General features: G+C 49.6%; 6 protein-coding genes across 8 annotated transcripts in view; all 6 read left to right on the top strand.

Moving 5' to 3' along the window:
* Window positions 1-7,957, top strand: part of LOC123375451 (ovomucoid-like) — a 14,649-nt gene extending 6,692 nt beyond the window's left edge. The window contains exons 1-5 of one of the 3 annotated variants that reach the window (XR_006581455.1): window positions 3,617-3,712; window positions 4,180-4,257; window positions 5,772-5,797; window positions 6,688-6,816; window positions 6,907-7,026. Coding sequence is in view for 1 of the 3 variants with exons in the window: in XM_045026332.1 (XP_044882267.1) it covers window positions 6,907-7,022; window positions 7,716-7,761 (162 nt within the window). In the remaining 2 variants the exon portion in view is untranslated. Of the gene's footprint in view, window positions 1-3,616; window positions 3,713-4,179; window positions 4,258-5,771; window positions 5,798-6,687; window positions 6,817-6,906; window positions 7,027-7,715 lie in introns of those variants that run through there. The other 2 variants (XR_006581454.1, XM_045026332.1) reach the window with 2 other exon arrangements.
* Window positions 7,958-17,599: 9,642 nt separating this feature from the next.
* Window positions 17,600-21,799, top strand: LOC123375449 (ovomucoid-like). Its single transcript, XM_045026329.1, has 4 exons — window positions 17,600-18,082; window positions 20,646-20,668; window positions 21,266-21,381; window positions 21,624-21,799. Exons 1-4 carry the CDS (start codon window positions 18,025-18,027, stop codon window positions 21,667-21,669), a joined length of 243 nt encoding a protein of 80 aa, XP_044882264.1. The 5' UTR covers window positions 17,600-18,024; the 3' UTR covers window positions 21,670-21,799.
* Window positions 21,800-26,990: 5,191 nt separating this feature from the next.
* On the top strand, window positions 26,991-31,081 carry LOC123375450 (ovomucoid-like). Its single transcript, XM_045026331.1, has 4 exons — window positions 26,991-27,084; window positions 29,664-29,686; window positions 30,545-30,660; window positions 30,904-31,081. The coding sequence occupies exons 1-4, from the start codon at window positions 27,027-27,029 to the stop codon at window positions 30,947-30,949; spliced, it is 243 nt and encodes an 80-aa protein (XP_044882266.1). The 5' UTR covers window positions 26,991-27,026; the 3' UTR covers window positions 30,950-31,081.
* Window positions 31,082-42,461: 11,380 nt separating this feature from the next.
* On the top strand, window positions 42,462-46,177 carry LOC123376484 (ovomucoid-like). The gene is made up of 4 exons (XM_045028496.1): window positions 42,462-42,519; window positions 45,082-45,104; window positions 45,702-45,817; window positions 46,061-46,177. Exons 1-4 carry the CDS (start codon window positions 42,462-42,464, stop codon window positions 46,104-46,106), a joined length of 243 nt encoding a protein of 80 aa, XP_044884431.1. The 3' UTR covers window positions 46,107-46,177.
* A 4,927-nt stretch (window positions 46,178-51,104) lies between these two features.
* On the top strand, window positions 51,105-56,082 carry LOC123376364 (serine protease inhibitor Kazal-type 6-like). The gene is made up of 4 exons (XM_045028299.1): window positions 51,105-51,505; window positions 53,600-53,622; window positions 55,620-55,735; window positions 55,976-56,082. The coding sequence occupies exons 1-4, from the start codon at window positions 51,340-51,342 to the stop codon at window positions 56,055-56,057; spliced, it is 387 nt and encodes a 128-aa protein (XP_044884234.1). The 5' UTR covers window positions 51,105-51,339; the 3' UTR covers window positions 56,058-56,082.
* Window positions 56,083-64,233: 8,151 nt separating this feature from the next.
* The window catches only part of LOC123376335 (ovomucoid-like), a 5,612-nt gene continuing 934 nt past the window's right edge, over window positions 64,234-68,911 (top strand). Inside the window, exons 1-2 of the mRNA XM_045028255.1 lie at window positions 64,234-64,328; window positions 67,414-67,436. Of these exons, the coding sequence (XP_044884190.1) occupies window positions 64,271-64,328; window positions 67,414-67,436 (81 nt within the window). The 5' untranslated portion in view covers window positions 64,234-64,270. The remainder of the gene's footprint in view (window positions 64,329-67,413; window positions 67,437-68,911) is intronic.

Below are 68,911 nucleotides of genomic sequence, written 5' to 3'. Positions count from 1 at the left end.
CCAGAATTAAAACGACACAATTTTCAGTAGAAGACCTAGTAACTCAGCATTCTCCATATTTCCAGTTTATCAATAATTCAATGCAATATAAAATCTGGTTTTGGGAGCATTCGTACCCTTCCTTCACCCCGGGCAATGGGAACAGGTAGAGCTGTCATGTCAGAATGGACAGAAGGAGCCATTGCCAGTGGGGGAAATGAGGAATCGGTGTCTGCTCTGGGCTCTGCTGCCAGCATTCCGCAGGCTGCTTGGGAAAGCACTATACCATGCTCTGCCTCGTGTGCTTGGCAGCACTATCACCAAGTCTACAGGGGAGAGGTGGGCTGTGGGTTACCGTGGCTCCTGATCGGCTAACAGGGATGTAGCTTCCTTGGGGAAGAGTGGAGACATGAGCATGGCAGGGAACTCTCTCCAACTGTGAATCATGTTGAATCTGTGAATCTGAATCACAAACCTGAGGCGGGAGTCGCCAGGGCTGCCCTCCCCGTCTGCCACTCTGAGGGTGCCCCCACTGACTCTGCTGTGTCACAGGTTCTGAGGGAGGCAGGCGCCCATGGCCCCATGCGGCCTGCGAGAGGCTCAGGGAAGAGCAGTGTGTGAGTCAGCAGAGCGGTGGTGCATGGGCCCCCAGCTAGTCTGGACAGCTCACACGGCTGTGCCACCACAAGGCAGTTCAGAGACCTGTGCTACCATCGCCCACGTGACTGGCTGACTCTGTAGGGACTTGGCCACAGCGCGGTAAGAACTCAGGGTCAGACTTACTTCAGTGGGGCTACACCCATTTCCCCCGCTGAGAGTCTGGCCCTCAATCTTCAAACCTTCTCTCTCAGGTCAGACACTCCCAAACAAATTAGAGAGCTAGAAATTTCTACACTGGATCAGAGCAGCCAGTGGCCAGTTCCAGATGCTGCTGGGAAAGATGAAAAAAACCATCATTCAGCTGGCAAGACTTGATTGGTTCTCTAGTCTAGTCCTGCACTCAGCCCATGGAGGATTGCTTCCTAGGGCACAGTTCTTAATGTTCTGCTCAATCCAGGCATGCTCAATCACAGGATAAACTCTGATCCGGGTGGGTTGTAAGGAACTGAGGTGCTCAGATGCCATGGTGATGGGTGACCTAGAAGGACAGAACACATGGCTACTGTAGTTTTCCTCAAGTATGTGAGTGTCTTAATGCAAATATTCCCTTTGTTTACCTCCTACTGTCCTCATGTAATGTCTTGTTTCATAGACATTATCACAACACACTCAACAAACATCACGTGTGATTGACACCAGGGTAATTTACCAGTGCTAGCCAGCTCCACTTTGATGACATTTTTATAGGCTTTGGCAAAGTTTCCTCTGCCACCATCCAGCGTCTCTGCAAATGTCTAAGAGGCATCTGCACTGGCAGAGGAGTAATAATTACATTTCAAAAGACTTAAACAAACGCAAGTTTTTTTTAGCTGCACCGAAACCAGATGCATTTCAAACCTGTCTTGGATTTTTTCAGGGAATGTTTGTGTTATGGGGCACTCTTCACTTCAGCCTCTACCCCCAAATCCCATTGGGCAGCATCATGGACTGACCTATCTTTGAGCAGCTCTTTGCTTTATTGTATGAAGACCTGGCTGGTGCTAAGGAAACCAAAAAAAAACCCTTCTGTCCTCACGCAGATCGTCATACTAACGACTTAGTGCCGATATTATCTGTCAGTGCACAACACCATTGCCTGGTAGTTCAAAGGTGGCTTAGCAGTTCACACATGGCATATTTAACTGTGACTTACTCTATGGTAAATACTCTGCCCTTGTTTTAGGAGCGTTGGGATCTGAGGTTTGGATCCAGCCCACTTCTGATTTCAGTGGCAGGTTTATACATTGTGAAATCCTTTCCCCGTCATTGTAATTCTTGGAGGGCTTTCAGAGCCGTTAGCAATGGCATCACTGCATGAACCACTTTCCATTCCTGGTTGAACTGACCTGACAACAGCTCTTCCTTGCTAATGTGATTCCTCTAACCGCTTGCATCCAAAGGCACCATGTGACAATACAGGTGCCAGGAACCAAAAGAGACTAGATCTCACTCTGCTATGTCCTTATGCAAGAAGCCCCATTGTCTTCAGTGAAACTGTCTGTCTGACATGGGCAAATGAAACCGATACATAACGTTTCTTGTCTCAAAGGACGTGTTATCCCCTTTGTACAGATGGGCAAACTGAATGTCTGTGCTGGGTCCCAGGCTGCACAGAGAGTAAGTGGAAAGAGCTGGGCAAAGAGCCCAGCTCATCTGATTCTCCAGCATGTCCCTTCTTGCTGACACCTAAGGTAGGACTGGGGCCAGGATGTGCTCTCATGTTTTAGGAGAACTGAAAAACAATATATAGCCCTAGTTTAAATAGCTGAAGGAGGAACATCATGTCACTTTACGCTGCCTCTCTCCACCCTAGCTGAACAAATGTAGTCTTGACTTCCAAAATAGAAAGGATGCACCAAATAACTGGTTTCACACCCACTCCATTCTCCTGGTGTGAGTCACTTTCTACATGTCCCTGAAGAGCCAGCCAGCTGCGCTGCAAAACCCCACTGCAGGGACTCAGGAAGGGCCCCTGTAGCGGGACAATTACTAGCCTCCCTCCTGAGTCACTGCTTTGAAAGTTCTCCCTTGTGAGAATCCTGTGATTATTGGAGAAAGGGAGATTACCATTGGCGGAGCCATTTACAAGCCATAGCGTGTGACTTGCATACTTAACCCTGTTCTCTGGGTTTGATGTGGATAGGGCAACATTCCTAACGCCTGGGACGGAGCCTCATAAATGGCAGCTGGTTCCTAGAGCCAATGATTACTTGAGAAACCTTGAGGAACGAGAGGGAGAAAGTTTTCATAATGCAGGTGAGGAATGTGAACATGCCCGGTTGTATATAAAGAGATGGAGAGGCAGATACATGAGCACTCTCTGTGGGTTTATTGCTGAGAAAGCATCTACTGAGCAGCCTGTTGGCCTTGCATTAAACAGCCATGAAGACAACAGGTTTCTTTGTGCTACTTGGCCTGTCTCTTTTCTTCTTCTTCTCTGGTGAGTAACTCTTCCTGCCGTTTGTACGTACCCTGGCTAACATTTCTAGCCCAAGGGAGCCTTGATTACTGGATGTCAGGGGTGAGATAAAATTGAAACTGAGCAAATAATGCAGCACGGATTTCTGCTAATATAGGCTGTGCATGGACAAAGAGAGGGGAAAGGCTCGGAATAAGGGACTGATCATGGCTTATTCACCCAGCTCAAAGTGAAACTTAATTAGGGCAGAGATCTACCAGAGGTGTGGAGCTGCCTGCTCCAGAGGAGGAGGACACCAGAAGGCCCTGTGGTCTTATACAAGCCAAACAGGCATCTGAGGGCACAGCTGATGAGTCTCATCACATTCCACCTGTGACATTTTATGCAAAGTATTTCTTGAGCTAATTTCCAAAAGATTTGCACAGAGACATAAACTGCAGCTTATGGTCAACACAGCCTGTGGTGTTCAATGATCAGCTGGGACTCACGCTGCTCTCCAGAGCTCTGCTTTATTCTGTGTCCAGCTGGCCCAGCATGACAACAAGGCTGTCACAATGCCCTGCCCAGTCTCTGTCTCTGGGAAGCTCAGCCCTTAAAGCACAGGCCCCAGTACCACATAGCCTGCCCGAAGCAGCAGTGATAAAACATAGAGCGGCATAAAAATTGCTAGCGCAGGTTGGATTGGGTGGATGGGTAACTGGGGTTTCTGAGGGGAGTGGGCTAGGATGTCTAGGGAGTGCTGGGTGGGCGGGTGGGGGAGAAGCAGGGATGGCTATTTAGGGGGCAGTTGGGTGGGGAGGGGAGGCAGAGTGGCTGCCTGGCTGGTACCTGCAGGGCAGGGGCACCAGTGGCTCCTGGCAGCCAGGAGTGACCGGCTGGATGTCTGAGGCTCCAGCCAAGCTGCCTGTGCCAGGCATGGGTGTCATGAGATGCTGAGTCCTTGGCGGCCCGGGGAGGAGGAGTGTTAGGGCAGTGCCCGTGTCATGCCAGCACAATAGTGTTCTGGTACTTCTGATTGCCAAGCCGCCGTCTCTCCTTCTGTAGTGGAGAGCTGGGTCTAGGGGTGGGGGGGTCTCCCTGGGGCCAGGAGGACCCCCCAGAGTCCAGACCTCGGCTCAGTGCCGTCTCTCCTTCCGGAGCAGAGAGCCGCCATATCTCCTGCTCACACCGGGCACCTTCCAGCCAGGCTGAGCCCCTTCCACCGGGACCTGCTCCTCCAGGTACAGAAAACCCCGAGAGGGGCGGGGTAAGGCCTACACTGCATCGTCCGCCCCAGAGAAGCATCCCGCAGCCGAGTTCTCCGGGGCCAGCAGCCGGGAGCAGCCCGGGGCTGCCTCCCCACCAGAGCCACTCAGCTCCTTGTGAGGGAATGGGGACCCTCCAGATGCCCCTCACGGAGCCCACCTGCCCTCTCTCCAGGCACCCTCCATTCCCCCTCCTCTGGCTGACCACGAGTCCCTCTGCCCACCAATCACAGACCCACCTGCTTCCCCGACAACCAAAATGCCCTCTGCCCTCTCCCTGCCCAACACCCCCTTGCTCTCTCCTGTGCCCTCCCCGCCTAACCCCAGCCCCCCCAGGCAACCCTCCCTGCCCCCCCAGCTCTCATCTCCTCAGCCCTGCCTTCCCCAGTGTTGCTGACGTAGTGATTCCGTCAAAGGATCTAGCCAAAGTCGCCCGATTTCATTACAAGCGGCAGTTTCGTGACGTGTCGCAGCAAAGCTGGAAGAAGCTCAAGCAGGCCCAAAAGTCACCAGAGCTAACGACAAAATCGCTAACCTGGCAACAGCGGGGAAGCAGCAGTGAGAGGCGATGGCAGCCCTGTCTCGTGGGAGGCAAAACTGGAGCCGCCCTGAGTCCGAGCCCTTCCTTTATGCGGGTTCAAGCACCAAGTGCATGACCTTGGCCCCCAGGATCCTACATTAACCTACCCCCCAGCTGGGAGATTCCTCCTTAAAGCCATTGCAATGTCCCCCAGCTGGAAATAAGGATTCAGGTCGAGAGCTTGACTGCAGGCTGTCTGGGGCTGAGGAAACAGAAAGGGGAGTGATTGTCTATTGAGGCTGATGGAAACAGACAGCTGCTATGGTTCCTCCTGGCTGGCTCAGGAAGAATCTAAGCACAGCTAGTCCTGCTCAGTATCCCTGCACAGGGTCTCCCTGTGTCCTGACCCAGAGGAAGCAGTCATGGGATGAACTGCTGGCTACAGGACTGACCAGGAGTCTAAAGCTGACCACCTGGACTGGCTAATTTTCCATCCCCCTACCAGGGACCTTGTCTCCGCTCCATGCACTCAGAAGCCACAGACAACACCAGCCATCTTCAGTTATTCAGACCTGCTGCAACCTAAAATACTCACAGAGCTTAAAATATATTTTTTAACTTCCCTTTTAACCCTTTGCCTGCTAAGCACTGCTGCAATTGCTGTCTTGCCGCAGGGGTTAGCTAGCACCCCAAGGAGACTGCTGAATGTACCCATGATGCAATGCAACAGCTGAGTGGTTGTAATAAGTCACTTAATATTTTTGGTCAATTAATAAAATCCTGTACAACAATTCCGATCATTGATTGACTAACCCTCCCGTCCCCACACACGCAGTCTGTATTGCAGGAGATCATATTAAGGAAAATACTGTAATTTCAAGATTTTTGTAAATTGACTCAACTTTCACTCAGCTTCTCTCAGACAGTTGGTGGCTTTGTAAAATCTTGTCTCTCTGTGTTTTTGTTTCAGATGTGGCCAGTCAAGACGGGAGCCAGGTTAGTGTAACTGTTTCTGCTTCTGACTTTGCACTTTCTCCCAGTTCCAGAGACATGGCTTTGTAAGGAAAAGCTCAGGCCTTGGAAAAGCCTAAAAGAAAGGGGGAACCGATGGGTGCTTCCAGGCTCCCCCAGCGCTCATGGCAATGTAGCCTTGTGTATGGGATGCAATTATATAGCTGGGCTGTGGGACACAGGCAGACTCACAAGATGGACTGTCTATGTGATGAGACCTGAGCAGGCTCAGCACACCACAGTGTCGGCAGCATGTACTCCAGAGCAGTCACGCTGCTCCTTTTCGCTCTAGCCCCACTGCCCAGTCTTCTCCCAGGGGAGCGACACTGCAGAGAGGTACTACGACTAGGGTGACCAGATGTCCCAATTTTATAGGGACTGTCCCGATTTTGGGGTCTTTTTCTTATATAGGCTCCTATTACCCCCCACCCCCTGTCCCGATTTTTCACACTTGCTGTCTGGTCACCCTAACTACGACGGCTATTTATGGCCCAAGAGCAGAGTCAATTACTGGAACGTGACCAAAGCCAGACCAGCTGTACGATGTGATTAGAATCCAATTGACTCACTGTCATGTTGGAGACATTCACAAACTCTAATTCGCTTGTCCATCCGGTGGGAAGGTACCGAGAGTTATGTTATACCGATTCCGGTCTTAACCTTTCCTAATAAATGGAAGCTGCACGACTTGAGCTTGTTCACCCAGTTTCTGAATGCCTCGGAAAGGTCGGTGCACTCAGCTGGGCCAGTCTGGCTCCGATCCGCAGGGAGCTAGCCACACTGGAGGCTGATTGGTTTTAAGAGTGTTGATATCTATTTGCTTCCGACATGACAGGGCCAACCTGTTTGGGAAACCAGAATTTCTTCTTCATAAGTAGGTGCTTACAGCCCTGCGGAGATGCTCCTTCTGATGCCACATCTGTTGGTCGTGGAAGGATCTCTCTCTCCAGGGAGCGGGCAGCGCCCTTGCTGCTGTTTTAACTCCTCTCAGTAGAAAGACTAGAGTAAGTGAGTCAATTGATTATCAGAGCCATGGAAGAAAACGAAGGGGGCGGGGGAAAGAGTTTTAATGGGTTTTATCATTACTTTTGCAGGTTGACTGCAAGGAGTTCATGGATGACGGCATGTACTGCACAAGGGAGTCCGACCCCCACTGTGGCACTGATGGCATGACATACGGCAACAAATGTTCCTTCTGCAAGGCCGTCAAGTAAGTGGAAGCAACAGTCACTAAAATGAGTAGAGCTGCTCTGACTTCCCGATTTTCTTCCCATGCGGGAGGCCCTCTCTCCATTTTGCTTCTGCTTCTATGGACCAGTCTATAATTCTGGCCCAGTGAGAGGTTTTCTCAGTGAAGCGTTTCACCCAGAGCAGACCCGGAGGAATCAAAATTCACTGGAAGCTGTTTCTGCTCCCTGAATGAAATCCAGGCATGCAGGGAGTTGGCACACAGCCTGTGCCCCCAGTTCAGTCTCTTCTGAGCCTTCTTTTGTGAACTGCCTTGGTGCCCGGCCTCTTGTGCCTCACCTCCGCAAGGGGTGAACGGCACCTCTGAGAACATCAGGAGAGGGGTCTACAGGGTTTCCAGGCCTGTGGGAGCCACCTGCACCACAGCAAAAATGTTAATTCAAAGTTTGAATGGGCTCAGACTGACTGTCTTTGTGGAACAAGGTCTAAAACCCTAAAGGAAAAGCCAAAGCCCCCTCCTGTCCAGACCGCTCTGCCTCAGGCAAGAAGTTAAAAGGGGGCTTGAACCTTCCTCTGATGCATCAGGAATTGGCCAGTGTCTGAGACAGACAAGCTGGGCTGTTCCCAGGTGCCAGGTCCTAGCCTGTGTCTGTGGCACTGAGTTAAACGTCTCTTATCCCCAGCGGCACCTGAGTCTGTTTTGCTCCTTTTATAGGAAAAGTCAGGGAAGTATTCGATTGAAGCATCTTGGAAAATGCTGAAGCCTCCTCACTGCTGAGTGTTGAAAGCTGCCCTTCTGCTTTCACTCTCCACCAACCGCTGCAGATCGCTGCTCCCAGCCACGGTCTCCACGCGCCCCCTCCCCAGGAGCTGCCGGTGACGACAGTGTCTCCAATTTGCTTGTCCAATAAAGTAAACTCAGCAGAATTTTTTGACTGTTTCCTTTTCCCGTCACAAACACAGAAGAGCTGAAGTGAGACAGTGCGAGACTAGCGTGTGTAATACCAGCAATGTGCACCAGGGGGCCCAATTTATGGGCGAGTTCTGTACTACAGCGTCACATTTCCTTTTCCAGAGAAGAAAATGACAAGTCCATCAAAAACTGAGCAGGAACCACACCCAGGGCTGTGGCCCAATTGATTAAGTCCTAGATCAGTGTCTCTGAGAGAACAGCTCGCCTAGGAGCCGGCTGGACAGGGATTAATAATTCTCACCTTTGCCACATATTCCCTGTGTCACCTTGGCCAAGTCACTTTGTGGCTCAGTTCCCCATCTGTCCCATGGGTGTCTTGTCTTACCACTAGAGATTGTCAGCAGATACAATGGTAACGAGAGAGAGAGAGACCCTGGCTCAATTCCCTCCACTGCTTGATGAGCCAAAGGGATTTGAACCGGGGTTCCCCACTTCTCAGGCCAGGGCAGGTGCTAACTACAGAGTCAGTCTCTCTCACTCTGGTCCAATTCATAATTAACACAAAGTGGAGCAACTTAAACAGGGGAGACTGAGACACCCTCACATAAGACCAGCCCATAGTCCAGAGACTAAGGGCCTTTTCTCAAAGGTGGGAACCCCCTGTTCAAACCCCTCTACTCATCTGGCAGACGGGACAATTCAGCATGGTTCCCTCCCATCCCAGGGGAGACCCTCACACCTGGGCTAGCGGTTACGAGGGAGGTCCCCTTCACCCCTGCTGTTTTGTGTGGAGTGAGGCATGCTGAGCCATGCCCCACAAGGGAGACAGGCCTCCCCCAGCTCGGGGATCACACCAGGGGCTAGGCAGGAGATAGGGGCACAGGCACCTGTCTGAGGCTGCAGGATGTGCCCAGGCACAGAAATGTGGGTGCCTAGGGAAATTGAGGTGCCCAGTGAGTTTAGGCACCTGCAAAAGTAGGCGGCAGCTGAATGGGGGGTTGTGGATCACAGTGGGGCCAAAATCTGGGCATTAATTGCCCACGTGCTCAGGGTTTAGCTGATCACCATATCTGGGATTGGGAAGGAATTTTCCTCCAGAGCAGATTGGCAGAAGCCCTGGGGGTTTTTCACCTTCATCTGCAGCATGGGGCACGGGTCACTTGCTGGAAGGTTCTCTGCACCTTGAAGTCTTTAAACCATGATTTGAGGACTTCAATGGCTCAGACACAGATTTGTTACAGGAGTGGGTGGGTGAGATTCTGTGGCCTGCCTTGTGCAGGAGGTCAGACTAGATGATCATAATGGTCCCTTCTGACCTTAAAGTCTCTGGTTCTATGGGCAAGAGCCTCATGGGTGGGAGTTAGGGGCCTTTATGCCTTTGAGGATCTGGGACCAAAAGCCGTGTAGGGAGAGAGGGCAAAGCTCCCCTCCCCCAGGCAGTGCAGACAGGTGCTTGGGGCTGTTACACTCAGCTGGGTAGAATCAAGCACCTGAGGAGCTGACGGTGGGGGGAAGGTAACTCAGAAAGAGGTTCTAAGCTTATTAAAGGAGGAAGCTGCTAAGCCCCTTTCCTCTCCCAGGAAGAACAACTCAGCTAGGGCATAGCCCAGGATGGAGGGCTGTGAACCCCTGAATCTAACAGGGGATCTCTTGGGGGGTGAGGGAGCTAGTTAATCAGAATAAGCTAGTCCCTGAAAGAGGGGAACTATTGTTCTGAAAGACTCTGGGTGTAGGTGGATTATTTTTGGAACTGTGGGAAACTGAGGCAGGGTGCCTGCAGGCCTGTCCTATGCCATGAGGGGCTGCTCTGGGACAGCTCCCATTTACAGCTGCAAGAAGGGATTGGCGCAGCTTTGGGTTGTATATGCAACTCATTAGGCCAGGGACAGGGAGCGGCAAGATTAGGAACCTCTTTACTACAAAGAGGTAAACAAGCTGGTGGGAGGGAGGGAGGAATATGTGTGCTGCTGTTCCTTTAAATGTGTAGTGGGAAGGCAGGCAGGTGCTAGGGCTGGTTCTGGGCAGAAGCTCGCCAGGGAAGCAGAAGGAGAGAGTGGCTGTCTCTTTACTCACAGTGCCTTGTTCAGTGATAGAAGAAAGCGACTCTGGCAGCAATCGTTTTCCACTATCACACCACTGTTTGAGCCCCTAATTCAGATAAGCATCCAAACCTTTGGGACATTTAGCAGGATGCAATCTGACTGACTTGCTGTCCATAACTCGCTGGCTGCTTGTCCATAACACTCACTCTGACAATATTCCTTCTGTTTGGGCATCGCTGTTACAATTCAGAACAAAGATGATTTTTTTGGCAATACACTCAGCACATCGAATGGCAGCTTGTTTTATGGCAAGTCCCATCTGCTCTGAGATTTGTATAGACTTTGCCATTTCACGCAGTCTTAGGAAGCATCTAGCCAGCGACTGCAGTGATCCTGATATGTCAAGCAAAGCCAGCAATCCCAAATGTAAGCAGATAGGTGGTATTTTGTCCCAGACACTGTGTTTAAACTTGCCAGATTTTTCCAACACACTGTACTGGGTTCTTCCCACATTTGCCAACTCCTCTCAAATAAACCTCATCCTTTATATGCCTCCAGACAGACAGCCAAGGTGCACTTATGGGGATCCTAAGTTCACATGCTGTATGCTCTCTCATACCACTGATGTTAACATGTCTCCTAATGAGATCCCTTCCCAGAAATATCCCTGCATTCTCTCCTCCCCGCCCCTAGCATATCTTTCAGGCTGGAATATCCGATTTCTCTGTGTGGTGCACTTTGTTCTAGGACACTTTGGAATTTGATAATTATTCTGTATTTGGCTCTTGTTAGTGCAATTTTTAAAAGCCAAAATGAATCTCAGTGCAGCAACAAATGTAAATGAACATCATGCATGCCACGTTTGTTAGAGTAGAAGGAAGAAATTATGGGATGGACTTTCCCTAGAAGTATAGTTAGTATGGTAAAGCAGGAAAACACATTTTAGCCCAGGATTTTTGTTGACACTCATCATTAGGGTCTCCAAAATGGTTGCCCGCTATAACTAGGGCTTACTTAACACAGGATCATTCAGACAGCTTTCCCTTATGGGCTGCTGATGTGTTCAAACTTTTACTTTGCTGTAAGCAAGTTTGAGAACATGAGAAAAACAAATAAAAGCAAATAAGCACCAACTTTCCAGTCCCAGCTCAATGTTCAGCAACTTGACTGAACATTCTCCCTGTTTGGATGGACTCCCTGCCCCTGAAGCTTTTTGGCAGCTTTGCAGAGTGATTGCAATGCAGTTTGCACAGCTGGGGAAGCCTGCCTCTGGCCAGATCCATGTCAGGCATCCAGTGGGAGTTAATGGGCAATCTTGCTGGGTCTGTGATGGCACCAGAGTCCCACAGGTGACAGGAGGTGATTGTAAGCATGGGTTACCCTAAGTGGTTGATCTTATCACTTAACACCATCCCTCGTTTAATTAAGCAGGGTTTAGACTCATTATGGGCCAAACTGATTCCTGGTGTGAAGACACACCTGCTTACCCCAGGGCTCAATTAACATCAAGAGAGTGGGATGGATGGTGAAAATCTACAGCACTAAAAAGCTGAGGGAGCTGGGGTATGGTGGTTCGTGATTACGTGAAGCTCTGTTCTACACACACATCCACTCTCCACCCTGCTTGCAGGAATATGGCAGGTTCCCTATTGCGTGTTAACTCTGACACATTGCACAAAGAGGGGAACATGTCCCGTTGTGATATCTATCAGCTGGCTGGTACCAGTCCATCTCTTCTAACTGGTCACCAGCAGCTGGTGTTTTCCAATCCCCAACTGTAGAGATCAGAAGGTGAATTTTGTTGAGTGCCTCTCTGAGTTTTCTCACTGTAATCTGCCACCAGACAACCTACCAGAACAGATATTGCTCACTTCCCATTGCTCTGCAGGTATTAGATTTGGGCATGGGTTGCATTATACCTGGTATAAATGCAGCATATACATAGGATGAATTTGACCCCATGACACATGATATTGATTAGCATTTTTCTATGTTCCAAGCACTAGCTAACGCACTCTCAAAGCATCCGTGTTAGATTGGTGGGTTACTGGTGTCCCTGTTACACAAATGGGGAAACTGAGACAGAAAGAGGTGACTCATCCAAGGGCACACAGTGCATGCATGGAAGAGCCTGATTTGAACTCAGGAGCTCTGTGTTCTTGCCGCTAGACCATGCTGCCTTTCAAGACTCTGTCTCACTTTATACGGCTGGTGGTTTCAAAAGGCCACTACACGTAGACTTGCATGTTCTTTTCTTAGAGAGTGAGCAAGTTTTTAGTCTTTGAAGAACTACAGTTACATTGTCACTTTTTTTTAGGAAGTGACCCTTTGTGAGAAGCTCTGGCAGACAGCATAGAGTTTGCTCTCTCCTTTATTTGCTCTATATTTAGAACGTGTCTAACTGGTGTGTTTAAGCAATTTCAAAACCTGTTAGTTTTTCAACATTTTTTTCAAGTTAGGGAATTCATTTACACTGACCCTTTCCCCTGAAAAATTTTGTTTTTGACAAATTGGCATTTTCCAATTTAAAAAAATATTTAATTAAAAAATTCCCAACCAGTCCTAATCTCATCCCCACAAGCCTCTGGAGGTTTGCCTGACCTCACTCCTAATGGCAATATTCCATTTGCTCCTGCCATATCGTTATAAATGATTCCAAAGGCATCTTCCCACAGGCAATGGGGCTATATTCTGGGATAAATCTCTTCGGCTTTGAGTATGTTTTTATAAATATTAGACATGCTTCCCTGTCATCAGACAATGTCCCAGCAAAGATTTGAGGGGCAGCTCATCTCCTCTGAACAGGAATCATTATATTTCAAAGGAGACAGGCAACACCCAACTTTTGTCTGGCTTCCAGGGCTCAGTTAAATGCACCATGGTGAGTCATTGCTCCTTGTTCTCTGTTTACAAAACTTTCTCTCTCTCTCTCTTTCCCTTTCGAACATCCACACCCATTCGCCCTTCTGATGATATTGATCTAGAGCAGTGGTTTTCAACCTTTTTTCTTTTGCTGACCCCTAAAAATTTTCGAATTGGGGTGAGGACCCCTTTGCTAACCTTAGACATAGTCTGCCAACCCCCAGGGGTTCACAGACCACAGATTGAAAAGCACTGATCCAGATTCTTCTCACTCATTCACCTTTCAAGAGATGCTGGATTTCTCCTGTCTCGGAATGTACTGCTGCCCTCTTGATCCGAGCGGTTAACCAATATTTGGGGCCTTGGCAGGTTGTTTCTGTTTAGGTGGAGAAATTGATTATATTAGTCAGCTATTTCTTTGGTGCGATCCTGTTTATTTTTAATCTACAGAGTCCTTATTCGCTCAGTAGAAACAAACAGCAACAGGCAGTTTCCTTGTTCAGTTTCCAAGCCTGCCCCTCCATCCAGCCATGTACCCTAAGGAGCTCTGTCGTCTGCTCCCACTCAGGACCATTCTCAATACTGCTTCCCTCGCTGGCTTCTGTTTTTCTGTCTCACACATGCACAGAGCTACAACCAATCCATCCCCTCACCCCTGCATTTGCAACCAGTTGTAGGGAAACCCCTCAACCCACATGGCTTAGCACTGATCAGATCTTGCCATGTGGCCCAGTGCCTTGGGCAGTGGCGTCCTACTATTTCATGGCTTCAAGGGGCTTAATTGCTCCTTCCATGGAACCTGAAAGAAGAGTGGTTAGCACACCCACTGGTTTTAACCTGCTCTGTGATTGATGGCTGCTATTAACATCTTCCAGCATAACATCACCCCCATCTCCTCTCTGATCATCGTTCCAATGGAGTGTAATATACTGACACACTGAATGAGTTATTTGAAAGAAAGACATGACAAATGATACCAGGTTAGCTGTTTACATATATTCCATGGGTTTTTCTGTCTGGCCATTTCACATCACCAACCCAAATCAGTGTTACCCCCATCCCAATCTCTTTGGAGCTTTTCTCCCCCGATTTCCACTCAGCTGAGTAGGCAGGGCCGCGTTCAATGGGCTCCTGAAGTGTGTCTGTTGTTTCTGTGAAGTCTGCTAGTTGGGACAGGCTTTGCTCATTCTGTTCTAATGAGGAATCATCACGGTTGCAACTCTTCCAGCCTCTGCAGAAGCTACAGAAGGAGTCTTTTCCAGCGCCGTCTCCTTGGTTCTGTGGGAAGGGTTGAAGGAATCAGTCGGAGGATGAGATGGGGACAGTGAGTGAGCCTGCTGGAGAACAGGTGAAGGAACTTCCCGCTGCACTTCAGACTGAGTTCTGGGGATCAGCAAAGATTCATGGCATGACACTCAGCCATTGTCTCTGCCTGAGATAGCGGGATGTGGCTTCCCCCCTTCTGAAGGCTGGGGAAAAGAGGAGGAGACCCAGGAGCCTTAACCCCTCCCTTCTCCGCCTCAGTGCGTTCCTGCTCCTTTGCCTAGCATTTAGGCACAGTAGAAATGAAGTCACTGCTAGAAGGAGCGTGAGTCAGTGCAGAATCCAGGACACTATCATCAGAGGCAGAGGTGTGGGTGTGGTTGCCAGAGGGATGGCAGCATGAGGAGCAGCAAAGCACCACACCCCTGGAGTTTGGCTGGATTACCCAGTGTCACACATCTCTCCTCGCCTTTGATGGGAAACTCTGGCAGGGTTTTTAATTGAATCCGGTGCCTTTTAAAAGTTGGGGTTTGCTTGTCTTCCTTGAAATATAATTATCGCTGCTAGTGGAGCCAAGAATGCTCTTAAACCTTTGCTGAGATGGTCTCCCAAGGTAGGGGAACTTTTCCCAAAGTTTATAAAAACTTCACCAGATCAGAACAGGCTAGGAGAGGAGGCGTCATGACAAAAACGTGCACTGCAGGAAAACATGCCCATTTTTCTACTGTGCATGACCAAAGCGCTCTAACCACGAGGAGCGAGCGTGTGCAGGGTGTGCACGCAGGTACGCTGGGAACTGAGGTCTCAGTCAGGCCTTGGTCCTCCCCCTGCACTTTGCTCTCTGTTTCCACAGGCATTTCCCACTTACCCAAGCACACGGCACCAGTGCAGGGGTAGTGCCATGAGCTGAGATATGGGAGCAGTGGGAGATGGAGGTGAAACCTCCAGGAAGCCCCTCTCATCCAGACCCCAGACAATTTGTCCACACCATGGAACCCAGACTTTATCTGGATGCCAGCTCTCTGACGCAGGGTAAGGGCAGGAAGGGTTTTAGAAAGAAGAACCTTATTCAACAGAACTTGAGTCTTTCTGTGTCCTTGTTAGCCAGCAGAGAAAGTGATTAATGCTGGCTCCTTCCGTTCTCTGGGGCAGCATGTGAATGCCTTTTAGAGCTGTTAAGAAGAGGAATACAACAGTGTTTTGTCATACGCCTCGCCTGTAATGTTCTCTTGGGTTCATCTGAACGCAAGGCACAGCAAGGGGCACAGGGAATGGGTTTGGCTAGCCAGGGAATGTTTGTGTTGTGTCCCAGAAGATCTTTGAGCAGGGCGGGGCTGTGAAGAAGGGATGGTTCTCTGGGGCCCATGGTGTTGGTGCTAGCAGTGAGGCCTGTGTCGCTGGGTAGAGGAGTGTGTGTGGGGGGGGTTTGCTTGCCCTCACCTTCCATTTCCTTATTTTAAAAAGCGTGTGTGAGGCACGTTGATGTCTCGACCAGCCTTAACGGGCACCCAGCTCTGCTTTTATGGATTCATTGAAACAGCACAAATCTCTTCCATGTTCTCTCCTAATTTCCAAATGTCCTCAGCAAGGGCGATTGAAGCTGAAGATCTCTGGCTCAGTAAATGCACCCAACTCTGCCCTGTTGGCGCTAAGAGCGAAAACCAGGACAGGACATATTTGGATAGGCTTCCTGTGTCTGTCAAAATGTACCCCGCGGGAGTCAAGGCAGGGCATACTTTAATAGGTTTGCCACACACATCAAAACAGAGGCTGAAATCCAGAGGTCCTGCACATTTTGAGGAGCTGCCCGATACCGTCAAGTATGTAAGGCTCCATTACATGGCCAGAAGCTGAGATGGCACACAGCTCCATCTTGATGCCATGCACATTTTGACATGACAGTGTCTACAATGGCTTTACAATTTGGCCTCTGTGAAGGCATGAAACTTGAGTACGGGAAGCATCTGCTATGCTTGTACTTAACCACCAGCTGCCCTCCCTTGTTCCTATTGGCTAGAAATAAGCAAGAAGGGCAGCTCACAAGAACATCCTTCAACTTGCTGTACTGATGGAGACACCAAGTGTAGAGGAGCTCTCCCAACTATTCCCATATCACCAGAAGACCATCATCTGTAGTCTCCGATGCAAAGCTGCCGGTTATATGGGGTGTCTAAGAGCCACCAGTTACTCACCATGATGAACTCTTCCTCTTTCGCCTTCTGTTCTGGACACCATCTTAATTTTTTTCCTGGAAGAATTGTCTCTCTGTCTGTCCATCTGTCTATCAAGCCTAGGAATTTGCTTCCTGCCCGTCACCATGGTATTGGAGTCCACTGGGTCTTGAGCTTCTAATGGGAGACAAGCAGGAATTCTCTCCCCATTCTCCAAGATTTGTGCCCCAAGAACTACTGGTAGTTGTGCCATGTGCACAGACACACTGCCGGTACCTCAGCATCTCCTAGGAAGCCCTGCTTCAATTCCTGGAAGTGAGTGACGTTAAGATCTCTCTACAGTTCCCATACCACATCTAGCATGGTGTGAACACAAACTTTGACACCCAAAATATCTCTCCTCCCAACTCTGAGGAAAGGAAGTTGTGCAGTCAAACTATAACATACAGAGAAGAGGAATTACATGCAAAAGATACTTTCATCTCCAAAGAATTGCTATCCACTGGGTTGCTGGACACTGAGGACTCAAGGGGCATCAACAAGGAAAGACAGAACATTGGACTGGAAACAGCTGAAAAAAAATCTCTGGTCATGTCCTTCCACTTGCACTGGGGGACACTCAGATAGCCCCAGCTGGTAAGTCCCAACCTTGAATGTAGCATTCATGCTGCCATGGTGAAGGTGAACAGGGAGATGTTGTCATTCATAGTAGTATGATTGATTTAATCCTAAATAGCTCTCAGCTGCACACGAGGTTGCTCAGCATCACTCAGAGCAGGGCCCTAAGTCAGCACTGGGCTACACCTGTCCACAAAGTGGCCCAGCAGACTGGAGCACAGGGCTGAGTCGCTGGGTTGCTCAGGAGGTGCAGACCCAAAGGCAAGAACATCTCCCGAAAGCCGGCTGGCTCGAGAGAAGATGCTGATGGGATTTTCTCACGTCTGGCTGAGCAGGGCGCTGGGCACAGAGTCAGAGCCTCCCCTGAGTTCTGGCAGTTTAATGACGTGGCACCATCGCAAAGCTGCCTTAACGATGGATTCGCTGGGCACAGCAGCATCTCCCCTGTGCTCGGGGATCTCCAGCTGCCAAATCCACTCCTGGGTCCCCCCATCGCTGCAGCTGCTGCAGGGCGCACAGCTGGGGAAAGGGGCAGAACCAAGATCCTGGAATCTCACGACATTGGAAATGGCTGCTCGGGGTCACGGGCCAGTGGAATGAGTTAGACCTGCCCTCTCGCTCCTCTAAACTAAGCCAGACACCAGCTGCGGGCAGAGCACTTGCAAGATCAGGGCAGCAGGGCAGTCCCTTCCGGTCAGCTTTGTCCCCTTGTAGCTGGGACCTACTGCAGAGTCTGGCGGAAAGAGGCTGGTAACACGGTAAATGTCAGGAGCTTTCTTGGGTCAGTGCCCTTAACGTGCAGCATGACCAATGTGTTCTGCACTCTCAGTCATGAGTATCAGGAATATCCGGGTTTGGGTGCCCATGTGCCCCCTGGTGAGCACTCAGTCCACATAACTACTCCATTATTCACCCAATCAAGGGTGTGACTTGTAACCTCCTCCAACTTATCCTGGAATCTTGTTGAGGAGGAAACATTGTTCACAGCTTGGCGTTCCCCTTGAGAGCTTTGCTTCCGGTTGCCGGAGTTGTGAGTGACTATTTAGGATGATGTCACATCTCTGACACCCTATATATAGTGGGGCTCTGTCTGTGGGGTTTACTGAGGGAGCAGAGCACCAAGAGCCCAGTGCAGACCAGACAGACGCCTCCGCCATGAAGATAACAGGGGCCGTTCTGCTCTTCGCTCTGGCACTTTGCTGCTTCTACTCAGGTGAGTCATTTTGGCTGTAGCCTGTGCTGAGCCCTGCTCTGATACCTCTGCCCCCCTGAAAGGTCGGGGCCAGCCTCACTCTGATCTATACAGGGGTTCGCACATCCCCACAGGGGCTGATTCCAGGAGCTCTAACCTCCCTGCACAGATCCCAGAGCTCGAAAGGGCTGTTCCCGGGGTTCTCTCTGGGCTGGGATGTCACTGACTCTGCCAGAAACCGAGGCAGCTCAAAAGAGTCACAGCCCCTAGAAACCAAACATCCATGGACTCCCCTTTCTTTTTGAATTTCTTCTCATCTTTGGTTCTGACTGAAAGAGAAGCTGTGCAAAGCTGTCTGCAGGAAAAGTTTCTTTTTAGCTTCTGTTACTGAGGAGTTGCTTTATGCCCTGAATTAATTCAATTCAATGATACTTAATTAGCATGACAAGATGTACAGCATTGCCAAAGTAGAAAACAGGAGGGTTTAGATCCTTTCCAAATACTTTTTTTTTAATCCCTACTTTGTAATCTGGATGACCTTGTTATCCATATCTCATTAATTTAGATAATCTTCACGTGAGGGGTTGATATCTTAATGAACTGGATACAGAGACAGATGTTCAGAATGAAACATCTCATTACACTGGAGAAATTGTTGATGTAATTCTTCGCTATGACTTAATTTTGAAGACACACTCATATAAAGGAGAGAGATAGGAGATAGCTGCCTAGGATATATAGCTGTTGGTGAGGTCATGGATCCTGCAAAACAGCTGCTGAAACACAACATTTAGTTTTTTTGATATTTTTCAGACAGTGTCAATGAATGAACCAGACAGCCTTGGTGAGGTACATGGCGGAGTGTGCAGTGTTATGTTCACAGCATCCAAACAGATGTTTGTTAAAAATATAAATTTCTCTTTCTGGAAGCTTGCAATGTAATATGAATTTATATCTTAGAATCCAGAACCCAAATGTACAAGAATCCAAAAACCAGAGAGTGACAAAGCAGGCTGCTCCCAAAGGCAATGAGGCACAGTGCAACCTATATTGTGCTAGGCTGCGTCTTTGCAGTGTGACTGCTGAAGACCCAGATCACATGTTTCCCAATAGAGTCACTAATGAGCAGGGCCAGGAAACCCCTCAAATGTATAGAGAGATCAGGGAACAACAAAGACACCTGAAGTGGAGTCCAGTGTCAGAGGCCAGCGCCAGAGCAGCACAGGACAAATGAATGGCAGAAAGGTGGCTGTGGTATGAAATACTGCTGAAATGCACCACTCCGTAGCAGGCTTTTTAAAGCAAAGCCATTAACCATTTTTGTTGTGAAGAGTTTTGGGTCTAATCCTGCTTCCACTGATGTCAATGAACATTTTTTGGCCTCTGTTGACTGGGTTTAGCTTTGAAAGAACATCAGGGTATTATTAGAGCAGATAAGAGTCCTTAGACTGAAGTGGCAGGGGCCTGCGTTTCAAAAGCTGAAGATGAGACCAACATGTGGTATTGTTTTATGATGGGTGGCTTAAGACAACCGAGGAATTATAGATCAGTCAGTTTAACATCAGTATCCGGAAAGATAATGAAGGAAATAATTAAGCAATCAATTTGCCAACACCTAGCAGATGATAAGGTGATAAATAGCAGTCAGCATGGATTTGTCAAGAACAAATCATGTCAAACCAACCTGATAGGTTTCTAGTATCAGAGGGGTAGCCATGTTAGTCTGGATCTGTAAAAGCAGCATAGAGTCTTGTGGCACCTTATAGACTGTTAGTCTATAAGGTCCACAAGACTCTTTGCTGCTTTGATAGGTTTCTGTGACAGGGTAACAAGCCTTGTGGATGGGGGGAAGCGGTAGACGTGGTATATTTTGACTTTAGTAAGGCTTTTGATACTGTCTTGCATGACCTTCTCATAAACAAACTAGGGAAATACAACCTAGATGGAGCTACTATAATGTGGGTTCGTAACTGGTTGGAAAATTGTTCTAAGAGAGTAGTTATCAGTGGTTCACAGTCATGCTGGAAGGGGCAAATTGAGTGGGGTGCCGCAGGGATTGGTCCTGGGTCTGGTTCTGCTCAGTATCTTCATCAATGATTTCAATAAAGGCATAGAGAGAAGACTTATAAAGTTTGCGGATGATTCCAAGGTGGCAGGGGTTGCAACTGCCTTGGAGAATAGGATGAAAATTCAAAATGATCTGGACAAACTGGAGAAATGGTCTGAAGTAAATAGGATGAAATTCAATAAGAACAAATGCAAAGTGCTTCCACTTAGGAAGGAACAATCAGTTGCACACATACAAAATGGGCAATGACTGCCTAGGAAAGAGCACTGCGGGAAGGGATCTGGGGGTCGTAGTGGATCACAAGCTAAATAGGAGTCAACAGTGTAACACTGCTGCAAAAAAAGAGAACATCATTCTGGGATGTATTGGCAGGACTGTTGTAAGCATGACACTTCTTGCTAATACTTCTTGTGCTGCTGAGGAAGCTGCATGCATTGTCCTACACGGGGATGAATGTTCTTAACTGACTCCAGCATTTCCCTTCATTGTGTCTTTTCTGTCTGGGTTTTGTTCCAGATGCTGCTGGCCAGGCTGGTAAGGTAAGTCAAACTCTCTCTGTTCGTTAATAGTCATTTCCCCAGTCTCTGCTTTGTAGCATCACAGATACCACGATGTCTGGGTTAGACACATGCTAGAACTCATGACTCAAACCAGGAGCAGACTCTACCCTGTACCCTAGACAGGGGAGAGTGAATCTCTGGGGCTGAGAACCTATGGGAACATCTACACTGGAACAAAAGACCCAGGGCCTGGGATGGCTGGACCGGATCAGCTGACTCTAGCTTGGGGCTTGGGCTGCAGGGCTAAAAATGGCTGTGTAGGTGTTCGGGCTCTGGGTTTTATGTTTGAGCATCAGCTGCCTGTGGAGATGCCCCTTCGCTCACACACCGTATGCTGTGGGTTCAGAAACGTCTCTTACACCAAGGAGACGGGCTCGGCTCCTCCTGGCAGCGAGAGGGGAATTGGAAAGTCAGTTAATCAGAACGTCAGTGGAGACAAGGGACAGGATTAGGTACTGCGAGCTCCCAGGGTCCGCTGTGTTCAGAGAATGCCCAGCCTGGCGGTGGGGAGTTGGCATCAGGCCACGCGTGAAATGCAGACACTAACGCTAATTGCAATATTAATGTTCTTCGTAGGGTTTCTGCAGTGAGTTCAAGAAGCCTCCAGAATTCTGCACTGAGGAGTACAAACCTGTTTGTGGCACTGATGGGAAAACATACAGCAACAAATGCTTCTTTTGCAAAGCAGTCTAGTAAGTAAGAGAATAAATGGCCCATTAATAAAAAACAAAATACAACTGTGATGTAATTCGAGCCCCTGCCTGCACCCATCTGTCTTTATCTTCTAGAGGCTGGGTCGACTTCCTCAGTTTAATTTTTAAGGTCAGCAAAAGGGCTCTGCTTATTTGACATAATGGGGCCTTGACAGAAGCTTTGCCCTCGTTGTCCATATGGGTTGCAGCCCTGAATTCTGTGTCTCTGACTTTCCCCCTAGTGAAAACCTTGGAAGTCTTTGCTTTGCACGATATGGAAAATGCTGAATCCTCGGGGTGCCGAGTGCTGATATGGAGCTGAACCCCATTTGCTTCTAGTTCCCACCAGCAGATCCCCGCATGGAGCCACGTTCTCGTCTCATCCTCCATTTCCAAGGCTCCTGACAGTGTCGCTGACTATCCCTCTGCCTGTGCAATAAAGCAAACTCAGCAGAATTTGTTACTTCTGTGGTTTTTTCCTCTTTCCATGGGGGGACTCTGCTCTCCCGTGTCTCACATGGGCTCTCCCCAGCTTACAGACCGGAGTTAAGGAGAACACAAAGTGCAGTAGCCAGTCACAGGCATTAAGGGTGCCACAGATTGGCAATTATTCTATCACCTCCTGCCATGGCTTTTCCTACAAGAGAAATTGATACACAAACCCCAGACACGTTCCCTGTAGCTGACTCCCTTCCAGACCTGAGTGTGCTCCATGGACCAGAACATGAGCGAAGCCCCAGTTAAAGGCCTTTGCCTGGGAGAACACGAAGGGATGGGAGGATATAGGATCAATAACCCAAACGCAGGTCACAGAGCTACTTGTCAGGGCGTAAAGGGCTTGTCCTTCTCCTTGCCCCGCTGTGTGTGTGGCCATGTCGCTCCACACTGTGGGGTGCGCCCTTCCCCAACAACCACCCCTCATTCCTCCCAACCTTGCCCCCCCCAGAGACCCACGAGCTGCACAATCCATCCGTCTCCTCCATGATGCACAGGGGACTGTGGAGTCCCTCTGGCCAGGGTCCGTGCTGCCCTCATGCCCCTGTGCAGCAGACCAACAACCTGCCAACCTTGTACCCTGGGTTACCACAAACCACAAACCACTGCTAAGCTCCACAGTTCCCAGCCCAGATCCTCGGGGCCGTCTGACACAGCAGGATGTGGGGGGTTCCTCAGCCCAGTGCCAGGAATACCCCCCTCCATCCCAGAGACCATCACACACGGGCCTGCAGGTCCCCCAGCCGGGGTCCGGCCTTTGGTCCCCTCCCCATGGCCCTCTCCTTTGCCAGCCACAGGCTGCTCCCCAGCCTGGCCCTCAGGCCGCCAGGCCCAGCCCTCGGGCTGCCTGCCACATGGGCCTCACCCTTGCAGCCGCTCCCAGCCGGCTGACCTGCCGTGCCCCGTGATTCCCCCGATGAGTCTCGCCATGGTTGCTGCTCTGAAAGCCCCAGCTCCTGGACCCAGGGGACATGGGGAGTCTCGGCTTTTCTTTAAAAACGTGAGTTTCTGCCCTTGTGAGTTCAGAGACAAGCTGGGAAATGTGACGACTAAGGGATCAAGCACCAGCAGGCAAATCAAAATCCCCCCTGCCCTGTTTATCAGCCTTATCCCAATCCTGTCATCGTGGTGAAGCCTGGGGTTGGTTACGCTGTGCTCCAGCCCTGGCCCTCCGCGGCACCTGCTCCCCCCGGCCACAGGCCCTGTGCTGGAGGGACTATGGAGCTCTGAACCGACCAGGCGCTGAACTGGGCTGTCAGGGGCCCAGTGACGAGTCAGCCGGCTCAGACCCGTATTTTCAGTGGTGCAAGTCCTGAAGCCAAGAGCCAAGCCAGAGTTCAGGGGCTTTGCCTGGGGCGGAGGAATCCCCAGCCCAGAAGCAGGGCCCAGTGCACCCAGACAGTTACCTGCTGTCCAGCTGCTCCAGCGTTTGAGAGCAGAGAAGGGAACATCCCATCGCTTCCCCCCAGCAGCACTGGGGCCATGTGGTGCCCCACTGTGCCATAGCCCACAGCGGCCCCACATCCCTCCCGATCCCCGCGGCAGAGACCTGTACCCTGAACCCAGCCATGATCTCCCTGGTGCACAAGGTGCGGAGGGGTCCCTCTGCACGGGGTCTGTGCTGCCTTCCTGCCCCATGCAGCACAGCCACCGCTCATCCCGCTCCTCTGGATCCCAGCAGACCTATCGGCTGCCTTAGTTTGGGGCTGCCTGAGGGAGCTCTCCCTGTGCCCGTTAACATATGGACACGGGGCTGCTGGCTGCACACTGGTGCCACGTGGCCGCTTCCTCTCCCTTCTTGCCCTGATCGAATTTCCAAGCTGCTTTTACAAAGAGACTGGCAGGGGCTTGAGGGACAGGGCGCATGGACCCTGGAATATGCTGGTTTCTGCTGCAGGACAGCAAAGATGAATGTGACTGGGACGCAAGGTGGCGGTTCTCAGCAACCAACAGAGCCCCGGACACAGCTGGTCGATGCAGGTGTGACACAATTTACAAAGGCTTACTTTGAATTCACCCGGGTATGTCAGGGCACTTCAACCTTTCCCCACTAATATTTATTGCTGTCCCCAAAGGGTATTTGATACAGACACATTCTTGTCCTACTTACGAGTATCCGGTAATGTGGGATTGTTTACATTAGGGCTGGGGAACCGCTGTTTTTCATGCCAACACCTGTGATCATGTGACAATGACGAGTGTCGTTCGTAACAAGAGTATTTGTTATTTGTTAGTTGGCACACGCAATCCTCCTTTTGCAAAAGTTTTAATGAACCAATCAGGGGGCACCAAATGTGCATCTGACTTAGATGACCAACCAGATATGATGAATTAGGAATAGGGAATGACCATTCGCTGTACTGGTTCATAGCCTCAGTGACCATTTCAACAGGGATTTCATAATCCACGTGGAGAGCTCAACCCCTTGTCTATATACATGACATCTCCTCCCTTGGGCTGCATTGAGAGAGCATCTGCGGAGCTCAGCACTCACAGACTCCAGCAGACCCACGAACCATGTCCACCAGGAAGACAGACAGTGTGAGCTCTGAGGGCAGGGACTGTCCCTTCCTGTGTGTTCACAGCACGCCCAGCACCCAGGGAACGTCGGGACACTAGTGCAACACAGACAATAACACTGACACTGATATTAACACGATTGTAGGGAGTCTGCAGAGGCCTCCGTCTGCCTGCCCCCGGGAGTACAACCCTGTTTGTGGCACTGATGGCAGAACATACAGCAACAAACGCTTCTTTTGCAAAGCAGTCTTGTAAGTAACAGAATAAATGGGTTATTCATAAAAATGAATTATGATGTAGTTCAAGCCCTTGCCTGTGCCCCTCTGTCTTTACCTCCTGGATCCTGGGTAAACTCAGTCTAATTTTTCCTGTCAGCAAAAGGGCTCTGCTTATTTGACATAATGGGGCCTTGACAGAAGCTTTGCCCTCGTTGTCCATATGGGTTGCAGCCCTCAGTTCTGTGTCTCTCTCTTTTTCCCCTAGTGAAAAGCTTGGAAGTCTTTGCTTTGCACGATATGGAAAATGCTGAATCCTCGGGGGGGCCGAGCGCTGATATGGAGCTGAATCCCATTTGCTTCTAGTTCCCACCAGCAGATCCTCGCATGGAGCCACGTTCTCGTCTCATCCTCCATTTCCAAGGATCCTGATAGCGTCTCTGACTATCCCCCTGCATGTCCAATAAAGCAAACTCAGCAGAATTCGTTACCTCGGTGTCCCCCCCCCTCTTTACAAGGGAGGGACTCTGCTCTCCCGTGTCTCACACGGGCTCTCCCCAGTTTACAGACCGGAGTTAATGAGAACACAAAGTGCCCTAACCAGTCACAGGCATTAAATGAGACAGTCACCTCCTGCCATGCCCTGTCCTCCCAGAGAAATCCCTACGCAAACCCCAGACACGTTCCCTGTATCTGACTCACTTCCAGACCTGAGTGTTATCAATGGACCAGGTCATGAGACTCTGAGCAAAGCTGAAGGAAAAGGTCTTTGCCTGGGAGAACAGCAAGGGATGGGTGGGGATGGGCTCCTGGGATGGGGTGAACAACCCCCACACTGGGATGGAAGGGGTTAAAGGATTATACTGGGCCCAACTAGCCCCGCTCCTCCAACCCTGCAGCTCCCAGGAGCTGGGCACAGAGTCAGAGCCTCCCCTGAGTTCTGGCAGTTTAATGACGTGGCACCATTGCAAAGCTGCCTTAACGATGGATTCGCTGGGCACAGCAGCATCTCCCCTGTGCTCGGGGATCTCCAGCTGCCAAATCCACTCCTGGGTCCCCCCATTGCTGCAGCCGCTGCAGGGCGCACAGCTGGGGAAAGGGGCAGAACCAAGATCCTGGAATCTCACGACACTGGAAATGGCTGCTCAGGGTCACGGGCCAGTGGAATGAGTTAGACCTGCCCTCTCGCTCCTCTAAACTAAGCCAGGCACCGGCTGTGGGCAGAGCACTTGCAAGATCAGGGCAGCAGGGCACTCGCTTCCGGTCAGCTTTGCCCCCTTGTAGTGGGGTGGTCACCCCACTCCTGCCCTGAAGGGCTTCAAACAGCCCAGGGAGAGTGCTGGGGCGGGGGGAAAGCTGGGCTGATTGGGGGAAGCAGCCACAGGTGGGGCCACGTCTCAGTCAGACCACGGCTGGCCTGGCCCTATAAGAGGTTGAGGGCCAGAGACTGAGACAGACTCTCTCTAGCCTCTTGAGAGAGAGGGGCCTGGCTGCCTGGGAGCTGAGCAGGGTACCTGAGGTGGAGCGGTGCTGGGGAAGGGCAGAGGGAGCTGGGGAGCTCCAGCCTAGCAAAGCCCCAGGCTGTAGGCCGAGTTAAGGGCCCACAAAAAGGTACTGGGGCTGCAGAGGGGAAGCCCAGAGACAGGCAGAGGCAGCTGGTCCATCCCCCCCTTGCTGATGATGAATGGTTCACAGGCTGCCGTCTGCCCCAGGCAGCGGGGGCTAAATGGAGGCTGGCAGTAGCCACTGAGGCAAGGTGGGGATGGGGTTGGGGGTTCCCCTGGGTGGGGAGACCTAGATTGTGGGTTGCTGCGGTGGGCAGAACCCCTGGGCAAGGGGCACCGGGATCTGGGAGGGATATGGGGGCCAGCGGCAGGCAAGACATCAGCCGGAAGAGGGTGCTCAGGGCCTGAAGAGCTAATTCCCAAGACAACCAGCAGGAGGCGCCGTGCCGGTGAGTCTTACTGGGTCACACCCCTGCTGCTGGGACCTACTGGCGGAAAGAGGCTGATAAAATGGTAAATATCAGGTGCTTGGTTGGGTCAGTGCCGTTAACGTGCAGCATGACCAATATGTTCTGCACTCGCAGTCATGAGTATCAGGAATATCCGGGTTTGGGTGCCCATGTGCCCCCTGGTGAGCACTCAGCCCACATAACTACTCCATTATTCACCCAATCAAGGGTGTGACTTGTAACCTCCTCCAACTTATCCTGGAATCTTGTTGAGGAGGAAACATTGTTCACAGCTTGGCGTTCCCCTTGAGAGCTTTGCTTCCGGTTGCCGGAGTTGTGAGTGACTATTTTGGATGATGTCACATCTCTGACACCCTATATATAGTGGGGCTCTGTCTGTGGGGTTTACTGAGGGAGCAGAGCACCAAGAGCCCGGTGCAGACCAGACAGACACCTCCGCCATGAAGATAACAGGGGCCGTTCTGCTCTTCGCTCTGGCACTTTGCTGCTTCTACTCAGGTGAGTCATTTTGGCTGTAGCCTGTGCTGAGCCCTCCTCTGATACCTCTGCCCCCCTGAAAGGTCGGGGCCAGCCTCACTCTGATCTATACAGGGGTTCGCACATCCCCACAGAGGCTGATTCCAGGAGCTCTAACCCCCCTGATTCCAGGAGCTCTAACCTCCCAGAGCTCAGAAGGGCTGTTCCCGGGGTTCTCTCTGGGCTGGGATGTCATTGACTCTGCCAGAAACCGAGGCAGCTCAAAAGAGTCACAGCCCCTAGAAAGCAAACATCCATGGAATCCCCTTTCTTTTTGAATTTCTTCTCATCTTTGGTTCTGACTGAAAGAGAAGCTGTGCAAAGCTGTCTGTCTGGAGGAAAAGTTTCTTTTTAGCTTCTGTTACTGAGGAGTTGCTTTATGCCCTGAATTAATTCAATTCAATGATACTTAATTAGCATGACAAGATGTACAGCATTGCCAAAGTAGAAAACAGGAGGGTTTAGATCCTTTCCAAATACTTTTTTTTTTAATCCCTACTTTGTACTCTGGATGACCTTGTTATCCATATCTCATTAATTCAGATAATCTTCACGTGAGGGGTTGATATCTTAGTGAACTGGATACAGAGACAGATGTTCAGAATGAAACATTTCATTACACTGGAGAAATTGTTGATGTAATTCTTCGCTATGACTTAATTTTGAAGACACACTCATATAAAGGAGAGAGATAGGAGATAGCTGCCTAGGATATATAGCTGTTGGTGAGGTCATGGATCCTGCAAAACAGCTGCTGAAACACAACATTTAGTTTTTTTGATATTTTTCAGACAGTGTCAATGAATGAACCAGACAGCCTTGGTGAGGTACATGGCGGAGTGTGCAGTGTTATGTTCACAGCATCCAAACAAATGTTTGATAAAAATATAAATTTCTCTTTCTGGAAGCTTGCAATGTAATATGAATTTATATCTTAGAATCAAGAACCCAAATGTACAAGAATCCAAAAACCAGAAAGTGACAAAGCAGGCTGCTCCCAAAGGCAATGAGGCACAGTGCAACCTATATTGTGCTAGGCTGCGTCTTTGCAGTGTGACTGCTGAATACCCAGATCACATGTTTCCCAATAGAGTCACTAATGAGCAGGGCCAGGAAATCCCTCAAATTTAAAGAGAGATCAGGGAACAACAAAGACACCTGAAGTGGAGTCCAGTGTCAGAGGCCAGCGCCAGAGCAGCACAGGACAAATGAATGGCAGAAAGGTGGCTGTGGTATGAAATACTGCTGAAATGCACTACTCCGTAGCAGGCTTTTTAAAGCAAAGCCATTAACCATTTTTGTTGTGAATAGTTTTGGGTCTAATCCTGCTTCCACTGATGTCAATGAACATTTTTTGGCCTCTGTTGACTGGGTTTAGCTTTGAAAGAACATCAGGGTATTATTAGAGCAGGTAAGAGTCCTTAGACTGAAGTGGCAGGGGCCTGCGTTTCAAAAGCTGAAGATGAGACCAACATGTGGTGTTGTTTTATGATGGGTGGCTTAAGACAACCGAGAAATTACAGATCAGTCAGTTTAACATTAGTATCCGGAAAGATAATGAAGGAAATAATTAAGCAATCAATTTGCCAACACCTAGCAGATGATAAGGTGATAAATAGCAGTCAGCATGGATTTGTCAAGAACAAATCATGTCAAACCAACCTGATAGGTTTCTAGTATCAGAGGGGTAGCCGTGTTAGTCTGGATCTGTAAAAGCAGCAAAGAGTCTTGTGGCACCTTATAGACTGTTAGTCTATAAGGTCCACAAGACTCTTTGCTGCTTTGATAGGTTTCTGTGACAGGGTAACAAGCCTTGTGGATGGGGGGAAGCGGTAGACGTGGTATATTTTGACTTTAGTAAGGCTTTTGATACTGTCTTGCATGACCTTCTCATAAACAAACTAGGGAAATACAACCTAGATGGAGCTACTATAACGTGGGTTCATAACTGGTTGGAAAATTGTTCTAAGAGAGTAGTTATCAGTGGTTCACAGTCATGCTGGAAGGGGCAAATTGAGTGGGGTGCCGCAGGGATTGGTCCTGGGTCTGGTTCTGCTCAGTATCTTCATCAATGATTTCAATAATGGCATAGAGAGAAGACTTATAAAGTTTGCGGATGATTCCAAGGTGGCAGGGGTTGCAAGTGCCTTGGAGAATAGGATGAAAATTCAAAATGATCTGGACAAACTGGAGAAATGGTCTGAAGTAAATAGGATGAAATTCAATAAGGACAAATGCAAAGTGCTCCACTTAGGAAGGAACAATCAGTTGCACACATACAAAATGGGCAATGATTGTCTAGGAAAGAGCACTGCGGGAAGGGATCTGGGGGTTGTAGTGGATCACAAGCTAAATAGGAGTCAACAGTGTAACACTGCTGCAAAAAAAGAGAACATCATTCTGGGATGTATTGGCAGGACTGTTGTAAGCATGACACTTCTTGCTAATACTTCTTGTGCTGCTGAGGAAGCTGCATGCATTGTCCTACACGGGGATGAATGTTCTTAACTGACTCCAGCATTTCCCTTCATTGTGTCTTTTCTGTCTGGGTTTTGTTCCAGATGCTGCTGGCCAGGCTGGTAAGGTAAGTCAAACTCTCTCTGTTCGTTAATAGTCATTTCCCCAGTCTCTGCTTTGTAGCATCACAGATACCACGATGTCTGGGTTAGACACATGCTAGAACTCATGACTCAAACCAGGAGCAGACTCTACCCTGTACCCTAGCCAGGGGAGAGTGAATCTCTGGGGCTGAGAACCCCTGGGTACATCTACACTGGAACAAAAGACCCAGGGCCTGGGATGGCTGGACCGGACCAGCTGACTCTAGCTTGGGGGCTTGGGCTGCAGAGCTAAAAATGGCTGTGTAGCTGTTCAGGCTCTGGGACCCTCCCAGCTCGTGGGGTAACAAAGCTCAGGCTCCAGCCCAAGCCCAGATGTCTACACAGCAATTGCACAGCCCGAGCCCAGGTCAGCTGACCTGAGCCAGCCAGGGGTGTCTCACTGCTGAGTAGCCATAAGCCATGTGGTCAGGGTGATGGATTCCATACGCTATTGTACGGGGCAGCCTGTGATGGGTCTGGGGGAGACACAGGGAGCAACTGGGACAGAACAGAGGTAGTGACGGTGTGACAAGAGCATGAGGAGTTTTATGTTTGAGCATCAGCTGCCTGTGGAGATGCCCCTTCACTCACACACCGTATGCTGTGGGTTCAGAAACGTCTCTTACACCAAGGAGACGGGCTCGGCTCCTCCTGGCAGCGAGAGGGGAATTGGAAAGTCAGTTAATCAGAACGTCAGTGGAGACAAGGGACAGGATTAGGTACTGCGAGCTCCCAGGGTCCGCTGTTTTCAGAGAATGCCCAGCCTGGCGGGGGGAGTTGGCATCAGGCCACTCATGAAATGCAGACACTAACACTAATTGCAATACTAATGTTCTTCGTAGGGTTTCTGCAGTGAGTTCAAGAAGCCTCCAGAAATATGCACCATGGAGTACAAGCCTGTTTGTGGCACTGATGGGAAAACATACAGCAACAAATGCGTCTTTTGCAAAGCAGTCTAGTAAGTAAGAGAATAAATGACCCATTAATAAAAAACAAAATACAACTGTGATGTAATTCGAGCCCCTGCCTGCACCCATCTGTCTTTATCTTCTAGAGGCTGGGTCGACTTCCTCAGTTTAATTTTTAAGGTCAGCAAAAGGGCTCTGCTTATTTGACATAATGGGGCCTTGACAGAAGCTTTGCCCTCGTTGTCCATATGGGTTGCAGCCCTCAGTTCTGTGTCTCTCTCTTTTTCCCCTAGTGAAAACCTTGGAAGTCTTTGCTTTGCATACAATGGAAAATGCTGAATCCTCGGGGTGCCGAGTGCTGATATGGAGCTGAACCTCATTTGCTTCTAGTTCCCACCAGCAGATCCCCGCATGGAGCCACGTTCTCGTCTCATCCTCCATTTCCAAGGCTCCTGACAGTGTCGCTGACTATCCCTCTGCCTGTGCAATAAAGCAAACTCAGCAGAATTTGTTACTTCTGTGGTTTTTTCCTCTTTCCATGGGGGGACTCTGCTCTCCCGTGTCTCACATGGGCTCTCCCCAGCTTACAGACCGGAGTTAAGGAGAACACAAAGTGCAGTAGCCAGTCACAGGCATTAAGGGTGCCACAGATTGGCAATTATTCTATCACCTCCTGCCATGGCTTTTCCTACAAGAGAAATTGATACACAAACCCCAGACACGTTCCCTGTAGCTGACTCCCTTCCAGACCTGAGTGTGCTCCATGGACCAGAACATGAGCGAAGCCCCAGTTAAAGGCCTTTGCCTGGGAGAACACGAAGGGATGGGAGGATATAGGATCAATAACCCAAACACAGGTCACAGGGCTACTTGTCAGGGCGTAAAGGGCTTGTCCTTCTCCTTGCCCTGCAGTGTGTGTGGCCATGTCGCTCCACACTGTGGGGTGCGCCCTTCCCCCACAACCACCCCACATTCCTCCCAGCCTTGCCCCCCCCCAGAGACCCACGAGCTGCACAATCCATCCGTCTCCTCCATCATGCACAGGGGACTGTGGAGTCCCTCTGGCCAGGGTCCATGCTGCCCTCATGCCCCTGTGCAGCAGACCAACAACCTGCCAACCTTGTACCCTGGGTACAAGGTCTTCAGAGTTACCACAAACCACTGCTAACCTCCAAGTTCCCAGCCCAGCTCCTCAGGGCCGTCTGACACAGCAGGATGTGGGGGGTTCCTCAGCCCAGTGCCAGGAATACCCCCCTGCATCCCAGAGACCATCACACATGGGCCTGCAGGTCCCCCAGCCGGGGTCCGGCCTTTGGTCCCCTCCCCATGGCCCTCTCCTTTGCCAGCCACAGGCTGCTCCCCAGCCTGGCCCTCAGGCTGCCAGGCCCAGCCCTCGGGCTGCCTGCCACATGGGCCTCACCCTTGCAGCCACTCCCAGCCGGCTGACCTGCCGTGCCCCGTGATTCCCCCGATGAGTCTCGCCATGGTTGCTGCTCTGAAAGCCCCAGCTCCTGGACCCAGGGGACATGGGGAGTCTCGGCTTTTCTTTAAAAACGCGCGTTTCTGCCCTTGTGATTTCAGAGACAAGCTGGGAAATGTGACGACTAAGGGATCAAGCACCAGCAGGCAAATCAAAATCCCCCCTGCCCTGTTTATCAGCCTTATCCCAATCCTGTCATCGTGGTGAAGCCTGGGGTTGGTTACTGTTATATCCTTGGGGCAGCCGGTGTAGGAAGCAATCACTTGAGGCCAGAGAGCAGGCAGCTAACCAAAACCTCCATTTTATTTACATATCTACAGAGAGCTCCTCAGCCGGTTGAAACCGGTTGAGCTAACCCATAATAATCTAACTCAGTTGCCATAGCAACAAAACCATGACAACCAAATACACAACATATTCCTCCCCCCCTAATAAGAACATCCCCTAAATAAAACACACACTAGACTAGAGAAGGAGGGTAGACTGCCTCCATTCCCGGCTAAACCCTGGGGATTATTTTGCCCCATAACCGTGGGTTCGCCCTAGCTAAAGATCCAGCCGATGAGGAGGCCTTCTGTCTCTAGGTGGATTACGGCGAACTACTGGTGTTATTGCACCCGAAAGCACTAGGGGCTCAGGGTCCGCAGCACGAACAGGTGAGGAGGTGGTATCAGCTCGTGCTGGGCAAAGGGGTATCTCAGCCGCCGGCAGTAATGGAGGAGAACAGTCAGAAACAGGTGACTCGTGATTCGATCCCTCACCAGAAGAGGTGAAGTCAGACCCCTCAACTGCAGATGGGTCCTGAGGACTGGCATGACCTGGCAACAGCTGATCTACATGTCGCCGCCAGGTAAGATTCTCTGCAGTCCGGACTGTGTAGGAAACAGGTCCTGTTTGAGTGATGACTGTGGCCGGAACCCATTTAGCTCTGGAAGTATAATTCCGAGCCAAAACTGGCTGTCCCGGGCTAAAGGTTCGGTCTTTTGCTCTGGGTGCCCGTCTGATGACTTGATATTGCTGCTGATGTTGCACAGTTTGTCGGGGTTCAGAAGGTTTCAGCAGATCAAAGCAAGTGCGCAGCTGTCGTCCCATCATTAGAAAGGCCGGAGATGCGTGGGTCGTAGCATGAGGTGTGTTTCTGTAGGAAAGTAAAAAGGTATCCAGACGCTTTTGAATGGAGTGTTGTCCCCTTGCTGATTTCAAAGCGTTTTTCATTGTCTGCACAAATCTTTCAGCTAATCCGTTGGTGGACGGATGATATGGTGCTGACGTGATGTGGTGTATCCCATTTGCTTTCATAAAATTTTGAAACTCCTGAGAAACGAACTGCGGTCCGTTGTCGCTCACAAGTTGTTCTGGCAGACCAAAACGACTAAAGAGTCCTCGTAGTTTTTGGATAGTACTCTCTGCAGAAGTGGACTGCATTATAGAGACTTCTGGCCATTTAGAATGGGCATCTATTGCCACCAAGAACATGCTTCCTTCAAGGGGGCCAGCAAAGTCAACGTGAATACGTTGCCACGGGTTTTCAGGCCAGTCCCATGGGTGTAGGGGTGCCCACTGGGGTGCATTCCTCACACTCTGACATGACATACAAGCTTTTGCCTTCTCTTCAATAGCGCTGTCCAGTCCAGGCCACCAAAAATAGCTTCGTGCAATTTCCTTCATGCGCACTATTCCACAGTGACCGGAATGTAGCTGTTCTAACATCTGTGATCTCAGTGGTGGTGGAATAATGACACGTCTCCCCCACAACAAACAACCAGATTGGACCGATAACTCCGTCCGCTTGGACATGTAGGGAACAAGGTCGGATGAGACCGGAGAGGTTTGTCGAGATGTTCCATGCATCACCAGGTCCATAACGTGGGACAATACTGGGTCAACGCGAGTTGCCTTCTTTATCTGAGTAGCAGTGATGGGTGTATTCTCTACCTGTTCAAAGTAGAAGATTTCCTTGTGGGCACTATCTTGGTGTTTGACCGGCAAAGGCAACCTTGAGAGGCCATCTGCATTGCCGTGTAGAGTGGATTTCCGATATTTGATTTCATATGTGTGTGCTGAAAGTAACAATGCCCAACGTTGCATACGACTAGCAGCTAATGGGGGAATGCCTGTGTAAGGTCCAAAAATTGATGTCAGAGGTCGATGGTCTGTGAGAAGAGTAAATTTTCGCCCAAACAGGTACTGATGAAACTTCCGAATTCCAAAAACAATTCCTAATGCCTCACGTTCGATTTGGGCGTAGTTAGTTTCTGCTTTGCTTAGAGTGCGTGAAGCGAAAGCAATAGGTCTCTCTTCTCCTGAAGGCATAATATGTGACACGACTGCTCCCACTCCATAAGGGGAGGCATCGCAGGCCAATTGCAGTGGTAAGGATGGATCAAAGTGCGTTAGAACTTCAGAATTTAGCAATGCATCCTTAGCTTTGTTAAACGCAACATCACAGGCTTCAGTCCACTTCCAGGCCTTGTTCTGCCCAAGGAGCTCATGAAGTGGTTTTAGCAGTGTGGCTAACTGTGAGATGAACTTTCCATAATAGTTCAGGAGTCCTAGAAACGAGCGCAGCTGGCTTACATTTCGAGGTGGGGGAGCCTCCACAATAGCTTTAACTTTTGCAGGGGCCTTATGAAGACCTGCAGAATCAATGATGTGTCCCAAATATTCAACAGAGGGCTTGAAGAATTCACACTTGTCTTTGCGAACTCGTAGGCCATACTCTTCCAGTCTTTGTAGGGTAGCCTCTAAATTCTTTAAGTGATCCTCTTCATTTCTTCCAGTGACCAGGATATCATCCAGATAGCACTGAACTCCTGACAAGCCACACAAGATCTGGTCCATAGCCCTCTGGAACAGGGCGGGAGCAGATGTTATTCCGAAGGGTAGACGACAGTATCGATAAAGCCCCTTATGAGTCACAATAGTCAACAGCTCTTGGGACTTTTCATCGACGTGCATCTGTAAATATGCTTGACTCAGATCAATCTTACTGAACTTTTGTCCCCCAGCCAGGCCTGCGAAGAGGTCATCGATGCGGGGAAGCGGGTATTGCTCTGCACACAACACTGGGTTGACAGTGACTTTAAAATCACCGCAAATCCGGAGAGAGCCATCTTTCTTCACGATTGGAACGATAGGAGTGGCCCATGAGCTATGGGTAACTGGTATTAGGACTCCATTGGTGACCAGGCGCTCCAGGTCTGCTTCAACTTTTGGCCTGATGGCATATGGCACAGTTCGGGCTTTCAGATATTTTGGTGGACTGCCAGGTTTAATGTTCAATGTCACAGTGATTCCCTTCATACTTCCCAAATCATCTCCAAAAACAGCAGCATGTTTCCTTAGTATAGGGGTTAGACTGGTTTCTTCTTTAGTCATCCGGTGCACTTCTGCCCAGTTCAGTTGAATCTTCCCAAGCCAAGACCTACCCATTAAGGCTGGGTAGTTACCTCTCACCACAAACAGTGGCAATTTAGCCACCTGTCCATTGAGCTCCACCTTAACATCAATAGTGCCCAGCATAGGCACAGCTTCTCCCGTATAAGTCTTCAGAACAGTTTTTGTTGCCTTAAGCGGAAGATGCTGTAGCTTTTCTTTATACACAGTCTCGGAGATCAGTGAGACGGCTGCACCGGTGTCCAGTTCCATGCATATACGTTTGCCATCCAATAACGGGGTTACCCAGTATTCATGTGAGCCCATTGCCAAAGACAAAACATGCAGTGGCACTTCCTCTTGCGATGAGGTGTCACCTTGATCATCCTGGGTCTGCTCTAGGGTATGCAGGGTTCCTCTTTTTGTCGGCCAGACCACAGGCCTCTTTTTCTTTTGTTTACAGGCACACTCAATGTGTCCCTTTTTGCCACAGTGTCGACACACCAGGTCCTTACACCAGCATTCTGATGCCTGGTGTCCTGGCTTACCACAGCAGTAACATTCTTGACTCTGCACAGTTTTGTGGGTCGGTTCTTGTGACACTTTTTGCACCCTAGTGGGTGCACCGATGTATTGTGCCTCCCTTGTAGCCAGTTCCATGGAGACAGCAATATCAACAGCCTTCTGTAAGGTAAGCTGAGCCTCTGTCAGTAGGCGCTTCCGTATAGCTTCACTGTACAGGCCACACACTAACCTGTCACGCAGGGCATCATGTAACATTTCTTTAAATTCACAGTGTTCTGCTAGCTTTTTTAAAATGGCTACAAATTGTACAACTGTTTCATCTTCCTTTTGGTCTCTTTTATGGAACCTATATCTTTCAGCAATTACCAGTGGTTTTGGGGAGAAATGAGACCCCAGGATTTCCACAATGTCACTGTAAGATTTAGTCTCAGGCTTAACAGGGTGTAGTAAGCTGCGTAGCAGAGAGTAGGTTTTAGCCCCTACAACAGTTAAGAATATTGGCACCTTCTTCGCTTCTGTAATGTCATTTGCAATACCAAAAAGCTCAAAACGCTCAGTATACACATGCCACTGCTCTGTATTCTCATCAAAAGGCTCCAGGGGCCTGGTCACAGTAGCCATGATTTTTAGTTTCACTTTCACAGTCAGTGCAAACAAGCAGCTTTTTTGTTTGTTTGTTCTTTACCTTAACTTCTACTTCCTTCTGTTACTGGAGCAGCACCGGAGTCTCACCCTCGTCGCCAGTGTTATATCCTTGGGGCAGCCGGTGTAGGAAGCAATCACTTGAGGACAGAGAGCAGGCAGCTAACCAAAACCTCCATTTTATTTACATATCTACAGAGAGCTCCTCAGCCGGTTGAAACCGGTTGAGCTAACCCATAATAATCTAACTCAGTTGCCATAGCAACAAAACCATGACAACCAAATACACAACAGCAAAGAATCCTGTGGCACCTTATAGACTAACAGACGTTTTGCAGCATGAGCTTTCGTGGGTGAATACCCACTTCTTCAGATGCAAGAAGTGGGTATTGCATCTGAAGAAGTGGGTATTCACCCACGAAAGCTCATGCTGCAAAACGTCTGTTAGTCTATAAGGTGCCACAGGATTCTTTGCTGCTTCTACAGAACCAGACTAACACGGCTACACCTCTGATAAATACACAACAGTTACGCTGTGCTCCAGCCCTGGCCCTCCGCGGCACCTGCTCCCTCCGGCCACAGGCCCTGTGCTGGAGGGACTATGGAGCTCTGAACCGACCAGGCGGGGCTGTCAGGGGCCTAGTGACGAATCAGCAGGCTCAGACCCGTATTTTCAGTGGTGCAAGTCCTGAAGCCAAGAGCCAAGCCAGAGTTCAGGGGCTTTGCCTGGGGCGGAGGAATCCCCAGCCCAGAAGCAGGGCCCAGTGCACCCAGACAGTTACCTGGTGTCCAGCTGCTCCAGCATTTGAGAGCAGAGAAGGGAACATCCCATCGCTTCCCCCCAGCAGCACTGGGGCCATGTGGTGCCCCACTGTGCCATAGCCCACAGCGGCCCCACATCCCTCCCGATCCCTGCGGCAGAGACCTGTACCCTGAACCCAGCCATGATCTCCCTGGTGCACAAGGGGCAGAGGGGTCCCTCTGCATGGGGTCTGTGCTGCCTTCCTGCCCCATGCAGCACAGCCACCGCTCATCCCACACCTCTGGATCCCAGCAGACCTATCGGCTGCCTTACTTAGGGGCTGCCTGAGGGAGCTCTCCCTGTGCCCGTTAACATATGGACACAGGGCTACTGGCTGCACACTGGTGCCACGTGGCCGCTTCCTCTCCCTTCTTGCCCTGATCGAATTTCCAAGCTGCTTTTACAAAGAGACTGGCAGGGGCTTGAGGGACAGGGTGCATGGACCCTGGAATATGGTGGTTTCTGCTGTAGAACAGCAAAGATGAATGTGACTGGGACGCAAGGTGGCGGTTCTCAGCAACCAACAGAGCCCCAGACACAGCTGGTCGATGCAGGTGTGACACAATTTACAAAGGCTTACGTTGAATTCACCCGGGTATGTCAGGGCACTTTAACCTTTCCCCACTAATATTTATTGCAGTCCCCAAAGGGTATTTGATACAGACACATTCTTGTCCTACTTACGAGTATCCTGTAATGTGGGATTGTTTACATTAGGGCTGGGGAACCGCTGTTCTTCATGCCAACACCTGTGATCATGTGACAATGACGAGTGTCGTTCGTAACAAGAGTATTTGTTATTTGTTAGTTGGCACACGCAATCCTCCTTTTGCAAAAGTTTTAATGAACCAATCAGGGGGCACCAAATGTGCATCTGACTTAGATGTCCAACCAGATATGATGAATTAGGAATAGGGAATGACCATTCGCTGTACTGGTTCATAGCCTCAGTGACCATTTCAACGGGGATTTCATAATCCACGTGGAGAGCTCAACCCCTTGTCTATATACATGACATCTCCTCCCTTGGGCTGCATTGAGAGAACATCTGCGGAGCTCAGCACTCACAGACTCCAGCAGACCCACGAACCATGTCCACCAGGAAGACAGACAGTGTGAGCTCTGAGGGCAGGGACTGTCCCTTCCTGTGTGTTCACAGCACGCCCAGCACCCAGGAAACGTCGGGGCACTAGTGCAACACAGACAGTAACACTGACACTGATATTAACACGATTGTAGGGAGTCTGCAGAGGCCTCCGTCTGCCTGCCCCCGGGAGTACAACCCTGTTTGTGGCACTGATGGCAGAACATACAGCAACAAACGCTTCTTTTGCAAAGCAGTCTTGTAAGTAACAGAATAAATGGGTTATTCATAAAAATGAATTATGATGTAGTTCAAGCCCTTGCCTGTGCCCCTCTGTCTTTACCTCCTGGATCCTGGGTAAACTCAGTCTAATTTTTCCTGTCAGCAAAAGGGCTCTGCTTATTTGACATAATGGGGCCTTGACAGAAGCTTTGCCCTCGTTGTCCATATGGGTTGCAGCCCTCAGTTCTGTGTCTCTCTCTTTTTCCCCTAGTGAAAATCTTGGAAGTCTTTGCTTTGCACGATATGGAAAATGCTGAATCCGCGGGAGGGCCGAGCGCTGATATGGAGCTGAATCCCATTTGCTTCTAGTTCCCACCAGCAGATCCTCGCATGGAGCCACGTTCTCGTCTCATCCTCCATTTCCAAGGATCCTGATAGCGTCGCTGACTATCCCCCTGCATGTCCAATAAAGCAAACTCAGCAGAATTCGTTACCTCTGTGTCCCCCCCGCCCTCTTTACAAGGGAGGGACTCTGCTCTCCCGTGTCTCACACGGGCTCTCCCCAGTTTACAGACCGGAGTTAATGAGAACACAAAGTGCCCTAACCAGTCACAGGCATTAAATGAGACAGTCATCTCCTGCCATGCCCTGTCCTCCCAGAGAAATCCCTACGCAAACCCCAGACACGTTCCCTGTATCTGACTCACTTCCAGACCTGAGTGTTATCAATGGACCAGGTCATGAGACTCTGAGCAAAGCTGAAGGAAAAGGTCTTTGCCTGGGAGAACAGCAAGGGATGGGTGGGGACGGGCTCCTGGGATGGGGTGAACAACCCCCACACTGGGATGGAAGGGGTTAAAGGACTATACTGGGCCCAGCTAGCCCCGCTCCTCCAACCCTGCAGCTCCCAGGAGCTGGGCACAGAGTCAGAGCCTCCCCTGAGTGCTGGCAGTTTAATGGCGTGGCACCATCGCAAAGCTGCCTTAACGATGGATTCGCTGGGCACAGCAGCATCTCCCCTGTGCTCGGGGATCTCCAGCTGCCAAATCCACTCCTGGGTCCCCCCATCGCTGCAGCCGCCGCAGGGCGCAGAGCTGGGGAAAGGGGCAGAACCAAGATCCTGGAATCTCACGACATTGGAAATGGCTGCTTGGGGTCACGGGCCAGTGGAATGAGTTAGACCTGCCCTCTCGCTCTAAACTAAGCCAGGCACCGGCTGCGGGCAGAGCACTTGCAAGATCAGGGCAGCAGGGCAGTCGCTTCCGGTCAGCTTTGCCCCCTTGTAGCGGGGTGGTCACCCCACTCCTGCCCTGAAGGGCTTCAAACAGCCCAGGGAGAGTGCTGGGGCGGGGGGAAAGCTGGGCTGATTGGGGGAAGCAGCCACAGGTGGGGCCACGCCTCAGTCAGACCACGGCTGGCCTGGCCCTATAAAAGCTTGAGGGCCAGAGACTGAGACAGACTCTCCCTCGCCTCTTGCGAGAGAGGGGCCTGGCTGCCTGGGAGCTGAGCAGGGTACCTGAGGTGGAGCAGGGCTGGGGAAGGGCAGAGGGAGCTGGGGAGCTCCAGCCTAGCAAAGCCCCAGGCTGCAGGCCGAGTTAAGAGCCCACAAAAAGGTACTGGGGCTGCAGAGGGGCAGCCCAGAGACAGGCAGAGGCAGCTGGTCCAACCCCCCCTTGCTGATGATGAGTGGTTCCCAGGCTGCCATCTGCCCCAGGGAGCGGGGGCTAAATGGAGACTGGCAGTAGCCACTGAGGCAAGGTGGGGATGGGGTTGGGGGTTCCCCTGGGTGGGGAGACCTAGATTGTGGGTTGCTGAGGTGGGTAGAACCTGGGCAAGGGGCACCAGGATCTGGGAGGGACATGGGGAAAAGGGGGATCCGGTGGACATAGTGTACTTAAATTTCCAGAAAGCCTTTGACAAGGTCCCTCACCAAAGGCTCTTACGTAAATTAAGCTGTCATGGGATAAAAGGAAAGGTCCTTTCATGGATTGAGAACTGGTTAAAGGACAGGGAACAAAGGGTAGGAATTAATGGTAAATTCTCAGAATGGAGAGGGGTAACTAGTGGTGTTCCCCAAGGGTCAGTCCTAGGACCAATCCTATTCAATTTATTCATAAATGATCTGGAGAAAGGGGTAAACAGTGAGGTGGCAAAGTTTGCAGATGATACTAAACTACTCAAGATAGTTAAGACCAAAGCAGATTGTGAAGAACTTCAAAAAGATCTCACAAAACTAAGTGATTGGGCAACAAAATGGCAAATGAAATTTAATGTGGATAAATGTAAAGTAATGCACATTGGAAAAAATAACCCCAACTATACATACAACATGATGGGGGCTAATTTAGCTACAACGAGTCAGGAAAAAGATCTTGGAGTTATCGTGGATAGTTCTCTGAAGATGTCCACGCAGTGTGCAGAGGCGGTCTTAAAAGCAAACAGGATGTTAGGAATCATTAAAAAGGGGATAGAGAATAAGACTGAGAATATATTATTGCCCTTATATAAATCCATTGTACGCCCACATCTCGAATACTGTGTACAGATGTGGTCTCCTCACCTCAAAAAAGATATTCTAGCACTAGAAAAGGTTCAGAAAAGAGCAACTAAAATGATTAGGGGTTTAGAGAGGGTCCCATATGAGGAAAGATTAAAGAGGCTAGGACTCTTCAGTTTGGAAAAGAGAAGACTAAGGGGGGACATGATAGAGGTATATAAAATCATGAGTGATGTTGAGAAAGTGGATAAGGAAAAGTTATTTACTTATTCCCATAATACAAGAACTAGGGGTCACCAAATGAAATTAATAGGCAGCAGGTTTAAAACAAATAAAAGGAAGTTCTTCTTCACGCAGCGCACAGTCAACTTGTGGAACTCCTTACCTGAGGAGGTTGTGAAGGCTAGGACTATAACAATGTTTAAAAGGGGACTGGATAAATTCATGGTGGCTAAGTCCATAAATGGCTATTAGCCAGGATGGGTAAGAATGGTGTCCCTAGCCTCTGTTCATCAGAGGATGGAGATGGATGGCAGGAGAGAGATCACTTGATCATTGCCTGTTAGGTTCACTCCCTCTGGGGCACCTGGCATTGGCCACTGTCGGTAGACAGATACTGGGCTAGATGGACCTTTGGTCTGACCCGGTACAGCCTTTCTTATGTTCTTATGGGGGCCAGCGGCAGGCGAGACATCAGCCGGCAGAGGGTGTTCTGGGCCTGAAGAGCTAATTCCCAAGACAACCAGCAGGAGGCGCCATGCCAGTGAGTCTTACTGGGCCACACCCCTGCTGCTGGGACCCACTGGCCGAAAGAGGCTGGTAATACGGTAAATGTCAGGTGCTTGGTTGAGTCAGTGCCGTTAACGTGCAGCATGACCAATATGTTCTGCACTCTCAGTCATGACAATCAGGAATATCTGGGTTTGGGTGCCCATGTGCCCCCTGGTGAGCACTCAGCCCACATAACTACTCCATTATTCACCCAATCAAGGGTGTGACTTGTAACCTCCTCCAACTTATCTTGGAATCTTGTTGAGGAGGAAACATTGTTCACAGCTTGGCGTTCCCCTTGAGAGCTTTGCTTCCGGTTGCCCGAGTTGTGAGTGACTATTTAGGATGATGTCACATCACCAACAACCTATATACAGTGGTGCTCTGTCTGTGGGGTTTACTGAGGGAGCAGAGCACCAAGAGCCCAGTGCAGACCAGACAGACACCTCCGCCATGAAGATAACAGGGGCCGTTCTGCTCTTCGCTCTGGCACTTTGCTGCTTCTACTCAGGTGAGTCATTTTGGCTGTAGCCTGTGCTGAGCCCTGCCCTGATACCTCTGCCCCCCTGAAAGGTGGGAGCCAGCCTCACTCTGATCTATACAGGGGTTCGCACATCCCCACAGAGGCTGATTCCAGGAGCTCTAACCTCCCTGCACAGATCCCAGAGCTCGAAAGGGCTGTTCCCGGGGTTCTCTCTGGGCTGGGATGTCACTGACTCTGCCAGAAACCGAGGCAGCTCAAAAGAGTCGCAGCCCCTAGAAACCAAACATCCATGGACTCCCCTTTCTTTTTGAATTTCTTCTCATCTTTGGTTCTGACTGAAAGAGAAGCTGTGCAAAGCTGTCTGCAGGAAAAGTTTCTTTTTAGCTTCTGTTACTGAGGAGTTGCTTTATGCCCTGAATTAATTCAATTCAATGATACTTAATTAGCATGACAAGATGTACAGCATTGCCAAAGTAGAAAACAGGAGGGTTTAGATCCTTTCCAAATGCTTTTTTTTTAATCCCTACTTTGTACTCTGGATGACCTTGTTATCCAGATCTCATTAATTCAGATAATCTTCACGTGAGGGGTTGATATCTTAGTGAACTGGATACAGAGACAGATGTTCAGAATGAAACATCTCATTACACTGGAGAAATTGTTGATGTAATTCTTCGCTATGACTTAATTTTGAAGACACACTCATATAAAGGAGAGAGATAGGACATAGCTGCCTAGGATATATGGCTGTTGGTGAGGTCATGGATCCTGCAAAACAGCTGCTGAAACACAACATTTAGTTTTTTTGATATTTTTCAGACAGTGTCAATGAATGAACCAGACAGCCTTGGTGAGGTACATGGCGGAGTGTGCAGTGTTATGTTCACAGCATCCAAACAGATGTTTGTTAAAAATATAAATTTCTCTTTCTGGAAGCTTGCAATGTAATATGAATTTATATCTTAGAATCCAGAACCCAAATGTACAAGAATCCAAAAACCAGAGAGTGACAAAGCAGGCTGCTCCCAAAGGCAATGAGGCACAGTGCAACCTATATTGTGCTAGGCTGCGTCTTTGCAGTGTGACTGCTGAAGACCCAGATCACATGTTTCCCAATAGAGTCACTAATGAGCAGGGCCAGGAAACCCCTCAAATGTATAGAGAGATCAGGGAACAACAAAGACACCTGAAGTGGAGTCCAGTGTCAGAGGCCAGCGCCAGAGCAGCACAGGACAAATGAATGGCAGAAAGGTGGCTGTGGTATGAAATACTGCTGAAATGCACTACTCCGTAGCAGGCTTTTTAAAGCAAAGCCATTAACCATTTTTGTTGTGAATAGTTATGGGTCTAATCCTGCTTCCACTGATGTCAATGAACATTTTTTGGCCTCTGTTGACTGGGTTTAGCTTTGAAAGAACATCAGGGTATTATTAGAGCAGGTAAGAGTGCTTAGACTGAAGTGGCAGGGGCCTGCGTTTCAAAAGCTGAAGATGAGACCAACATGTGGTGGTGTTTTATGAGGGTGGCTTAAGACAACCGAGGAATTATAGATCAGTCAGTTTAACATCAGTATCCGGAAAGATAATGAAGGAAATAATTAAGCAATCAATTTGCCAACACCTAGCAGATGATAAGGTGATAAATAGCAGTCAGCATGGATTTGTCAAGAACAAATCATGTCAAACCAACCTGATAGGTTTCTAGTATCAGAGGGGTAGCCGTGTTAGTCTGGATCTGTAAAAGCAGCAAAGAGTCTTGTGGCACCTTATAGACTGTTAGTCTATAAGGTGCCACAAGACTCTTTGCTGCTTTGATAGGTTTCTGTGACAGGGTAACAAGCCTCGTGGATGTGGGGAAGCGGTAGACGTGGTATATTTTGACATTAGTAAGGCTTTTGATACTGTCTTGCATGACCTTCTCATAAACAAACTAGGGAAATACAACCTAGATGGAGCTACTATAATATGGATTCATAACTGGTTGGAAAATTGTTCTAAGAGAGTAGTTATCAGTGGTTCACAGTCATGCTGGAAGGGGCAAATTGAGTGGGGTCCCGCAGGGATTGGTCCTGGGTCTGGTTCTGCTCAGTATCTTCATCAATGATTTCAATAATGGCATAGAGAGAAGACTTATAAAGTTTGCGGATGATTCCAAGGTGGCAGGGGTTGCAAGTGCCTTGGAGAATAGGATGAAAATTCAAAATGATCTGGACAAACTGGAGAAATGGTCTGAAGTAAATAGGATGAAATTCAATAAGAACAAATGCAAAGTGCTTCCACTTAGGAAGGAACAATCAGTTGCACACATACAAAATGGGCAATGATTGTCTAGGAAAGAGCACTGCGGGAAGGGATCTGGGGGTCGTAGTGGATCACAAGCTAAATAGGAGTCAACAGTGTAACACTGCTGCAAAAAAGAGAACATCATTCTGGGACGTATTGGCAGGACTGTTGTAAGCATGACACTTCTTGCTAATACTTCTTGTGCTGCTGAGGAAGCTGCATGCATTGTCCTACACGGGGATGAATGTTCTTAACTGACTCCAGCATTTCCCTTCATTGTGTCTTTTCTGTCTGGGTTTTGTTCCAGATGCTGCTGGCCAGGCTGGTAAGGTAAGTCAAACTCTCTCTGTTCGTTAATAGTCACTTTCCCCAGTCTCTGCTTTGTAGCATCACAGATACCACGATGTCTGGGTTAGACACATGCTAGAACTCATGACTCAAAGCAGGAGCAGACTGTACCCTGTACCCTAGCCAGGGGAGAGTGAATCTCTGGGGCTGAGAACCTATGGGAACATCTACACTGGAACAAAAGACCCAGGGCCTGGGATGGCTGGACCGGACCAGCTGACTCTAGCTTGGGGCTTGGGCTGCAGGGCTAAAAATGGCTGTGTAGGTGTTCGGGCTCTGGGTTTTATGTTTGAGCATCAGCTGCCTGTGGAGATGCCCCTTCGCTCACACACCGTATGCTGTGGGTTCAGAAACGTCTCTTACACCAGGTAGACGGGCTCAGCTCCTCCTGGCAGCGAGAGGGGAATTGGAAAGTCAGTTAATCAGAACGTCAGTGGAGACAAGGGACAGGATTAGGTACTGCGAGCTCCCAGGGTCCTCTTTGTTCAGAGAATGCCCAGCCTGGCGGGGGGAGTTGGCATCAGGCCACTCGTGAAATGCAGACACTAACACTAATTGCAATATTAATGTTCTTCGTAGGGTTTCTGCAGTGAGTTCAAGGAGCCTCCAGAATTCTGCACTGAGGAGTACAAGCCTGTTTGTGGCACTGATGGGAAAACATACAGCAACAAATGCTTCTTTTGCAAAGCAGTCTAGTAAGTAAGAGAATAAATGGCCCATTAATAAAAAACAAAATACAACTGTGATGTAATTCGAGCCCCTGCCTGCACCCATCTGTCTTTATCTTCTAGAGGCTGGGTTGACTTCCTCAGTTTAATTTTTAATGTCAGCAAAAGGGCTCTGCTTATTTGACATAATGGGGCCTTGACAGAAGCTTTGCCCTCGTTGTCCATATGGGTTGCAGCCCTCAGTTCTGTCTCTCTCTCTTTTTCCCCTAGTGAAAACCTTGGAAGTCTTTGCTTTGCACGATATGGAAAATGCTGAATCCTCGGGGTGCCGAGTGCTGATATGGAGCTGAACCCCATTTGCTTCTAGTTCCCACCAGCAGATCCCCGCATAGAGCCACGTTCTCGTCTCATCCTCCATTTCCAAGGCTCCTGATAGTGTTACTGACTATCCCTCTGCCTGTGCAATAAAGCAAACTCAGCAGAATTTGTTACTTCTGTGGTTTTTTCCCCTTTCCACGGGGGGACTCTGCTCTCCCATGTCTCACACGGGCTCTCCCCAGCTTACAGACCGGAGTTAAGGAGAACACAAAGTGCAGTAGCCAGTCACAGGCATTAAGGGAGCCACAGATTGGCAATTATTCTATCACCTCCTGCCATGGCTTTTCCTACAAGAGAAATTGATACACAAACCCCAGACACGTTCCCTGTAGCTGACTCCCTTCCAGACCTGAGTGTGCTCCATGACCAGAACATGAGCGAAGCCCCAGTTAAAGGCCTTTGCCTGGGAGAACACGAAGGGATGGGAGGATATAGGATCAATAACCCAAACACAGGTCACAGGGCTACTTGTCAGGGCGTAAAGGGCTTGTCCTTCTCCTTGCCCCGCTGTGTGTGTGGCCATGTCGCTCCACACTGTGGGGTGCGCCCTTCCCCAACAACCACCCCACATTCCTCCCAACCTTGCCCGCCCCAGAGACCCACGAGCTGCACAATCCATCCGTCTCCTCCATGAGGCACAGGGGACTGTGGAGTCCCTCTGGCCAGGGTCCGTGCTGCCCTCATGCCCCTGTGCAGCAGACCAACAACCTGCCAACCTTGTACCCTGGGTTACCACAAACCACAAACCACTGCTAACCTCCACAGTTCCCAGCCCAGATCCTCGCGGCCGTCTGACACAGCAGGATGTGGGGGGTTCCTCAGCCCAGTGCCAGGAATACCCCCCTCCATCCCAGAGACCATCACACACGGGCCTGCAGGTCCCCCAGCCGGGGTCCGGCCTTTGGTCCCCTCCCCATGGCCCTCTCCTTTGCCAGCCACAGGCTGCTCCCCAGCCTGGCTCTCAGGCCGCCAGGCCCAACCCTCGGGCTGCCTGCCACATGGGCCTCACCCTTGCAGCCGCTCCCAGCCGGCTGACCTGCCGTGCCCCGTGATTCCCCCGATGAGTCTCGCCATGGTTGCTGCTCTGAAAGCCCCAGCTCCTGGACCCAGGGGACATGGGGAGTCTCGGCTTTTCTTTAAAAACGCGCGTTTCTGCCCTTGTGATTTCAGAGACAAGCTGGGAAATGTGACGACTAAGGGATCAAGCACCAGCAGGCAAATCAAAATCCCCCCTGCCCTGTTTATCAGCCTTATCCCAATCCTGTCATCGTGGTGAAGCCTGGGGTTGGTTACGCTGTGCTCCAGCCCTGGCCCTCCGCGGCACCTGCTCCCCCCGGCCACAGGCCCTGTGCTGGAGGGACTATGGAGCTCTGAACCGGCCAGGCGCTGAACTGGGCTGTCAGGGGCCTAGTGACGAATCAGCCGGCTCAGACCCGTATTTTCAATGGTGCAAGTCCTGAAGCCAAGAGCCAAGCCAGAGTTCAGGGGCTTTGCCTGGGGCAGAGGAATCCCCAGCCCAGAAGCAGGGCCCAGTGCACCCAGACAGTTACCTGCTGTCCAGCTGCTCCAGCGTTTGAGAGCAGAGAAGGGAACATCCCATCGCTTCCCCCCAGCAGCACTGGGGCCATGTGGTGCCCCACTGTGCCATAGCCCACAGCGGCCCCACATCCCTCCCAATCCCCGCAGCAGAGACCTGTACCCTGAACCCAGCCATGATCTCCCTGGTGCACAAGGTGCAGAGGGGTCCCTCTGCACGGGGTCTGTGCTGCCTTCCTGCCCCATGCAGCACAGCCACCGCTCATCCCACTCCTCTGGATCCCAGCAGACCTATCGGCTGCCTTACTTAGGGGCTGCCTGAGGGAGCTCTCCCTGTGCCCGTTAACATATGGACACAGGGCTACTGGCTGCACACTGGTGCCACGTGGCCGCTTCCCCTCCTTTCTTGCCCTGATCGAATTTCCAAGCTGCTTTTACAAAGAGACTGGCAGGGGCTTGAGGGACAGGGTGCATGGACCCTGGAATATGCTGGTTTCTGCTGTAGAACAGCAAAGATGAATGTGACTGGGACGCAAGGTGGCGGTTCTCAGCAACCAGCAGAGCCCCGGACACAGCTGGTCGATGCAGGTGTGACACAATTTACAAAGGCTTACGCTGAATTCACCCGGGTATGTCAGGGCACTTCAACCTTTCCCCACTAATATTTATTGCAGTCCCCAAAGGGTATTTGATACAGACACATTCTTGTCCTACTTACGAGTATCCGGTAATGTGGGATTGTTTACATTAGGGCTGGGGAACCACTGTTCTTCATGCCAACACCTGTGATCATGTGACAATGACGAGTGTCGTCCGTAACAAGAGTATTTGTTATTTGTTAGTTGGCACACGCAATCCTCCTTTTGCAAAAGTTTCAATGAACCAATCAGGGGGCACCAAATGTGCATCTGACTTAGATGTCCAACCAGATATGATGAATTAGGAATAGGGAATGACCATTCGCTGTACTGGTTCATAGCCTCAGTGACCATTTCAACGGGGATTTCATAATCCACGTGGAGAGCTCAACCCCTTGTCTATATACATGACATCCCCTCCCTTGGGCTGCATTGAGAGAACATCTGCGGAGCTCAGCACTCACAGACTCCAGCAGACCCATGAACCATGTCCACCAGGAAGACAGACAGTGTGGGCTCTGAGGGCAGGGACTGTCCCTTCCTGTGTGTTCACAGCACGCCCAGCACCCAGGGAACGTCGGGACACTAGTGCAACACAGACAATAACACTGACACTGATATTAACACGATTGTAGGGAGTCTGCAGAGGCCTCCGTCTGCCTGCCTCCGGGAGTACAACCCTGTTTGTGGCACTGATGGCAGAACATACAGCAACAAACGCTTCTTTTGCAAAGCAGTCTTGTAAGTAACAGAATAAATGGGTTATTCATAAAAATGAATTATGATGTAGTTCAAGCCCTTGCCTGTGCCCCTCTGTCTTTACCTCCTGGATCCTGGGTAAACTCAGTCTAATTTTTCCTGTCAGCAAAAGGGCTCTGCTTATTTGACATAATGGGGCCTTGACAGAAGCTTTGCCCTCGTTGTCCATATGGGTTGCAGCCCTCAGTTCTGTGTCTCTCTCTTTTTCCCCTAGTGAAAAGCTTGGAAGTCTTTGCTTTGCACGATATGGAAAATGCTGAATCCTCAGGGGTGCCGAGTGCAGATATGGAGCTGAACCCCACTTGCTTCTAGTTCCCACCAGCAGATCCTCGCATGGAGCCACGTTCTCGTCTCATCCTCCATTTCCAAGGCTCCTGACAGCGTCGCTGACTATCCCCCTGCATGTCCAATAAAGCAAACTCAGCAGAATTCGTTACCTCGGTGTCCCCCCCCCCTCTTTACAAGGGAGGGACTCTGCTCTCCCGTGTCTCACATGGGCTCTCCCCAGTTTACAGACCGGAGTTAATGAGAACACAAAGTGCCCTAACCAGTCACAGGCATTAAATGAGACAGTCATCTCCTGCCATTCCCTGTCCTCCCAGAGAAATCCCTACGCAAACCCCAGACACGTTCCCTGTATCTGACTCACTTCCAGACCTGAGTGTTATCAATGGACCAGGTCATGAGACTCTGAGCAAAGCTGAAGGAAAAGGTCTTTGCCTGGGAGAACAGCAAGGGATGGGTGGGGACGGGCTCCTGGAATGGGGTGAACAACCCCCACACTGGGATGGAAGGGGTTAAAAGATTATACTGGGCCCAACTAGCCCCGCTCCTCCAACTCTGCAGCTCCCAGGAGCTGGGCACAGAGTCAGAGCCTCTCCTGAGTGCTGGCAGTTTAATGGCGCGGCACCATCGCAAAGCTGCCTTAACGATGGATTCGCTGGGCACAGCAGCATCTCCCCTGTGCTCGGGGATCTCCAGCTGCCAAATCCACTCCTGGGTCCCCCCATCGCTGCAGCTGCTGCAGGGCGCACAGCTGGGGAAAGGGGCAGAACCAAGATCCTGGAATCTCACGACACTGGAAATGGCTGCTCGGGGTCACGGGCCAGTGGAATGAGTTAGACCTGCCCTCTCGCTCCTCTAAACTAAGCCAGGCACCGGCTGCGGGCAGAGCACTTGCAAGATCAGGGCAGCAGGGCAGTCGCTTCCGGTCAGCTTTGCCCCCTTGTAGCGGGGTGGTCACCCCACTCCTGCCCTGAAGGGCTTCAAACAGCCCAGGGAGAGTGCTGGGGCGGGGGGAAAGCTGGGCTGATTGGGGGAAGCAGCCACAGGTGGGGCCACGTCTCAGTCAGACCACGGCTGGCCTGGCCCTATAAGAGGTTGAGGGCCAGAGACTGAGACAGACTCTCTCTAGCCTCTTGAGAGAGAGGGGCCTGGCTGCCTGGGAGCTGAGCAGGGTACCTGAGGTGGAGCAGGGCTGGGGAAGGGCAGAGGGAGCTGGGGAGCTCCAGCCTAGCAAAGCCCCAGGCTGCAGGCCGAGTTAAGGGCCCACAAAAGATACTGGGGCTGCAGAGGGGAAGCCCAGAGACAGGCAGAGGCAGCTGGTCCAACCCCCCCTTGCTGATGATGAGTGGTTCACAGGCTGCCGTCTGCCCCAGGCAGCGGGGGCTAAATGGAGGCTGGCAGTAGCCACTGAGGCAAGGTGGGGATGGGGTTGGGGGTTCCCCGGGGTGGGGAGACCTAGATTGTGGGTTGCTGTGGTGGGCAGAACCCCTGGGCAAGGGAGGGATATGGGGGCCAGCGGCAGGCGAGACATCAGCCGGCAGAGGGTGCTCAGGGCCTGAAGAGCTAATTCCCAAGACAACCAGCAGGAGGCGCCGTGCCAGTGAGTCTTACTGGGCCACACCCCTGCTGCTGGGACCTACTGGCGGAAAGAGGCTGGTAACACGGTAAATGTCAGGTGCTTGGTTGGGTCAGTGCCGTTAACGTGCAGCATGACCAATGTGTTCTGCACTCGCAGTCATGACAATCAGGAATATCCGGGTTTGGGTGCCCATGTGCCCCATGGTGAGCACTCAGCCCACATAACTACTCCATTATTCACCCAATCAAGGGTGTGACTTGTAACCTCCTCACTCTGATCCCGGAAACTTCTTGTGGAGGAAACATTGTTCACAGCTTGGCGTTCCCCTTGAGAGCTTTGCTTCCGGTTGCCGGAGTTGTGCGTGACTATTTAGGATGATGTCACATCTCCGACACCCTATATATAGTGGGGCTCTGTCTGTGGGGTTTACTGAGGGAGCAGAGCACCAAGAGCCCAGTGCAGACCGGACAGACGCCTCCGCCATGAAGATAACAGGGGCCGTTCTGCTCTTCGCTCTGGCACTTTGCTGCTTCTACTCGGGTGAGTCATTTTGGCTGTAGCCTGTGCTGAGCCCTGCCCTGATACCTCTGCCCCCCTGAAAGGTGGGAGCCAGCCTCACTCTGATCTATACAGGGGTTCGCACATCCCCACAGGGGCTGATTCCAGGAGCTCTAACCTCCCTGCACGGATCCCAGAGCTCGGAAGGGCTGTTCCCGGGGTTCCCTCGGGGCTGGGATGTCACTGACTCTGCCAGAAACCGAGGCAGCTCAAAAGAGTCACAGCCCCTAGAAACCAAACATCCATGGACTCCCCTTTCTTTTTGAATTTCCTGTCATCTACAATTCTGGTGGTTTTCTGATTATTTTGTTGGGGATGAGGGGATTGGCCGTAGAATTCTTGATCTAGTTGCTTAAATAATTTTAATTCCTGTCATTGTTTATTATGAAACTCCACAAAGAGGCCATCAGTGAGGGTGACCAGATGTACCGATTTTTTTTAGGGACAATCCCAATATTCGGGCTTATTCTTATAAGGTGCCTATTAGTCTCCACCCTGTCCCAATTTTTCATACTTTTTATCTGATCATTCTACCATCAGGAGTCAAATATCTTAGTCAATTGAATACAGTTTAATTAACAGAGTCAGACCTGTTCAGAATGAAACATCTCATTAGAATTGAGTAATTGCTGATGTAATTCTGTGCTATGGCTTAACTCTGAAGAGACGCTCAAATAATAGGGAATCAAAAGCTGCTGAGGTTTTTATGGCTGCCCGTGAGCTCTTGGATCCTGCAAAACAGCTGCTGAGATACAACCTTTAGTGTTCTGGGATTTTTCAGACAGTGTCAGTGAATGGACCAGACAGCCTGTTGTGGGGTACATGGCGGAGTGCGCCGTGTTATGTTCACACCATCCAAACGGATGTTAGAGTAAAACGTAAGACTCTCTTTCTGGATGCTTGTAATATAATACGACATGATTTCTCAGGATCCAGAACCCTAACGTACAAGAACCCAAAACACAGAGAGAGACCAAGCAGGCTGCTCCCGAAGACAGTGAGGCACAATTCAATCCCTACTGCTCTAGGCTGGCTCTTTGAAAATTAACTGCTGAAGACCCAGATCACAAGTTTCCCAACAGAGACCCCTAATGAACCAGGAAACCCCTCACACTTAAAGAGAGATCAGGGAACAACAAAGACACCTGAAGTGGAGTCCAGTGTCAGAGGCCAGCACCAGACAGTGTCAATGAATGGACCAGACAGCCTGTTGAGAACAGGTGAACCGAATGACAGAAAAGTGACTGTGATATGAAATGCCTCTGAAATGCAGTACTCCATAACTGGCTTTTTAAAGCAAAGCCATTAACCGCTTTTATTGTGGATAGTTTTGGGGCTAATCCTGCTTCCACTGATGTCAATGGACATTTTTTGGCCTCTGTTGGCTGGATGTAGCTTTGAAAGAACATCAGGATATTATGGAGCTGGCAGCTAACAGAGCGATTTCTTCAGCTCAAGTGGCAGGGGCCTGTGTTTCAAACGCTTAAGATGAGATCAACATGTGGGCGTTGTTTTATTATAGGTGGCTTAAGACAGCCATGCTCCCGCTATATAGTTGATCTGATCCCTGATGAAACTCCAAAGAAAGAAAGAAAGAAAGACATTTCTTTGAATTTTTATGATTAAGTCTTGCTGACAACATGAATGTTTTCTGAACCCTTTCACTGAATTGAGGGGATAGATACAGTCTTACCCTTCATCCAGAAGAAGCATTAAAACAAACAGCACTGAGATCTTCTCAGAATTTCCTGGAAAAGTAGGAAACTCCCCACCTCCCCCAAAGGCGAGGGTGAGATCCTGTAGAGGAGACACCTGCCTAGAGTAGGATCACGATGGAAAGTCCCAAGAACGTTTGCCTCTTCCTCCATTCCCCCTTTGCGATCTCAGCTCAATTAATACAGTTGGTACAAGAGCTGACATCCCCAGTGGCACAACCCCGTACCAGACCATTTGAAAAGGCTTGGTATAAAAATAAAGAGGGAGACTTGGTCAGACCTAGGGACATCAATAACCCCAGCACCAGGATGGGAGAGAGAATCTGAAACAGTCTCATTCTGTCTGTATGTTTTGTTCCAGATGCTGCTGGCCAGGCTGGTACGGTAAGTCAGACTCTCCCTGTTCGTTAATAGTCACTTTCCCCAGTCTCTGGTTTGTAGCATCACAGGAACCATGATCTCTGGGTTAGAAACATACGAGAGCACATGTCTCAGAGCAGAAACAGACTCTACCCCATGCCGTAGCAAGGGACAGTAAATTGCTGGGACTGAGAACCTCTGGGTACATCTACACTGGAACAAAAGACCCAGAGCCTGGGATGGCTGGACCAGATCAGCTGACTTGAGCGTTGGGTAACAAAGCTCAGGCTCCCGCCAAAGCCCAAATGTCTACATAGCAATTGCACAGCCCGAGCCCAAGTCAGCTGACCTGAGCCAGCCAGGGGTGTCTCACTGCTGAGTAGACGTAAGCCATGTGGTCAGGGTGATGGATTCCATACGCTATTGTACGGGGCGGCCTGTGATGGGTCTGGGGGAGACAGAGAGCAACTGAGACAGAACAGAGGAGGTGACAGTGTGACAAGAGCATGAGGAGTTTTATATTTGAGCATCTGCTGCCTGTGGAGATGCTCTTTCACTCACATTCTATATATATGATACAGGTTCAGAAGCATCTCTTAGACCAGGGTGTGACAGTCTGTACCCCTATATTCACCCCTTTTACAAGACTATGATACATTTTGTACAAAGTATGCCTTGTGAGGTATCATTTGAAAACTCATAACGTGCTGAACATTATAGTCCTGTTAAATATGTGAGGCAACATTGTATGTAAAGTTATAAGAATCTACTGTATAAGACATGTTCCCAGTCTGGGGAAACAGCCATAAACGAGAGACAAAAGACAAACTGATGCCTCAACCAGGTCTCAACATAATCAAACAGACCATCACGTTGTTACGTGGCCATTCTTTGGTAGGAAAAAAGTTGTGAGCGAGAAATTTACTTGTTGGCAAAGGAACAGCTGGAGGTTCCCATCCCCACAGACTTTCTGTTACATGAATCCCAGCTGGAGATGATGCTCAAAGAAGAGGGGAAGATATAATAATGGGGAATAAATACCCCAAATTACTCCTCCCTTTCTCTCTGCTCACGACATCACCAACACCTGAAGGACAAAGAGAGTAACGCGGGACTGGGGGAGGGGTCCTGGTGGAAAGGACAGCCAGGAAGATTGCTGAAGCATTTGGTGAGAGAGATATTTCCCTTTGAATTCACTTAGCTTGATAAGTCAGGTATTAGTTAGTGTAGACCTGCCCTTAGTGGCATTTTGCTTTCATTTTCTCGTAGCCAGTTCTGACTTTGATGCCTCATTACTTATAATCTCTTAAAATCCATCTTTCTGTAGTTAAGAAACTTGTTTTATCTAAACCCGTGTGTTTGGATTGAAGTGTTTGGAAAACTCCATTTGAGATAATAGGATTTGTGCATTTCATTTTCTATTAATAAAATGACAGACTTTATATGAGCTTGTATTGTCCAGGAGAGGGCTGGGCAGTACAAGACACACATTTCTGGGGGAAAGTCTGGGACTGGAAGTTTGCTGGTGTTTCACTGCAGTATAAATCAAGAGTGGCTGGACAGAGCACTCATACCACACAGCTCAGGGTAATTTCCATGCTGGAAGCTGTGTGTGAGCAGGAACAGGAGTAGTTGCTTTCATAGCAAAGCAGTGTAAAAGGCACCCCAGGTTGGAGAACTGAGGGGACACAGCTGTTCATCAGTCCAGATTGTACCCTGGGTAATGTCAGATTAGCATCTGATGCCTACGGAGATGCCCCTTCGCTCACACAACATGTGCTGTGGGTTCAGAAACGTCTCTTACACCAGGGAGACGGGCTCAGCTCCTCCTGGCAGCGAGAGGGGAATTGGGAAGTCAGTTAATCAGAACGTCAGTGGAGACAAGGGACAGGATTAGGTACTGCGAGCTCCCAGGGTCCTCTGTGTTCAGAGAATGCCCAGCCCCATGGGCGAGTGGGGGTGTCAGGGCACTACTGAAATGCAGACAATAACTCTAATAGCAATACTAATGTTCTTCGTAGGGTTTCTGCAGCGAGTACAAGGAGCCTCCAGAAGCCTGCACCAGGGAGTACTTCCCTATCTGTGGCACTGATGGCAACACATATGGAAACAAATGTGAATTTTGTTCAGCAGTCTAGTAAGTAACAGAATAAACGGCCCATTAACAACAACTAAAATACAATTGTGAAGTAACTCAAGGCCCTGCCAGTGCCCATGTCTTTATCTCCTAGAGGCTCGGTCGACTTCCTCAGTGTATTTTTTCCTGCCAGCAGATAAGCTCTGGTTAATGTGACATACTGGGGCCTTGACAGATGTTTTGCTCTTGTTGTCCATAAGGTTGCAGCCCTGAGTTCTGTATCTCTGTCTTTCCCTCTAGTAAATACCTTGGAAGTCTTTGCTTTAAGCATTATGGAGAATGCAAGTCGCACGATGAGGCCAAGCAAAGAGAAGACCTTTAGCACTCAGTTCCCACTAGCAGATCCCCGCATGGAGCCACGGTCTCATCTCATCCTCCATTTGCAGGGCTCCTGACAGCGTCACTGACTGTCCCCCTGCATGTCCAATAAAACAAACTCAGCAGAATTCGTTACCTTGGTGGTTTTTCCCCCCTTTCCACGAGGGGCTCTGCTCTCCCGTGTCTCACATGGGCTCTCCCCAGCTTACAGACCGGAGTTAAGGAGAACACAAAGTGCAGTACCAAGTCACATGCATTAAGGGAGCCACAGACTGGCAATTATTCTATCACCTCCTGCCATGGCTTTTCCTACAGGATAATTCAATACACAAACCCCAGACACGTTCCCTGTAGCTGACTCCCTTCCAGACCTGCGTGTTCTCCATGGACCAGATCCTGAGACCATGAGCGAAGCCCCAGTAAAAGGCCTTTGCCTGGGAGAACACCAAGGGCTGGGAGGGGATGGGCTCCCCAACCCAGACATAGGGCCTGGGGCTACTAGTCGGGGCGGGAGGTGTAAAGGGCATGTGGATCCATGCTGTGCGCCACACCCTACACACCAGCAAACCCTTGATCCTGCCGATACACCCCCTGCCCCAGAGACCCACGAGCTGCACAGTTCGTCGGTCTCCTCCAGGGCGCACAGGGGACTGCAGCCTCCCTCTGACTGGGGTCCGAGCTGCGCTGATGCCCTGTGCAGCAGACAACAACCTGCCACATTTGGCTCTTCACGTGCTTGGAAGCTGCCTCACTTCCGGGCTGCCCTGGGGGAGCCTGACAGATCTCTGACCATGCTGGTGCTGGCTGCCAGCCCAGCGCCCTGTCCCAGTGACTCGGAGCGTCTGGGAGCGGGGAGACGCCAGAGACAAATAACGGAGGGGTTGGTACAAAGGGGCAGCCCAAAAGGACTCGAGCTAGTGAACAGGAGCAGCTAACAGGGGCGCTTAGCGAGGGAGTTTACAGGGGGAGTGGGGGAGCTAGATACACGTTACATTCCTTAAACTTAAGCCCAAAACACCCCCTGATAAAAACAAAACCTCAGCAAAGGAACGAGCTGCAGGAGTAAAAAGAGAGTGCAGGCAGACGTCCAGCAACAGAGTGAGGGCTTCCCAGTTCATTGCACACAGTGCAACATGTATGACTACCTGTCCTGTGGACTAGTGGCATATGTGTGCATCCGGTGCAAGGAGCTCCTGGCCCTCAGAGACTGTGTATGGGCTTTGGAGACCAGGGTGGCTGAGCTGGAGGAGCTAAGGGAGACAGAGAGGTACATGGCTGAGACTTTTCGGGACACAGTACAATGGTCCCACCCCCCGTATGACAGCCTGTGTGCTGTTGAGGAGCAATCCCTTGGTTTTCTCCCAGGCAAAGGCCTTTTACATGGGTCCACTGAGAACACGCAGGTCTGGAAGGGAGTCAAATACAGGGAACGTGTCTGGGGTTTGTGTAGTGATTTATCTTGTAGGAAAAGCCATGGCAGGAGGTGATATAATTGCTGACTCTCAGGGAAGGAGAACATCCAACTGGAGCAGATCACATAGTTGGGACCCTCCTTCCAGATGATGATGTGGTATCCTCTCGCACTGAGGATACCTCTCCGGGGGAGGGAACTCCATTTATTAGGAAGAGACAGATATTAGTAATGGGCGATTCGATCATTAGAAACATAGATCGCTGGGTTTGTGATGACTGGGAGAACTGCATGGTGACTTGCCTGCCTGGTGAGAAGGTTGTGGATCTCTCGAGACATCTAGACAGACTTATGTGTAGTGCTGGGGAGGAGCCGGTAGTTGTGGTTCATGTAGGTACCAATGACATAGGGAAGGATAGGAGAGAGATCCTGGAGGCCAAATTTAGGCTACTAGGTAAGTCCAGGACCTTCATGGTAACATTATCTAAAATGCTTCCAGTTCCATGTGCAGAGGTGGTTAGACAGGCAGAACTGCAGGGTCTCAATGCAAGGATGAGATGATGGTGTAGGGAGGAGGGATTTAGATTTATTAGGAACTGAGAAAATTTTGGGGGAAGGGGGAGCCTATACAGGGAGGGTGGGCTCCACCGAAACCAAAATGGAACCAGATTGTTACCACTTAAAATTAAAAAGCTCGTAGAGCAGTTTTTAAACTAAGGGCTGCGGGAAAGCTGACAGGTCTTTCCTGTGGTTCAGATAGGAGGAAGATCTGCTAATGGAGATTGTCTATGTCCTAGTAAGGAGGAGAGGATGGAAGATGATAAAATACAGGTAGGATCTGATGAGAAACAGTCAAATGAAAAAAAGTCTCATTTAATTACATCATGCAATGGGAGACAGCTAAAAAGTGACTTGTTGGAGCAGCTAGTCCTGGAGCCCACAAGAGGAGAAGCAATTCTTGATTTAGTCCTAAGTGGAGCACAGGATCAGGTCCAAGAGGTGAAAACAGCTGGACCACTTGGTAATAGTGACCATAGTATAATTAAATTTAACATCCCTGTGGCAGGGAAAACACCACAGCAGCCCAACACTGTAGCATTTAATTTCAGAAAGGGGAACTACACAAAAATGCAGAGGTTAATTAAACAGAAATTAAAAGATCCAGTGCCAAAAGTCAAATTCCTGCAAGCTACATGGAAACTGTTTAAAGACACCATAATAGAGGCTCAACTTAAATGTATATCCTAAATTAAAAAACATAGTAAGAGAACCAAAAAGGAGCCACTGTGGTTAAACAACAAAGTAAGAGAAGCAGTGAGAGGCAAAAAGGTGTCCTTTAAAAAGTGGAAGTTAAATCCTAGCGAAGAAAATAGAAAGGAGCATAAACTCTGGCAAAATGAAGTGTAAAATATAATTAGAAAGGCCAAAAAAGAACTTGAAGAACAGCTAGCCAAAGACTCAAAAAATAATAGCAAACATTTGTAAGTACATCAGAAACAGGAAGCCTGCTAAACAATCAGTGGGGTAATTGGATGATCAAGATGCTGAAGGAGCACTCAAGGACGATAAGGACATTGCGGAGAAATGAAATGAATTCTTTGCATTGGTCTTCATGGCTGAGGATGTGAGGAAGATTCCAAAACCTGAGCCCTTCTGTTTAGGTGACAAATCTGAGGAACTGTCCCAGATTGAGGTGTCACTAGAGGAGGTTTTGGAAAAAAATGATAAACTAAACAGTAAAAAGTCAACAGTAAAAAGATGGTATCACCCAAGAGTTCTGAAGGAACTCAGATGTGAAATTGCAGAACTACTAACTGTTGTCTGTAACCTGTCATTTAAATCAGCTTCTGTACCAAATGACTGGAGGAGAGCTAAGTGATGCCAATTTTTTTAAAAGGGCTCCAGAGGTGATCCTGGCAATTACAGGCCAGTAAGCCTGACTTCTGTATTGGGTAAACTGGTTGAATCTATAGCAAAGAACAAAACTATCAGACACGTAGATGAACATAATTTGTTGGGGAAGAGTCAACATGTTTTTTGTAAAGGGAAATCACGCCTCACCAATCTACTAGAACTCTCTGGGGGCGATCAAGAAGCATTTGGACAAGGGGGATCCAGTGGGTATAGTGTATTTAGATTTTCAGAAAGCCTTTGACAAGGTCCCTCACCAAAGGCTCTTAAGCAAAGTGAGCTGTCATGGGATAAGCGGGAAGGTCCTCTCATGGATCGGTAACTGGTTAAATGATAGGAAACAAAGGGTAGGAATAAATGGTCAGTTTTCAGACTGGAGAAAGGTAAATAGTGGTGTCCCCCAGGAGTCTGTACTGGGACCAGTCCTATTCAACATATTCATAAATTATCTGGAAAAAGGGGTAAACAGTGAGGTGACAAAATTTGCAGATGATACAAAACTACTCAATATAGTTAAGACCCAGGCAGACTGCGAAGAGCTACAAAAGGATCTCTCAAACCTGGGTGACTTGGCAACAAAATGGCAGATTAAATTCAACATTGATAAATGCAAAGTAATGCACATTGGAAAACATAATCCCAACTATACATATAAAATGATGGAGTCTAAATTAGCTGTTACGACTCAAGAAAGAGATCTTGGAGTCATTGTGGATAGTTCTCTGGAAACACCCACTCAATGTGCAGTGGCAGTCAAAAAAGAATATAGGAACGGCCATACTGGGTCAGACCAAAGGTCCATCCAGCCCAGTATCCTGTCTGCTGACAGGGGCTAATGCCAGGTGTCCCAGAGGGAGTGAACCTAACAGGTAATGATCAAGTGATCTCTCTCCTGCCATCCATCTCCACCCTCTGACAAACAGAGGCTAGGGACATCATTCCTTACCCAGCCTGGCTAATAGCCATTAATGGACTTAACCTCCATGAATTTATCCAGTTCTCTTTTAAACCCCGTTATAGTCCTAGCCTTCACAACCTCCTCAGGCAAGGAGTTCCACAGGTTGACTGTGCACTGTGTGAAGAAGAACTTCCTTTTATTTGTTTTAAACCTGCTGCCCATTACTTTCATTTGGTGGCCCCTAGTTCTTATATTATGGGAATAAGTAAATAACTTTTCCTTATTCACTTTCTCCACATCACTCATGATTTTATAGACCTCGATCATATCCCCCCTTAGTCTCCTCTTTTCCAAGCTGAAAAGTCCTAGCCTCTTTAATCTCTCCTCATATGGGACCTGTTCCAAACCCCTAATCATTTTAGCTGCCCTTCTCAGAACCTTTTCTAGTGCCAGTATAGCTTTTTTGAGATGAGGAGACCACATCTGTACGCAGTATTCCAGATGTGGGCGTACCATGGATTTAACAAAGAAATTCATATGTACCAGGCTTGTGATTCCAAGGGGAACCTCTGACACACTGCAAACCAAATGCACTGCTTCAGGTCAAACACACAAACAGATTTATTAACTATAGAGGTAGATTTACGTGATTATAAGTCAAAGCAGAACAAGTCAGATTTGGTCGAATGAAATAAAAGCAAAACGCATTCTCAGCTGATCTTAACACTGTCAGTGTCCGTACAAACTGAGATGCTTCTCACCACCGGCTGGTTGCTCTTCAGCCAGGCTCTCCCCTTTGATCAGCGCTTCAGTCGCTTGGTGGTGCTGGTGTCTGTAGATGGAGGTGGAAGAGAGAGAACATGGCAAAATGTCTCTCCCTTTTATCATGTCCTTTCTTTCCTCTTGGCTTGGCCCTCCCCCCCCTTCAGAGTCAGGTGAGCATCACCTCATCGCAGTCCCAGACTGCCCAGAGGAAGGGGGTGGCTCCCTCCAGGGTCTAACAGATTCTGTTCTTGCTGCATGAGCCAGTGTCCGTTGTTCCTGTGAGGCTGGGCTGGGTTTGTCCCATCCATGCTTGGCGAGGTGTGAGCTGCCTCACTGCTCTTGGAAAGGTTTTGCCTGGGCTTGCTTTAAGCCATGAGGATACATTTCCAGCCTCGTAACTACATACATGAAATTATAACCTGTAACCTACTATAACATCACTGTAACAATTACTATAACATCCGTATCACACCATGCTCAGTGCATCATGAGCCTTTCGAAGACACCCAACATGACAAGCTTTGCGTTGGACACCACACAATCATTTTATGAAGATGAACATGGGGGTGTAGAGTGTTCCACCAAGGTACAGAGCGTCACAACATCCTCATCAATTATTGGGAGTGGAACACATCCACCCTGATTAATTGGCCCTGTCAACACTGGTTCTCCACTTGTAAGGTAACTCCCTTCTCTTCATGTGTCAGTATATTTATGCCTGTATCTGTAATTTTCACTCCATGCATCTGAAGAAGTGGGGTTTTTACCCATGGAAGCTTATGCCCAAATAAATCTGTTAGTCTTTAAGGTGCCACCGAACTCCTCATTGTTTTTCTCAGCAAGTTCATAGATGACACTAAGCTGTTGGGGGAGGTAGATACGCTGCAGGGCAGAGATAGGGTCCAGAGTGACCTAGACAAATTGGAAGATTGGGCCAAAAGAAATCTGATGAGGTTCAACAAGGTCAAGTGCAGAGTCCTGCACTTAGGATGGAAGAATCCCATGCACTGCTACAGGTTGGGGACTGACTGGCTAAGCAGCCGTTCTGCAGAAAAGGACTTGGGGATTATAGTGGATGAGAAGCTGGATATGAGTCAGCAATGTCCCTTTGTTGCCATGAAGGCGGACGGCATATTGGGCTGCATTAGTAGGAGGATTGCCAGCAGATTGAGAGAAGTGATTATTCCCCTCTATTAGGCACTGGTGAGGCCACATCTGGAGTATTACGTCCAGTTTTGGGCCTCACACTACAGAAGGGATGTGGACAAATTGGAGAGAGTCCAGCAGAGGGCAATGAAAATGCTTAGGGGGCTGGGGCACATGACTTACAAGGAGAGGCTGAGGGAACTGGGGTTGTTTAGTCTGCAGAAGAGAAGAGTGAGCGGGGATTTGATAGCTGCCTTCAACTACCTGAAGGGGGATTCCAAAGAGGATGGAGCTTGGCTGTTCTCAGAGGTGGCCGATGACAGAACAAGGAGCAATGGTCTCAAGTTGCAGTGGGGGAGGTCTAGGTTGGATATTAGGAAACATTATCTCACTAGGAGGCTGGTGAAGCACTGGAATGGGTTCCCTAGGGAGGTGGTGGAATCTCCTTCCTTAGAGGTGTTTAAGGTCAGGCTTGACAAAGCCCTGGCTGGGATGATTTAGTGGGGATTGGTCCTGCTTGGAGCAGGGGGTGGGACTAGATACCTCCTGAGGTCCCTTCCAACCCTGATACTCTGTGATTCTATGACCAGATGCCGAGGGAGGGAAGCAGTGGTAGGAACGACCCAGGGAAGGTAGCTCCAAGGGCCCCTCCTGGAGGGCCAAATGCTGGTGCCATTCCTAGGGCCCTGGGTCGGAGCCTGGTGGGGTGAGCGCACCAGGGCTCCTCTGGCACTGCCCCACGGGGGAGTGGACACTAACCACTAGTCTCCTCAGCACACCGGGGCCCCCAGGACAGCGCTGCAAACCAGACACAGGGCCCAGGCCTCCTTGTCGGGGAGGGAGGTGTACATGGCTTGTCCTTCTTTTTCCCCTTGGAGCATGTGTGGCCATGCGGATCCACGCTGTGCCCCACCCCCTGCCCAGCTTCGTTTCTCCCAATACCCCACGACCCAGAGACCCATGAGCTGCTCACTCTGTCTGTCTCCTCCAGGGGGCACCAGGGACTGCGGCATCCCTCTGACTGGGATCGGTGATTTGGTCCTATTGAGCTCTCAGCTGCACGCGAGGTTGCTCAGCATCATGCAGGGCTGGGCCCTAAGTCAGCACTGGGCTACACCTGTCCCACAACGTGGCCCAGCAGACTGGAGCACAGGGCTGAGTCGCTGGGTTGCTCAGGAGGTGCAGACCCAAAGGCAAGAGCATCTCCCGAAAGCCGGCTGGCTCGAGAGAAGATGCTGATGGGATTTTCTCACGTCTGGCTGAGCAGGGCGCTGGGCACAGAGTCAGAGCCTCCCCTGAGTGCTGGCAGTTTAATGACGTGGCACCATCGCAAAGCTGCCTTAACGATGGATTCGCTGGGCACAGCAGCATCTCCCCTGTGCTCGGGGATCTCCAGCTGCCAAATCCACTCCTGGGTCCCCCCATCGCTGCAGCCGCCGCAGGGCGCACAGCTGGGGAAAGGGGCAGAACCAAGATCCTGGAATCTCACGACACTGGAAATGGCTGCTCGGGGTCACGGGCCAGTGGAGTGAGTTAGACCTGCCCTCTCGCTCCTCTAAACTAAGCCAGGCACCGGCTGCGGGCAGAGCACTTGCAAGATCAGGGCAGCAGGGCAGTCGCTTCCGGTCAGCTTTGTCCCCTTGTAGCTGGGACCTACTGCAGAGTCTGGCGGAAAGAGGCTGGTAACACGGTAAATGTCAGGAGCTTTCTTGGGTCAGTGCCCTTAACGTGCAGCATGACCAATATGTTCTGCACTCGCAGTCATGACAATCAGGAATATCCGGGTTTGGGTGCCCATGTGCCCCCTGGTGAGCACTCAGCCCACATAACTACTCCATTATTCACCCAATCAAGGGTGTGACTTGTAACCTCCTCCAACTTATCCTGGAATCTTGTTGAGGAGGAAACATTGTTCACAGCTTGGCGTTCCCCTTGAGAGCTTTGCTTCCGGTTGCCGGAGTTGTGCGTGACTATTTTGGATGATGTCACATCTCCGACACCCTATATATAGTGGGGCTCGGTCTGTGGGTTTACTGAGGGAGCAGAGCACCAAGAGCCCAGTGCAGACCAGACAGACGCCTCCGCCATGAAGATAACAGGGGCCGTTCTGCTCTTCGCTCTGGCACTTTGCTGCTTCTACTCAGGTGAGTCATTTTGGCTGTAGCCTGTGCTGAGCCCTGCCCTGATACCTCTGCCCCCCTGAAAGGTCGGGGCCAGCCTCACTCTGATCTATACAGGGGTTCGCACATCCCCACAGGGGCTTATTCGAGGAGCTCTAACCTCCCTGCACGGATCCCAGAGCTCAGAAGGGGTGTTCCCGGGGTTCTCTCTGGGCTGGGATGTCACTGACTCTGCCAGAAACCGAGGCAGCTCAAAAGAGTCACACCCCCTAGAAACCAAACATCCATGGACTCCCCTTTCCTTTTGAATTTCTTCTCATCTACGGTTCTGGTTGTTTTCTGATTACTTTGTTGAGGTTGAGGAGGTTGGCAGTAAAATTCTTGATCTAGTTGTTTAAATAATTTTAATTCCTGTTATTGTTTATTATGAAACTCCACAAAGAGGCCATGAGCTAGGGTGACCAGATGTTCCGATTTTATAGATTTCATACATGCATCCGACGAAGTGGGTATTCACCCACGAAAGCTCATGCTCCAATACGTTTGTTAGTCTATAAGGTGCCACAGGACTCTTTGGCGATTTTATAGGGACACTCCCAATATTCGGGGCTTATTCTTATATAGGAGCCTATTTCCCCTCCCCTTCCCTCGATTTTTCACACTTTTTATCTGGTCATTCTACCATCAGGAGTCAAAAATTCCCATCCTAGATCACACCCGGCACCCATCTACCCAATCTCTGTTTCAAACACTAGCCTGTGCCAGTGTATTTAGAGCGACGTAGAAGGCCCTCGGCAGTTCTGAGAGAAGCTTCCCACAGCAAAAATTTCTTCTTACCTTCTATTACTTAGGAGTTGCTTCATGCCCTGAATTAATTCAATTCAATGATACTTTATTAACATGACAAGATCTATGGCATTGCCACAGTAGAAAGCGGAGGATTTCGATCCTCTCCAAACACTTGCTTGTTTTGGTTAAAACCCTACCTTGGAACGCTGAATGATCCCATTGTCCATAGCTCCTTAATACAAATAATCTTCACTTGGGGGGCTGATATCTTAGTCAATTGGATACAGTTTCATTAACAGAGTCAGACCTGTTCAGAATGAAACATCTCATTAGAATTGAGTAATTGCTGATGTAATTCTGTGCTATGGCTTAACTCTGAAGAGACACTCAAATAATGGAGAGAGAGGGAGTCAAAAGCTGCTGAGATTTTTATGGCTGCCCTTGAGATCCTGGATCCTGCAAAACAGCTGCTGAGACACAACCTTTAGTGTTCTGGGATTTTTCAGACAGTGTCAGTGAATGGACCAGACAGCCTGTTGTGGGGTACATGGCGGAGTGCGCCGTGTTATGTTCACACCATCCAAACGGATGTTAGAGTAAAACGTAAAACTCTCTTTCTGGATGCTTGTAATATAATATGACATGATTTCTCAGGATCCAGAACCCTAACATACAAGAACCCAAAACACAGAGAGAGACCAAGCAGGCTGCTCCCGAAGACAATTCAATCCCTACTGCTCTAGGTTGGCTCTTTGAAAATTAACTGCTGAAGACCCAGATCACAAGTTTCCCAGCAGAGCCCCTAATGAGCAGGATCAAGAAGCAGAACCAGGAAACCCCTCACACTTAAAGAGAGATCAGGGAACAACAAAGACACCTGAAGTGGAGTCCAGTGTCAGAGGCCAGCACCAGACAGTGTCAGTGAAGGGACCAGGCAGCCTGTTGAGAACAGGTGAACCGAATGACAGAAAAGTGGCTGTGGTATGAAATGCCCCTGAAATGCAGTACTCCATAACTGGCTTTTTAAAGCAAAGCCATTAACCGCTTTTGTTGTGGATAGTTTTGGGGCTAATCCTGCTTCCACTGATGTCAATGGACATTTTTTGGCCTCTGTTGTCTGGATGTAGCTTTGAAAGAACATCAGGGTATTATGGAGCTGGCAGCTAACAGCGATTTCTTCAGCTCAAGTGGCAGGGGCCTGTGTTTCAGAAGCTAAAAGATGAGACCAACATGTGGGCGTTGTTTTATTATAGGTGGCTTAAGACAACCACGATCCCTCTACATGGTGGAACTGCTCCCTCATGAAACTCCAAAGACAGACAGACATTTCTTTGCATTTTTATGATTAAGTCTTGCTGACAACATGAATGTTTTCTGAACCCTTTCACTGAATTGAGGGGATAGATACAATCTTACCCTTCATCCAGAAGGAGAAGGGTTAAAACAAACAGCACTGAGATCTTCTCAGAATTTCCTGGAAAAGTAGGAAACTCCCCACCTCCCCCAAAGGCGAGGGTGAGATCCTGTAGAGGAGACACCTGCTGTCACAGAGTGTGGGGGAGTCAGAGCCCTGCACTCCCATTTCCTGCGATTCACCGGGGCTCTCAGCCAGCCAGTAAAACAGAAGGTTTATTGGACGACAGGAACACGGTCCCAAGCAGGGCTTGTGGGTACACTCAGGACCCCTCCGTCAGGTCCTTCTGGGGGGCAGGGAGCTTAGACCCCAGTCCTGGGGCTCCCTCTGTTTCCCCAGCCAGCTCCACACTGAAACTCTCCAGCCCCTCCTCTGCCTTTTTCTCTTTCCTGGGCCAGGAGGCACCTGATCTCTTTGTTCCCCAACACCTTCAATTGGCAACTTTGCAGAGGAGGGGCCCAGGCCATCAGTTGCCAGGAGACAGGGTGTCGGCCATTCTCTGTCTAGACACCATCACACTGGCCCTCTCAGGCTCTGCAACAATCACACACCCTTCTCCCACCACCTAGTTACTTATAAAGGCATAGGGGAAACTGAATACACGGTATTCAGAGAAAACATTAAGAACATACCCACTTTGTCACACCTGCCTAGAGTAGGATCACGATGGAAAGTCCCAAGAACGTTTGCCTCTTCCTCCGTTCCTCCTTTGCGATCTCAGCTCAATTAATACAGTTGGTACAAGAGGTGACATCCCCAGTGGCACAACCCCATACCAGACCATTTGAAAAGGCTCGGTATAAAAATAGAGAGACTTGGTCAGAACTAGGGACATCAATAACCCCAGCACCAGGATGGGAAAGAGAATCTGAAACAGTCTCATTCTGTCTGTATGTTTTGTTCCAGATGCTGCTGGCCAGGCTGGTAAGGTAAGTCGAACTCTCCCTGTTCGTTAATAGTCACTTTCCCTAGTCTCTGCTTTGTAGTATCACAGGGACCATGATCTCTGGGTTAGAAACATACGAGAGCACATTGTGACTCAGAGCAGAAGCAGACTCTACCCCATGCCATAGCAAGGGACAGTAAATTGCCGGGGCTGAGAACCCCTGGGTACATCTACACTGGAGCAAAAGACCCAGGGGCCGGCCATGACTGGACCGGATCAGCTGACTTGAGCTTGGGGGCTTGGGCTGTAGGGCTAAAAATGGCTGTGTAGATGTTCGGGTTCTGTGACCCTCCCCTCTCGTGGGGTAACAAAGCTCAGGCTCCAGCCCAAGCCCACATGTCTACACAGCAATTGCACAGCCCGAGCCCAGGTCAGCTGACCTGAGCCAGCCAGGGGTGTCTCACTGCTGAGTAGCCGTAAGCCATGTGGTCAGGGTGATGGATTCCATACGCTATTGTACGGGGCGGCCTGTGATGGGCCTGGGGGAGACACAGGGAGCAACTGAGACAGAACAGAGGAGGTGCCAGTGTGACAAGAGCATGAGGAGTTTTATATTTGAGCATCTGCTGCCTGTGGAGATGCTCTTTCACTCACATTCTATATATATGATGCAGGTTCAGAAGCATCTCTTAGACCAGGGTGTGACAGTCTGTACCCCTATGTTCACCCCTTTTACAAGACTATGAGACATTTTGTACAAAGTATGCCTTGTGAGGTATCATTTGAAAACTCATAACATGCTGAACATTATAGTCCTGTTAAATATGTGAGGCAACATTGTATGTAAAGTTATAATATTCTACTGTATAAAACATGTCTCCAGTCTGGGGAAACAGCCCTAAACCAGAGACAAAAGACAAACTGACACCTCAGCCAGGTCTCAACATAATCAAACAGACCATCACGTCGTTACGTGGCCATTCTTTGGCAGGAAAAAAGTTGTGAGTGAGTTGGCAAATGAACAACTGGAAGTTCCCATCCCCACAAATTTTCTGTTGCATCAACCCCAGCTGGAGATGATGCTTAAAGAAGAGGGAAAAATATAATAATGGGGAACAAATACCCAAAATTACTCCTCCCTTTCTCTCTGCTCACAACATCACCAACACCTGAAGGACAAGGAAAGTAACACGGGACTGGGGGAGGGGTCCTGGTGGAAAGGACAGCCACTAAGATTGCTGAAGCATTTGATGAGAGAGATCTTTCACTTTGAATTCACTTAGCTTGTTAAGTCAGGCATTAGTGGCATTTTGCTTTTATTTTCTCGTAGCCAGTTCTGACTTTGGTGCCTCGTTATTTGTAATCACTTAAAATCCATCTTTCTGTAGTTAAGACACTTGTTTTATCTAAATCAGTGTGTTTGGACTGAAGTGTTTGGAAAACTCTATTTGAGATAATAGGATTTGTGCATTTCATTTTCTGTTAATAACATGACAGACTTTATATGAGCTTGTATTG

Source organism: Mauremys mutica, chromosome 8, assembly GCF_020497125.1.
Source record: "Mauremys mutica isolate MM-2020 ecotype Southern chromosome 8, ASM2049712v1, whole genome shotgun sequence".
Classification (NCBI taxonomy): Eukaryota; Metazoa; Chordata; order Testudines; family Geoemydidae; genus Mauremys; species Mauremys mutica.
This window is presented reverse-complemented; position numbering and strand designations above follow the sequence as displayed.

What these genes read in the sequence shown, in the direction of transcription:
- LOC123376484 (XM_045028496.1), top strand. Translation starts at nt 42,462, where the DNA reads ATGAAGATAACAGGGGCCGTTCTGCTCTTCGCTCTGGCACTTTGCTGC. An exon ending in CTGCTGGCCAGGCTGGTAAG is followed by an intron (nt 45,105 to 45,701) that starts GTAAGTCAAACT and finishes TGTTCTTCGTAG; the next exon opens with GGTTTCTGCAGTGAGTTCAA. An exon ending in TTCTTTTGCAAAGCAGTCTA is followed by an intron (nt 45,818 to 46,060) that starts GTAAGTAAGAGA and finishes TTTTTCCCCTAG; the next exon opens with TGAAAACCTTGGAAGTCTTT.
- LOC123375449 (XM_045026329.1), top strand. Translation starts at nt 18,025, where the DNA reads ATGAAGATAACAGGGGCCGTTCTGCTCTTCGCTCTGGCACTTTGCTGC. An exon ending in ACTTTGCTGCTTCTACTCAG is followed by an intron (nt 18,083 to 20,645) that starts GTGAGTCATTTT and finishes GTTTTGTTCCAG; the next exon opens with ATGCTGCTGGCCAGGCTGGT. An exon ending in CTGCTGGCCAGGCTGGTAAG is followed by an intron (nt 20,669 to 21,265) that starts GTAAGTCAAACT and finishes TGTTCTTCGTAG; the next exon opens with GGTTTCTGCAGTGAGTTCAA.
- LOC123376364 (XM_045028299.1), top strand. Translation starts at nt 51,340, where the DNA reads ATGATGTCACATCTCCGACACCCTATATATAGTGGGGCTCTGTCTGTG. An exon ending in ACTTTGCTGCTTCTACTCGG is followed by an intron (nt 51,506 to 53,599) that starts GTGAGTCATTTT and finishes GTTTTGTTCCAG; the next exon opens with ATGCTGCTGGCCAGGCTGGT. An exon ending in CTGCTGGCCAGGCTGGTACG is followed by an intron (nt 53,623 to 55,619) that starts GTAAGTCAGACT and finishes TGTTCTTCGTAG; the next exon opens with GGTTTCTGCAGCGAGTACAA.
- LOC123375450 (XM_045026331.1), top strand. Translation starts at nt 27,027, where the DNA reads ATGAAGATAACAGGGGCCGTTCTGCTCTTCGCTCTGGCACTTTGCTGC. An exon ending in ACTTTGCTGCTTCTACTCAG is followed by an intron (nt 27,085 to 29,663) that starts GTGAGTCATTTT and finishes GTTTTGTTCCAG; the next exon opens with ATGCTGCTGGCCAGGCTGGT. An exon ending in CTGCTGGCCAGGCTGGTAAG is followed by an intron (nt 29,687 to 30,544) that starts GTAAGTCAAACT and finishes TGTTCTTCGTAG; the next exon opens with GGTTTCTGCAGTGAGTTCAA.